Consider the following 72,089-nt stretch of genomic DNA (forward strand, 5'->3'; position numbering starts at 1 on the left):
GGATAAACCAGAATAACTAAGGGGTTCATGGGAAGGGGGGAAGGGGGATGAGCCAGGGTGAGGGGATCAGGTGGGAGGAGGAAGTGAAAGAGGAAGAGTTTGGGGGTGAAAGGGGCTTTGGAAGGGGGATAAGAAAAAGAGAGGATGGGGGTGAGATTCTGCACTTCCTACACTTCACAGTATTTCCCCATCCTTGGATTGGTTTTACTGCTGGTGGAATGAATGATCCATGAAATGCCTGTCTCTCGCCCCTGATCCTCTCTGTACTGCATTTTTCTCTCTTTTCCTGTTTGAGCTCAGCCTCTCCCTGACCTGTAACTCCAGGTCTGCACAGCCCAGGCTCTTTGCTTACAACACAATGCAGTGATGGTGTCAGCCAGAGGAAAGCAGAAATCTGATCTTGTTAGCAGGACCTGAACTTTCTGATTAATCGTGGCACAGTCAGACATTAAACTGAGTGGAATCTTAGTTAACTGATGATTCTGGATGCTGTTGCCAATCAGTCTACAGTACTTCTAGATGTACACAGCTCTCCAGCCCATCTCAGTCCTGTAATTTGTTGTCAGATTAAAGAAAGCAATCTCTGGAATACTGAAGACTCGCTGGCCTGGAGGATTGTTTTACTTCCAAAATATTTTATAATATCCTATAAATAAAGCTTCCAGAACTTCTCCACATCCCCTTCTGCCGTAAGAAAGTTTGTTTTACTGTAGCAGTAGGAATAGCCTCCACCCTCAGGAATTCACTCCTGTCTGCAGAAAAAAAAAACCTGAGTAGGAAAGTTGTTTTATTCTGGTGAGAGTTAAAATGCATCCATTTGGTTATTTTAAGTATTAAGAGCTACAAAAAAATCATTCTGAAGAAAGGAGTAGAGCCTTTATTGTTACCCTATCCAGCAACAATTTGCTTTAATATCATATTACAAAGCACTGATATAAACTATTCCTCAGACATCTTAATAGATTCATACAAGGTCTTGAACTTGTAGATGTGAATCGGTTATTTACATTGTCGAATAATAGAAGGACTAGTGGGCATTCCATGAAGTTAGCAAGTAGCACATTTAAGACTAATTGGAGAAAAATATTTTTCACTCAACACACAATAAAGCTCTGGAATTTGTTGCCAGAGGATGTGGTTAGTACAGTTAGTGTAGCTGGGTTCAAAAAAGGTTTGGATAAGTTCTTGGAGGAGAAGTCCATTAACGGCTATTAATCAAGTTTACTTAGGGAATAGCCACTGCTGTTAATTACATCAGTAGCATGGTATCTTCTTGGTGTTTGGGTACTTGCCAGGTTCTTGTGACCTGGTTTGGCCTCTGTTGGAAACAGGATGCTGGGCTTGATGGACCCTTGGTCTGACCCAGCATGGCAATTTCTTATGTTCTTATGAAGAATTCTGGAATTTTGGAAGAGTTTTTGTTGGCTTGATCAGAGGGTTACTACACTGTAAATTGTTTGAGGTTCATGGTACATTAGTGGATGGAGTGAGTTATGATATGGTAATGTGTAAGAGAAGAAAATAGATTAAGGATATGAGTTATTTAATTAAACAGATGTCCAAGAGAAAAATAAATTATATACATATAATCAATGCTAAAGTATTTGTTGATTAAAAAGTATGTCACATCCTAATGATAACAGATCTATCCCAGTTTTGCCTTTACCCAATGAGATTCCAATTAAAAATTCAGAAATACAGGAATCCATGCTACGGTTTACTAATGGGTCTGTCATGTTTGTAGAAGTAATTTGCAACATAATTTAACCATATATGCAGGCTTAGATTATGTTTTCTCACTTATACATTATCAGTTTAGGAAATGAAACAAGAGGGGTTTTATATCTGCAGATGGAGAGCAGCTCTCACACCACAACTTGTGGTAGTGCCTCCTAGAGGCATAACAATAGAGAGAAGAAAGTAGCTTCATGACCGCTATTTGCTGAAGTAAGGCATATCAGAATGTTTAGTTTCAATGAAACTGTAATTTCACTTTAATTATTACATTAATTTTGTTGCATGCCAGATTTTATATTTCTCCAGGTTGACAACATAAAGCCTTCTCTGCCACATGGGATGTAACGCTTGAAGATAGCAGAGTTGCTTACCTGTAACAGGTGTTCTCACAGGACAGCAGGATGTTAGTCCTCACATATGGGTGACAATTTTCAAACAAAACAAATGTTATTTTCCTGCTACACACCCCTACCAGTTTCATTGACATAATAATCTAGTTGGCCCTGCACACATTCAACCTTCACTTCTCTGAATAGAAATGCACCCCAGTACTCATGGAATGAATGATTACATGCACCAAATAGTGGGCATGGGTGGAAGCCAAAGTAGAACTGTTGCCTCTCTCTTTTCTTACCACTTCTCTTAAATCTGTGGTTTCAAATCCCCAGAATGACTAAGCTTTGACATAGGCAGCACAGGTAGCTCTAGTCCCCTTACGAAATTGTAAGGTGCTGCCCAGAGCTTAATTTGTAGACAAAAAGGTAATAGAACTGTGGAGGGGGCATTGAGATGGGGAAGGCCAAGGCTAAGTGTGACCTATGCAAAGAGGCAGGAGCAGGGCTGGATGTGAATTCTCTCTCTCACATACACACACACACACACACACACACTCTCAAAGGCATGGGGACTGATGATGGAGGACCACTGGGGTAAGGAGGAGAAAGAAGGTAAGGAGAATAGGGTTCTTTGTCTCCAACCTTCTCCTCCTTTCTTCCCTGGTGATCCTGATCCCCAACCCCCCATGGATCCTCCAGTGGTCCTAGAGCTCTCCAAAACTAACCTCCAATCCCTAATATTCCATGAGTCACTCATCTTCCCCAGAAATTACCCTTGCCAGTAACTCTCCGTTCTCAGCCAGTATGATACAAGCCTCCTCTTCAAGCCAGGATTAGCTGGCTCTCCTCTGCCCCAGGGGATGTGAGAACACTGGTGTGCCCTGCTCACTCTCCTCAAATGGGGACAGAGGGGGGGGGCCTGGAATTCAAAAGCATGGATTCCTCTTTGCCTCCTCTTTGCTGGAAGGAATGGTGTAATGTTTCATGATCTCCTTTCTTCCTCCCCAACATATCCTTTCCTTTTCGCTCCCCTCATTCACTCTTTTCATGCCCTCTCTAATCATCTAACTCATACTTCATAATCCCCCTTATCTCTCACTCATACCCTACATCACCTTTGATCCCCTCACTCACGCACTCTCTTTCCCTCTTCCCATGAAAACCACAGCCCTTCTGATCCCTTCATACACTTTCTTCATCCCACATCTCTTCACTCACTTGCCCTCTCCTCCTTTTCCCACCAGATCCCCCTCACTCAATATCTCGCCCCTCCCTCACCCTGACTTTCTTTTCTCCTCTGATCACTTCACTTATTCTACCCATCCTCTCCTCACGCACTCTCTTGTCCCTTTCTTCTCCCCCAATGTGGTTACAGCAGCAGAGGCAGCAAGGCCTGGGATGCCAGTGCGTTTAGTAGGAAGCCAACATGCACAGTAGTGGCACAAACAGTGGGGCTGAAAGGCATTCACCTCAGGTCTCTTCAACCTTGGCTGTTCTCCCTCATGACTTTCACAATTATGCTGGGAAATAGCTAAAAAATTAAGGCCTTGTGGCTACCCCCATTTCAGGGTAAGCAACTCCAAAAGTCTCTGCTCTGTTTCCTCCAAGGCTTGGATGGCCATAAATAATTGATACCATCATTAATTCCTTTCCTTCTCTTCTGTGGAGCCAAAATTGATTTATATCATTGGCTCTGCTCCTTTTCCCTGGTCTTGCAAAAAAGTGGCAAAATGCCATTCTAGGTTCTTCTACCTCAAATTAAGTTCTGGGTTACAGACAAAAACATGGTGTTGAATTAGCACAAGTTTGAAACTTGTGAGCAGTAGTGCCAATCACCAAGGTGTGGGTTGAAGCCTTGACAATTAGCACTACTGCTATGTTTATATTTATTCTGTTCTTTGCTTTGCATTGTCTGTTTCAGGATTACCCCATCCTCTCCTATTTGCTGCAGAATGGAGGATGGGGAAACAAAAGGGATGTGTATTCTTTTGAAACAAATAAGTAAAATGGGACAAATTAATCCATTTCTGGTTTGTTTCAAATTAACTAAATATGAGAAATGTTCATTCTTATTCATTTTTAGCAAATAGTGCAAGATATTTGTAAATAGTGAGGTAGATCTTTAAAAAAATATGCGCGCGCGTCCTTTTGTTTGCGCAACCGGCGCAAACAAAAGTATGCCGGATTTTATAAGATACGCGTGTAGCCGCGCGTATTTTATAAAATCCGGGGTCGGCGCGTGCAAGGCTGTGCAAAATCGGCAGCCTGCGCGTGCTGAGCCACGCAGCCTGCCTCCGTTCCCTCGGAGGGAACTTTCCTTCCACCCCCCTGCACCTTCCCCTCCCTTCCCCTATCTAACCCACTCCCCAGCCCAACTAAATCCCCCCTACCTTTGTTGTACAAGTTACGCCTGCTCGAAGCAGGCGTAACTTGTGCACTGCCTCGCCATCTCCCGGCACTGCGGCCTGTGCCGGGGGACTCGGGAACACCCTCCCGGCTCGCTCCCGAACCATCACCATGCCCCCAGACCTGCCTCGGACTGCCCCCCTGATCCCGGACATGACCCCGGACACACCCCCGGACTTCCGACATGCCCCTGGACATGCCCCCTCCCACCCCTTTTACGAAGCCCCGGGACTTGCGCGCGTCCCGGGGCTTTGCGCGCACCAGCGGCCTATGCAAAATAGGCGCACCGGCACATGAGTGCCCTGCGCGTGTAAATCCAGCAGGATTTACGTGTGCAGGGCTTTTAAAATCTACCTCAGTGTGTGTATTATTTGAAAATAGTGTTCACTATTTGCCAAAAGTTATTAAAACTAAAAACACAAACATTTTTAAAATCACAAAAAAATGAAAAAAAAAAGACAAAAACATAATAAAAATTATTTTTCCCTTTGCACATCCCCAGGAGGAGAAGGACTGTATTATGAAGCTGTTTTCTGCTTAGTCTTTAATTATTTACTTTTAATATTTAGCTTATACCTTTTAATCAATAGCTTAAAATCACTTACATGCAGGTACAGTAAATATTTTCCTGTCCCTGGAGGGCTTACAATCTAAGGGAGTCATTTATCAAGCCACTGTATTTTATCATGGAAGGGGCAAAATATACTGGGAGGAGGGTGGTCCCATATTATCTTATCCCTCACTGACAAAATATCATTGTGATATCGCCACATTATTTTTATATTGCAGAAATATTCAGTGATAAAAAAGAACATAGCTGAGAGTGCACAAAAGCAAGATCAAGGCCCACTTCACATAGGGCCAATATTATTTTACATAGAAAAATAGAAACTTAGAAATGATGACACAAAAGCACCAGTCTGCCCAGCAAGCTCTCATACTTATCAGTTTCCCATACTTATCTGTCTCCCAGACTGCCAAGGTATTGTTGGTTACTGTTTGAGTCCAATTTTCCCTCCACCCCCCATCGTTGAAGCAGAGAGCAATGGAGTTGTATCAGAAGTGTAGTATCAGGCTTATAGGTTAAGGGTAGTAACCACCGCATCAAGAAGTTACCTCCATGCTTATTTGTTATCACAGACTGTACAGTTCAATGACCTTGTTGGTTGTTGTCTGAATCTAATTTCTTTTTTCCTCTTTACCCCGCCATTGAATAAGAGAGCAAAGATGCAGTTGTATCATCAGTATGAAGGTTTATTGGTTAAGAGTAGTAAGCGCCACACCAGCAAACTACTCCCATACCTCTTACTTCATTTTCTTCCTTTAGCCTTTAGGGATTCACAGTGTTTATCCCATGCCCTTTTAAAATCTTTCACCATTTTTGTCTTCCCCACCTCATCCAGAAGGGCATTCTAGGCATCCACCACCCTCTCCATGAAGAAATATTTCCCGACATTGATTCTGAGTTGTCCTCCCTGGAGTTTCATCTTGTGGCCCCTAGTACTACTGATCTCCTTCCTACAGAAAAGGTTTGTTGTTGATCATTCATCATTAAAACCCTTCAAGTATCTGAAGGTTTGTATCATATCTCCCCTGCTCCTCCTCTCCTACAGGGGATACATATTTCATAGGGGTGTGCATTCATTTGCAACATATTGGCAATCCGCAATGTATAGAGCCATATTCGTTGTATTCGTGGGGAAGCGAAACGTATCGCGATTCCCACGAATACAACAAATCTTCATTGAATTATTCGGCCATCTAAAGGAGCAAATTTAAACAAAATCCCCACTCTCCTGACCCCCCCAAGACTTGCCAAAAGTCCCTGGTGGTCCAGCAGGGGTCCAGGAGAGATCTGCACTCGGGCCGTCGGCTGCCAGTAATCAAAATGGTGCCGATAGCCTTTGCCCTTACTATGTCACGGGCCTCCTGCACTCGGGCCGTCGGCTACCAGTATTCAAAATGATGATGATAGCCCCTGTGACATAGTAAGGCCAAAGGCTATTGGCACCATTTTGATTACCAGCAGTCGACGGCCCCAGTGCAGGAGATCGCTCCCGGACCCCCGCTGGACCACCAGGGACTTTTGGCAAGTCTTGTGGGGGTCAGGAGGGTCCCCCAAGACTTTCCAAAAGTCCCTGGTGGTCCAGCAGGAGTCCAGGAGCGATCTCCTGCACTTGGGCCGTCGGCTGCCGGTATTCAAAATGGCGCCGATAGCCTTTGCCTTTACTATGTCACAGGGGCTACCGGTGCCATTGGTCGGCCCCGGTCACATGGCTGCCGGAATGGATGCCCACGATACTCCTTCTTCGCCTGCTGTGGGTTCAAGACCTGAGGATGCAGCCTCACCCGTGACCTAGCTACCGCTGCCTGCTCACTACGCTGGAGATGCTAGGATCTGCCGTAGGTTCTTGAACCAGTGTTTCATATGCTTCTCTCTATTGCCCCGGCAGTTTCCCATGGATTCCGTCAAAGTAGCGTAAATTCTCTCCTTGCTCGATGGAAAGGCCCTGGTGTGGGCCTCCCCCCTTTGGGATCGTAACGACTCCTCCCTGGACGACTTGCAGCAGTTTGTCACCCACTTTCATCAAGCCTTTGACGAACCAGCCCGCCAGGTCTCAGCCACGTCAGATTTGCTACAGCTTCAACAAGGATCCCGATCCCTGGCGGACTATGCGATGGACTTTAGAACTCTCGCTCAGGAAGTGGGTTGGCAGGACGATAGCCTTAAAGCCATTTTCTTGGAAGGGTTGTCAGGGCGCATCAAGGACGAGTTGGCCACCCAGGATCTCCCGGTAGATCTTAATGCCCTCATTGACAAGGCTGCCCGCATCGATCGCCGCCTGCAACAGCGAGCACCAGAGTTACGCACGACAAAGCATAGCCCTGCCCGCAGTTCCTCACGCTTGGTGCCTTCACCCAGGCCTGCCCGTCCTGATGTTCCTGCCTTTGAATCCATGCAGTTGGGACATACCCCGCTCTCCGCGGAGGAGAGACAATGCCGCCGCTCGATGGGCCTGTGCCTTTACTGTGGGTAGAAAGGCCATTTCTTGGCCCGCTGCCCGGAGCGTGCGGAAAACTCCAGAACCAAGGAGGTCAGGAGGAGCTCCTCCTAGGTTGTGCCACAGCTCCTCAGAGTATGATATCCATGACCTTGGAATTTCCCAGAGGGTCTTTGGAAACCCTCGCCTTCCTGGATTCCAGAGCCGGAGGTAATTTTATCCAGCAAGACTTGGTCTCTAAACTGCAGATTCCTACACAGAAATGAGGTTCCACTTCGAATTACCTCCATTCAGGGAACGCTCCTTCCAGGTCGCATATTGACTGCCACGGTTCCCATCACAGTCCGCACCGGGGCGATCCACTCGGAGGAGATAGCCTTCCTGGTTCTCAAAAAGGCTGTCCACCCCATGGTGCTGGGGCTGCCGTGGCTCCAAAAGCACTCGCCTGTGATCCAGTGGGATACTCTGCAAATCATCAAGTGGAGTCCCTATTGCCTCTCTCATTGTATGTAGGTTCCCAAGCCTCCCTCACTCCTGCTTTTGCACTCCGCCCTTGGACCTCCAGCTCCATACAAGGACTTTACCGATGTCTTCTCAAAGACTAAAGCAGAAATCCTTCCGCAGCACCGTCCATATGACTGTGCTATTGACTTATTGCCTGGAACTATGCCACCTCGGGGAAGGGTGTACCCCTTGTCCCTGCCCGAGACATGGGCCATGTCCAAGTACATCACTGAGAATTTGGTGAAAGGATTCATTCGCCCGTCAAAGTCGCCCGCCGGGGCACGATTCTTTTTCGTCAGCAAAAAAGATGGCTCCCTGAGGCCCTGAATCGACTACCGAGGGCTCAACGCGATTACGAAACGGGACCGCTACCCTCTCCCATTGATCCCAGAGCTACTTGATCGGCTCCAAGGCGCAAGAGTCTTTACTAAGTTGGATCTACGCGGGGCCTACAACTTAGTTAGAATCCATCCCGGAGACAAATGGAAGACCTAGTTTAATACCCGGGATGGGCATTACGAATACCTTGTAATGCCCTTTGGCCTTTGTAACGCCCCAGTGGTCTTCCAGCACCTGATGAACAAGGTGGTATGGGATTTACTCAACATCTGTGTGATCGTCTACCTCGACAACGTCCTGATCTACTCCCGTGACCTGCCTACGCACCGCCAGCATGTCCGCCAGATGCTCCAAATACTCAGAGAGCACAGCTTATATGCTAAGCTTGAGAAATGCAGCTTTGAAAAGACTTCCTTGCCATTCCTGGGGTATGTTGTTTCGGCTGACGGCTTCCAGATGGATCCGGAGAAAGTCGCTGCAATTAGGAACTGGCCGCAGCTGAGGGGCCTCAAGGCGTTACAACGTTTCCTCGGCTTTGCTAACTTTTATCAGCATTTCATCCCTGGCTATTCTCGCATAGTGGCTCCTCTGACTGCGCTCATCCAGAAGGGAGCCAATGCGGTGGATTGGCCTGCCCAAGTCTGCCAAGCCTTTGAAGATCTGAAAAGATCCTTCCTACAAGACACATGCCTCTGCCATCCTGATCCCACTCGGCCATTCGTGGTTGAGGTTGATGCCTCGAATGTAGCTGTTGGAGCAGTGCTGAGCCAGCACTCCGACACTGGACAGCTTCTCCCGTGTTCCTATTACTCAAGGAGGTTTTCCCCGGCTGAGAGTAATTACGGGGTCAACGACAAAGAACTGCTCGCCGTGAAACTCGCCCTGGAAGAATGGAGACAGTGGTTGGAGGGAGCCAACCACCCCTTCACCATTTACACAGATCATAAGAATCTCTCATTCCTACGCCAAGCCCAGCATCTGAACCTGAGACAAGCCCGGTGGTATTTGTTCTTTGACCAGTTTGATTTCACTCTGCAATATTGCCCTGGCTCAAAAAATGTGCGAACAGATGCCCTGTCACAGTCCACCAAGGTTGAAGAGACCCCTGAGACGCCCCAGTACATCTTGGATCCCAGGAAGGTGTGTCTCGCCGCCACCTCTGTGTCTTCCGAAGAAAAGACCGTAGTCCCACGCCGCTCTTAAAGGGCCCTGCTGGCATGGGCCCACGAGTCCCTCACTGGAGGGCATGCGGGCCGTATCGGGATGCTAGACCTCCTCAACCGGTACTATTGGTGGCCAACGGTAAGACAAGATGTTCATCTCTTCATAGACTCCTGCCCCACCTGCGCATTGCAGAAACTGCTTGGCGGGAAACCTAGAGGATTGTTACACCCTTTGCCTATCCCGGTGGAGCCCTGGATGCACATCTTCACTGACTTTGTGGTGGATCTCCCAGGATCTGACGGGAACACGGTCACCTGGGTTGTTGTGGACCGGTTCTCCAAATGGTACATTTTGTTCCCCTGTCGAAATTGCCTTCAACGCCCGACCTGGCCAATTTGTTTGTTCAACATGTGTTCCGACTTCATGATCTTCCCCAGGACATCGTATCAGACCGAGGACCACAATTCACCGCCCACTATTGGAAGGTGTTATGTAAACATTTCAAGGTCCAGTTGAGTCTCTCATCAGCCTTCTACCCTCAGAGTAACGGGCAGACTGAACGTACGAACCGGACTCTGAAGACCTTCCTGCGTTCCTTTATAAACGAAAGACAAGACGATTGGGCCAAACTACTCCCATGGGAGGAATTTTCATACAACAATCATACACACTCCGCTACAGGAAGTTCTCCCTTCCTAGCTGTCTATGGGAAGCAACTTCAGCCGCCCTTGCCCTCACCTGAACCCAGCACACTGCCAGCAGTGCAACTCTCTGCTCGCCAGCTACTTGCCCTCTGGATGTCTATCCAAAAGAAAATGCAAAGAGCTGCCTGCGCTGCCAAAAAATGGGCAGACAGCCACCGTCAGCCAGCACCAGTCTATCTTCCAGGGGACCGTGTTTGGCTGAGTACAAAGAATCTACAGCTTCGGATTCCTTCCCGCAGACTCGGCCCCAGATTCTATGGACCATTCCGCATTGCTGAGCGCGTAGGAGCCTTTTCCTATCACTTGCGCTTACCCTCCTCTATGCATGTGCACAATGCCTTCCATGTATCGCTTTTGAAGCCTCTTATCCTCTCCAGGTACCATCCCCGAGCTCCCGAATCTGCAGATCCTTCCGTGCCAGGAGACACCACCTACCAAGTTCGGGAGGTGCTAGATGTCAGATTTCATCAACGCCGCTGGGAGTACCTCATCGCCTGGGAAGGTTGTGGATCTGAGGACAACACATGGGAGCCAGCCCGCAACATCCTTGATAAGGACTTATTGAAAGCCTTCCATCAAGACCATCCAGGTAAACCCGGGCCTGCTAAGAGGGGGCGTAAGAGGGGAGGTACTGTTGCGGTCCCAGTTGCGGCAGCCGCGACTAGGCCCTTACTTCCTTGGTCCTGGCCCATCTCCGAGGGTCCTGTTTCGCGGCATCCCTGTGGGGGGGACGCCGCTGAGAAGCCCTGCCTAGACGCCTTCTCCCTAGGCACACGCACGTGCGCAAGCCGCACTTATGAAGGCCATTTTCCGTCACTGAAGGCTCCGTCCTATCCGTGACATCAGACGCCATGGCCTATGTAGGGCCACCGTGGAGCCCAGGACTTTGCCTTACAATGGGGTTCCTTGCGGTCCTCTGTTGCTCCGTGCCCCGGAGTGTGCTATTGCGTTAGCAACTCCGTTCCTACCTGAGAATTGTTTCACTCCATGCCCAATTCTTGCTTCTGTCTGGCTTGCTTGCAGTAACCTGTTCTGCTTCAGTTCCAGTCTGGTTCCAGGAGCCAGTCCTGCTTCAGCTCCTGTCTGGTTCCAGTATCCAGTCCTGCTTCAGCTCCTGCTTGGTTCCAGTTACCAGTCCTGCTTCAGTTTCTGCTTGCTTCAGTCCCAGCCTGCTTCAGTTCCTGCTGGACTCCTGATCCCTGCCTGCCTGCCCACTCCAGCTCCAGCTTCCATGATCTCCTAAGTCCCAGCGGCCGGGCTCCTACGGGATCCTCCCCGGGGAGTACCGGCTTCCAGGGTGAAGCTCACGTCCAGCTCCCGGGGGAGTACTGGCTTCCTGGGTGAATCACCTAAGTCCCAGCGGCTGGGCTCCTATGGGATCCTCCCGGGGGAGTACATGCTTCCAGGGTGAAGCTCATATCCAGCTCCTGCCTGGTATCTGCCTCACGACCTGTCAATCACTAGAGACTATAGTCCACCTCTCCCCAGTCTCTCACAGGTCGGCCCAAGGGTCCACTAAACAGCTTACTCACAACAGATGGTCTTTCTTTTGAGTATTATCAACTTTTTTCTTTTAAGGAAAGGAACCCTCAATATAACAGCAATTTAAATAATTGTAAACGATGATAGGTCAATATAATTTCCTGAACAAAGAATAGCTGGTAGCAAGAAAATCAAAGCACAAAACCTTAATTGAAAGTAAAGTAATATTGAGAAAAAGAAAATTTACAAAAATGATTCATTAGTGAACTGAGAAAATGAATGTAATTCAGTTTGCAAAATAGGTATCCTACAATAAAGTGAAAACAGAAAAAAATGGAAACAAAATAAAAAATATTAATTAATAGTAGAATACCATGGACTGCATATAAATTTCTAAAAATAAGAGTGATAGCCAAAAGTCTGGACTGAAATGTTATAATATTACTATATATCCTTGCATATAAACCTAGAATTTTGTGCACCAAAATACACCTTAAAATCTGATTTAGGCTAATCCATGAATCACAGTCAAATTTTAGATCAAAGTACGATTGTTACACATTGAGGTCAATGTGGGCCATCTACACATAGCTATCTATTAGTATATTAGCAAAAAATATAAATTAGAAATTATACTAATAATTAAAAATGGTTGATTTTTAATGAAGTATTTAGGCACTATGTTCTGTTTTAAAAGTTTTAAATCATTTTGTGAAATGTGAATTATCATGATTTGTTTGCCTATATTAGAGAAATGCGTTCAACATCCAATTTGTGCATGTTAGGAAAAGAACATAATAAAACATCACTTTAGTCAGTAAGATCAATTGATAGAACACACCAGCTTTGATTTTAAATTAAATTTACCTTACTATAATAGGGCATTAAGATGTTTGCAAAGTGAGTAAGCTACATCTGAAAGTTCTTAAAAGTAAAGCTAATGTATTTTTACATCATTAGGATAATGTTAAGAGGCAAAGACATATACCTGGACTATTTCTGACAGTTTGCTGCAAGCATCTCTATAGGCTTCAAATTTTGATCCTCGGCCTATATGCAGGTTTCACATTTTCCCAATATAGGATGTTTAAAAACAATGGTCAGCTTATACATTGATAGGCTTACAAGTGAATATATATGGCTTATGAATATTTTAGGTTTAGGTTACTTTGTTCATGTTTTAGTATCCATATGTAATTTTATATTATCCTGATCATGGTTTTTAAACTGTGTTTCAGTAGAGATCGTCTGTCTATAAACCAAATTATCCTTTTGTGCCCTTTTACTCACTCTGTTGTCATACTGTATACCAGATATAATGAAATAGATATCATAATTGTTTCACAAATCGAAGGACATTGGAAACATTTCTTAAGAGTCCTTTCCTATTGTCATGGTTACTGAAGTGTTGGTTTCACACTATAATGTAGGATAATGGCTGAAGTACTGTGCACAGTGACATAATTTTTCAGATAATATAATCAGAAGAATTCGTATTCAAAACCTTAATGTTTGCTACTTTATTTTTTAATCACTCAGTATGATACAGTGAAACCCTGCAGTGGGATTAAAAATAAACAATTTAATTTAATTTAATACACATGTTTTATTTTCTGTCTCCTGTGGTCTACTTATCTTATCAAGCTGGATCATAATAAATTATAATACAATAATAAAACATAAGAACATAAGATTTGCCATATTGGCTCACATCAAAGGGCTATCATGCCCAGTATCTTGTTTCTAGCAGTGGCCAGTTCAGTATCTGGCAGGATCCCAAAAGGTAAATAGATTTGCTGCTTATCTCATGGATTTCCCCATAATAATGGTTTATGGACTTTTTCTCCAGGAACTTGTTCTCTGGCAACAAATTCCAGTATTTAATTATGTGTTGAGTAAAAAGATAGTTTCTCCTATTTGTTTTAAAAGTACTACTTCCAATTTCATTGCATGATCCCTAGCCTTTGTCATATTAAAAAAGTTTATGTAATAAATATGCAGCTTCTGTAATTTCACAATACATTTCTTTGTTTAAATTTGTTTATTGTAGCACAGTTGAGAGTGTGAATGGTGTTGGATGGCATATGTTATTCCATATTTTTTTCTAATTTTATTTTCCTCCTTTAACTTTATATAATTCTCACAGCAGATTACAACCAGCTAACAGTCAAATACCAATGTGCTCATAAGTTTTTTTTATCCTTCTAATTTGATGATGTAATCATATAGTAAGCAAGCTATCTGCATTACTATATAAAACAAAATAGAATATTCTATTGCTATATTTCTCATGTTGAAGAAATTTAAAATTTTGCTATGAGTAATAAACTATGTGTCATATGATAATAAATATAGCACATTGATTATTAACCTGCCCTCACTCTTCTGTTGCCCTATATTCTACATTACATCTTGGGTTGTTTGTTTTTTTTTATCAATTAGTGATCTAAGAATAGTGATTCAGCCAATCACATTCACTAGTTTGTATCCAATTAGATTCTAATGTGCTTTCTATAGATAGATATCAAACTCATGATCAGAAAAGATTTTTTTAGAAGACATAAGCCTAAGAAGAACTTATTTTGCTTGCAGACTAGCCATCTGCTTATTTCATTTTACTGCATTACAGGTGTACCCAAAAGATAACTCATCAGTCAACAATGACATCTACCATAGAAATATATAAGAATAATTTTGACTTTAATTTTTCTTGACTAACTACAGACATCTATCATAGCTAATGCATTTATAAAACTGTGGCACTTTTTCCCCTTGCAATAATTTCATCTGTTTTGTTATATATCTTAAACCAAATTAGAAAGCAAGAGTCCAAGCTGTTAAAAGATGAAAGACAATGTTTCTTTCAGGCAGTGCAGATGAAATCTACAGTACAATATATAGCAAAGTTTATGAAAGAATACACAGATCATATCTTTGCTCATAGGCTGTGAAGTCCTCCTAGTTTAGGTGCCTAATTACTGGTGTCATGCTTGTAAGAGCAGCATCTGTGCACACTCAACACTCTAATGGGCAGCTCCTCCAGGACTAATGAATTTTAATTGATGTTGTTTAGCGTGGCTTTTGGTTTCTCACTCTTGTAAAAGAGGCTGTGCCCTTCTGCTCCCAGGTCCCTCAGTGATCTGGTTTTCTGCTGAGGAGTACACATAAACAGATGGTCAACAAAAGGTGAAGGATCCCAGAACTCTCTGGCCATCAGTCTCCGTTCAGAGAAGATAAAGCATGGATTGCTAATCAGCTTCCTTTATTTTTTCTGTCCCAAGCTGTTTACTCCTAAAGCATAATGTTAATCTAAGTTTCAAACCTGCCATATTCCTTTTCAGATCAAAATGTGCATTCAGAGCTAACAAACTGTAGTGTTTCTATATTCTGATAGGCAGCTTTCACATTTAAAAACAAATTTCTCTTCATTCTTATGTTTGTTTGTTTTTTTTTTAAGAAGAGGGAGAGTAGTAGTTGCATTTTCATTTAGTCCACTACAGAAATTAATTTTTTAAACCATTTAAAATACTGAAAGCAATCCAGTTAGATGATTGATAGCACTCCCATGCATAAAATGCTGGAGGTATACATGAAACTGTTACAGCTGTAAAATTATGAGGAACCTTTATTTAGGATATCCAAAAGTGAGGCTTCACACTGTTTCATACAAATATGCTTCCAGTTCTCCTTAGATAATAGGCACATGCTGGGAAATAATAAACAAAAATAAATGTGAGATTTCATTGCTGGTAATACTGGTACCTGAATTTGTCTTGCATGCTACTAAAGGGGCCTATTTGATAATGACATAAAATAATCACAACTGTGGGAAAAGCTGCATGTGGTGTTACAGTCTGAAGGTCCCTAATTCAGAATCAGACTGTAGTTATCCAAGCTCTCAATGCACAATGCAACAGAAATCTTCTATATAAGAAATGACGCATTCAGTCTTTACATTGCAAGGAGATAGGGAATAATAAAACACCTCCTGCTGGTCAATTAATAAAGCAACACTGGCATTAGTTCTATAGGCAGTCATTAGCCTACCCACACAAAGAGAGCAATCACACAGTTAGACTGGGCATGGATTAACTGAAAGCTGCATTTCAGATTTATCACATACTCTATGCTTGACTCGCACAGAAAAAAAATGGCATACCACATTGAAGCAATAGTTTTTGTAAACTAAACAAGGAACAAAATAAAGAATATGTTGAATTTAATTGTGAAGCGGCTTGGAAAGCAATTTCAAGCTTTTGATTGTTACTAAACAACTCCAACAGACACATTAGAAAGCTCTTGTCACAATATTTTTACCCATAAATAAATACATAAAAAGGCCAATACTAATAGTAAAAGTGTGCTTTTTTATTGGAGAGGCATTGGTTATCACAGTAAGGTGAGGAAATAAATAAGAGGAGGGAAGAATAAAAGGCATTCTGGAATTCTTGTATTAAAAAAAAAGCCTACAGATATCCAAGTTGACCTGGCAATTGTTTTATTGTTTAAGTTTTCTATTTAAAAAGGAATGATAACATTTAAGGGATGTTTTGTATTTATGCATGAATAGAAACAGTGACATATATAGTACATAAAGAACACCAGACCCTTCTAGTCTAGCCTTTTTCCATATCTACAATATCTACAATATCACAGAATCTATTACTTCTGTATGTTGCGCGCCCCATCTACGTCCGTCCCGCGCACGGGCCTGCTCACCTCTCTGGTTCCGCTACAGGACCCGGGTCAGCCTCCCCAGTGACAGCCGTGAGCTCCTTCAGGCCTTTGTGTCCCATGGCGGCGGTCGCTGGGCCTTCCACTGCGTAACAGGCCTCATGCCGGAGTTCCACATCTCCCTTGGCATTGGCCACACTGCTACGCGTGCGTGTGCAGGTGGACTGCCCAGCCTCTTGTAGGGCCAGGGGTGGGTCCTAGCTCCGAAGCGCACCCTGATTGAAGGAACTACTTAAGGCAGTTCCTGCCTGCACTTCCCTGCCTTGGCAATCGGGTCGGCATTGTATTGTGTGCTAGATTATCACTGCACTCTAAGCCTTGTTTCAGTCTCGTTCCAGCCTTGTTCCAGTCTTGGTCCAGCCATATTCCAGGATCCTACTGTTCCTGCCTTGTTCCTGCATCCTACTGTTCCAAAGTCCCTCTGTTCCTGCATCTGTCTGTTCATCTCCCAGGTAGTACCCTCGGACAGTCTCTCTGGTACTGACCTCGGCCTGTTCCTTGACCTTCCTGTCTGCTGCCTGCACCTGACCTCTGCCTGCCTTGTGTCCTCATCTGACCTCCGGAACCTGACCTCTGCCTTGTTGACCACTTCTCGGAATGACCCTTGGATTCTGACCTCTGCCTTGTTGACCACTTCTCGGACTGACCCTCAGATTCTGATCTCTGCCTGATTGACCACTTCTCCTGATTCTGGCTCTGTCCCTTGCCTTGTCATCGCCTTCGTTGTTCTGATCCTCCTTGCTCCATCTGACCTACAGTCTCTAGTCTCACCACTGCCTTGCTGTCCATGGGCACGCCTGTCTACTACCTCTCCAGTAGACCCTGCGAGGCCCACCTAAGTGTGTGGTGCACCTGGTGGAGTTCCTCCATGGCCTGTTGGATTATCCCCTGGAGTGTCCTGTTGAAGGCCTTTGATGAGTCCTTTGGTCTGATGCTGGGCCTGGATTGCATGGGTTTGAGGTTCTTTATCCTCCTCCTTCTGTTCTTTCTCTACCTCCTCCTCCTCTTGCTCTCCATGCTTCCCTTTATGAGCTTGCTGTCCACTCTGCTGCTTACCTGGCCCAGATCTGGCATCCCCTGAGGAGGTACTTTCTGAAAGAAGGAACCATGTAACAAATGACAATGCACATCCTGACAAGTATCTATTCCAAATTTAAACATCACTTCCATTTAAGCTCTGCCCTTTCAATGAACTCACACTGAAGATTCACCACAAGTAATGGGATCCCTCCATATACAACTAATCAAAGAGCAGTCTGAGATTGTCATTTCAATGTTTATCAGTACATGTTTACACACAAGAAAGCTCTGAAGGCTGTAGTATTCACTTTATCCTTCACTGGTAAGGCTTCATTTGTGAGTATTACTTTCTCTGAAGATATTTTAGGTATGCATAATCGGGCGGATTTTACAAGCCTTGCGCGCCGGCGCGCCTATTTTCCATAGGCCGCCGGGGCGCGCAGAGCCCCGGGACGCGCGTAGGTCCCGGGGTTTTTGGAAGGGGGCGTGTTGGGGGTGTGTCGGGGCGGGACCCGATGATGCTGTGTTTCGGGGGCGGGGCGTGGCATTTCGGGGGCGGGACCGGGGGCGTGGCGTCAGCCCGGGGGCGTGGTCCAGGCCTCCGGACCAGCCCCCGGGTCGGAGGACGGCGCGCATAGATTTACGTCTGCTTCTCGCAGGCGTAAATCTACGGACAAAGGTAAGGGGGGGTTTAGGTAGAGGAAGGGAGGGGAAGGTGAGGGGAGGGCGAAAGAGAGTTCCCTCCGAGGCTGCTCCGATTTTGGAGCGGCCTCGGAGGGAACGGAGGCAGGCTGCGCGGCTCGGTGCGCGTCGGCTGCCCAAAATCGGCAGCCTTGCGAGCGCCGATCCAGGATTTTAGAGGATACGCGCGGCTATGCACGTATCTTATAAAATCCAGCATATTTTGTTTGCGCCTGCTGCGCAAACAAAAGTACGCGATCGCGCTGTTTTTAAAAATCTACCCCAATGGTTATGTATAACAATATCTGTTGCATGTTTCTATTCAGCTACCACCTTCCTATTCATTGCTACTGTCATAGAGAGGAGAGGATTGAGAGGACTAAACTTGAGAATGAAGAATGAAGCTCTGGAGCTAGCCTTGCTACAATGTGGGAATAACCTGGCTGACCCCTAAATGAGTGAAAGCTGCTGCATTACAATTCTTACAAGTATGTTAGAAAAACGTAATGCTTTACCTTACTATCTGGGTGCTGCAAGAGGACATAGTTTTCCATGTGACTGTAACATTTCTGCATCACTAGTATGTTCAATTCTTAGTACTGAGCAAATGTTAAAGACATACATATGTTATTTATTAGTAAAAGGTAATGAATGGTATATGTTTGCTACCTGTATAGCAACAGGTTCTATACAGCCACACCATAACTACATCTCATTGAAACAATATGCCTTCTATGATGCTACAAATAAGTACATACAAGCCCATTGAAATGTGTGAACAGTTACCCTCAGCAGCCTGAAATTCCTCCTGAACTTTGCAGATAAGCTCCTCCTCCAGATTTGCCAGTGGTTGACCTTTAGTTTTTTGTATTCCCTTTTGATATATGCTCGCCTGGAAGAAACAATATGGTATATAAATAATATAGCACTGAAGGATCACAGATCCTTGCGGTGAGTTAATCAAAAAATGAAAATGAAGACTTAAAGCAAACATTTCCACCTTTTATTCAAGGGGGACCGAAACTTCACTCTAAGTATCCTTGAATAAAAGGTGGAAACGTTTGCCTTAAGTCTTCATTTTCATTTTTTGATTAACTCACCACAAGGATCCGTGGTCCTTCAACGCTGTACCATTTCTCCTTATGGTTAATCATCACTAATGTATACTGCTCATCATCTCCACTTACTATTGGATATAAATAATATATACATGCACACACATATACCTAGACTTTTCAGAAATCATGCTACAGTCTCTGATGAATGTGTAATTTGTGATTTTTGCTGCTTGCAGCAAACAGTAATCCCATGATATTCCTCAGTTTGTCATTTAAAAGATGAATACTTCACTTGGCGAGCATAATCGGTGACGTGGTTGGCTGGGCTGAAGTTAAATTTGTTTTCCTCACTACTCACCATGAGAAAAATAGTCACATTCTGGTGTCAGTTCACTTACAGTGAAACAATACCTCTCCATTTCCAGCACTTTGTGAAGTAACACACAACGCTGCTAAAGGTCACTCAGAACCAATATACAATACCTGCCATACCAAAACTGCATGAATTCCCAGAACTCTAACAGCATTAACCTTGTATGAAAAGGCTCCACTGCAATATTCTAGCTGGCCCTAAAATACTAAAACACCTTCAAGTTTGTAAACTAAAAAAACTACAGAGCTAAAACTCCTACATATAACCCATTGTTGTGACCTTACCGCTGGTCAGGGTGGGTTATGCCAGGGCTCGGGTGGGTGGTTATTGTTCCGGCTCATCACTGCATCGTCCGGGAGGTTTGCCGGCGTTGCGTGCTGTGATGACCCGGGGTTTTCGCGGGAAGTGTGCGTACATGCACGAGCATGCGCATGCGTGGAGTGAGTACACATATCAACTCAGGGACACTGGTTGCTGCTCTGTTTAATTGTTATCCCAGCGCATGCCTCTTTAATTTAAAAAAGCTTAGAATGGGGGACTCGCGCTGCTGAACCGTCAGGTAGGTTTACTGTTATGTGTTGCTTAGAATTCTCAGAGCTTGTGCTGTTTAGAATCTTTCCGTTCTAAGTGTAGAAATTCTGTTTTCTCAATATTAATCACAAGTTCCTGTTGTGTTCCGTGCTCGTGGAAGGCCATGAGTGCGGCCCCCTACCTCACCCGCAACGCGACCTGCCGCAGGAACTCTGGGGGAAACCCCTGACTCCATGCCTGCCGCTTCGGCGCAGGCTGCCGCCCTGGCCGCCGGGTGGGGAGCCGTCCCTGCTCCTCCCTCCCGGCGACCGGCTGCATTTCCTCCACAGAGGAAATCCAAGATGGCTGCGCCATCTTTAGGCGTGAGGCCGCGCCTCCTCATTAGCTTTAAAGGGACATGATCCCTTTAACCAGGTTCAGCTGTTCCTGATGAGCTAGAGCAGAGGAAGTATAAAAGGAGACTTCCTCTGCTCATTCCTCGACTTGGCAACGTCCTTCGTTCGTCAGGTCTGCTCGCTTCGGTGAGTCTTCCTGTGCTTGGATACTCATTCCTGTCTTGTCTTGGAGTTCCTGGTTCCTGACTTCGGATCGGCTAGCAGTGATTCCTGGTATTGACTTCGGATTGGCAAGCGGTGATTCTCTGGTGTGTGACTTTGGACTGGCAAGTGGTGATCCCTCAGTGTGTGACTTCTGACTGGTAAGCGACGACCCTCTGGCACTTGACTTCGGACTCCTTCTTGACCATCGTCTCCAAGGGCCCACCTAAGTCCCAGTGGCCCAGGTCCCTACGGGCTCCTCCTGGGGAGACCGCGGGCTTCCAGGGGTGGAACTCCAGTCAGCCCTTGCACCAAACTTCTTGACTTCTCAAAGTTCCACCTAAGTCCAAGTGGACTGGGTCCCTTCGGGCTCCTCCTGGGGGGACCGTGGGCTTCCAGTGGTGAAGACACACTTCCTTTCTTCACCTCACGACTATTCATCTGCCTTCACAGTCGCCTCTGTCTCCTGTGCCAAGGGTCAGCCGGTCACATCTTCTGTTCCTGCCTCTCCACCCGAAGGGAGAACCTATGGACCACCATCCAGGTATTCCATCCTCCCGTCGGCCCAAGGGTTCACAAGCCTGAGCATAGCAGATTGCCAAGTCCATGGACCCGGCAGAGGTATCTGCCCACCAGGCCATTCCCAGAATGGCCCAGCGTCTGAAGGATCAGCAACAGACCCTCAATGCCCTGGTCTCTGCGGTGCAGGGTCTGACCCAAACGACTCGAGGCATTAGGGCCCATGAACCCTACACTGCCGTCCCCGCCTGGGGCTCAAGGACGCCGCCCTACTCAGCTGGGCGCCGTTCCGGCTTCCATGGGCAATCTGGGGCAAGTAACTTCCACACAACTCCCGGCACCCTCTCGATACGCCGGAGATTCAAAGTTGTGTCGAGGATTCCTTAGCCAGTGCCAGGTCTGCTTTCCCTTGCTGCCTGCACAATTTCTTAGTGACCTGGTCAAAACCAGCTACATCATGTCCCTGCTTGATAGAAAGCCCCTGATCTGGGCCTCTCATAACTGGGAGAGAAGGGACCCTGTCTTCGAAGACTTGAGTCAGTTTCTGTCCGCTTTCCGGCAGGTTTTTGATGAGCCCGTCCACAAACCAACTGTGATCTCAGAATTGCTCCGATTGCGACAGGGTACTCGGTCAGTGGCCGAATACACAACGGAATTCCGCACCCTGGCCACAGAGCTGAATTGGAGAGAAGATTGCCTCCATGGGATCTTCTTGGAAGGGCTAGCCTTGTGCCTTCAGAATGAGCTAGCGGTGAAGGAACTCCCAGACGACCTCAATGGCATGATAGAATTGGCCAATCGAATGGATCGTCGGATGAGATTTCGCCTTCCAGTAGTAAAGGCAGCGAGAAGGCCCTCACCTTCTTCCAAGAATGCATCAGAAGCCCTTCGAGCACCCGCCGAAGAGCCCATGGAGATGGGCCGTGGGAGAGTCTCTCCTCAAGAGTGACGGCGGCGCACGAAGGATGGGCTTTGCTTTTAATGCGGCACAGCAGGCCATCGAATAGTCGCCTGCCCAGCATGACTGGAAAACTCTCGGTTCTAGGACCTGAAGGAGGTCTCTTCCTGTGCCGTACTTCACCCGCACCTCCACTAACGCTGCCAGTGGCGTTGACCTCGGCGGATGGGAAGTTTCACACGCTAGCTCTAGTGGACTCTGGCGCCGGCGGCAATTTTATAATGAAAAGCCTGGTGGAACACTTAAAGATTCCAAAAGTTTGTCTCCCTGTTCCCATGATCATCTCCTCGATCCAAGGGAAGCCCCTTCCAGAACAGGTGACACACACCACGATTCCCGTCCAGCTGAGGGCTGGGGTCCTCCATCAAGAGCAGAAGCCATTCTACGTTTTGGAGTATTCCATTCATCCAGTTGTCCTAGGCCTTCCCTGACTCCAGGAGCATGAGCCTCAGTTTGATTGGAAGACCTTACAGCTGTCTCACTGGGGGCCGAATTGCCACAGCAATTGCCTCCAATCTGTGACTTCAGCTTCCTGCTCCATCGCCTCCACCAGCCTTCCAGGCCTGCCGGCCCCCTACGCCGCGTACACAGATGTTTTCTCGAAACAACGGGCCGAGATACTTCCACCTCATCGATCCTTCGATTGTGCTATCAATCTCCTTCCAGGTACGGAACCTCCTCGAGGGCGCACTTATGCCCTCTCGCCGGCCGAGACGCAGGCCATGAAAGAATACATCGAGGAAAACCTGGAGAGAGGTTTCATTCGGAAATCTAAGTCTCCTGCAGGGACAGGATTCTTCTTTGTCGCAAAGAAGGACGGAAGCCTTCGCCCTTGTATTGAATATTGGGGCCTGAATGCTATCACAGTCAAGGACCCTTATCCCTTGCCTCTCATCTCCGAGCTCTTCGACCAGCTGCAAGGTGCAAAGATCTTCTCTAAGTTGGATCTCCGAGGGGCCTACAATTTGATCCGTATCAAGCAGGGTGATGAATTTAAGACGGCCTTCAATACCCGAGACAGCCACTATGAGTATCTAGTGATGCCGTTCAGGCTCTGTAATGCTCCCGCGGTGTTCCAGAACACCAAGAATGAGATATTCTGAGATCTCTTGTACAATTGTGTGGTCGTGTACCTGGATGACATTTTAGTATTCTCGGACTCCCTCACTGCTCACCGGCAGCATGTCATCCAGGTCCTGCAATGCCTCCGAGAACATCAGTTATACACGAAACTCGAAAAGTGTCTCATTGAGAAGGAGTCCCTTCCCTTCCTGGGATACATCATATCCAGTGAAGGGTTTCGTATGGACCCCCAGAAGCTGAAAGCCATTCAGGAATGGCCACAGCCGTCCGGATTAAAGGCGCTCCAATGATTATTGGGTTTTGCAAATTATTATCGGTCATTTATCCCACACTATGCGTCCATTGTTGCCCTGATGACAGCCCTGACCCGGAAAGGCGCGGATCCCAAAAAGTCGCCTCCGGGAGCAGAGACCGCCTTTCATCGCCTCAAGGAGGCGTTCCTGCTACAACCGTGCCTTTGGCATCCAGACCCGCAGCGGCCGTTCATCATCGAAGTAGACGCATCATCAGAAGGCGTAGGTGCCGTTCTGAGCCAGACTTCTGAAAACCATAAACTACGTCTGTGTGCCTTCCTTTCCCGGCAGTTCTCTCCGGCAGAGCGGAACTATGCAATTGGCGACAAGGAGCTCCTAGCGATAAAAGTAGCCCTTGAAGAGTGGCGCCCTTGGCTAGAGGGGGCACAGCACCAATTCACAGTCTACACAGATCACAAAAACTTAGAGTACCTACATCGGGCACAACGACTCAACCCACGACAAGCCCGTTGGGCCCTATTCTTCACCCGCTTCAATTTTATCCTCCGGTACAGACTGGCCAGAAAAAATGTCAAGGCTGACGCCTATCGCAGGTGTTTGAGTCCACGGAAGATTCCAATGAACCGCAGTTCATCATTGAGCTGTCACGCATCTTGCTATCCGCCACTATGACCATCCCGCCCGGGAAAACTCTAGTTCCTCCGCGTTTGCGGAAGCAAGCCCTGGCATGGGCTCATGATTCACGCTGCTCCGGGCACCCAGGACAATCCTGGATGTTGCAAACCCTGCGCCGGAACTACTGGTGGCCAAAAATTAACAAAGAGGTTTGGACGTACGTGGAGTCCTGCCAGGCATGTGCCTGCCACAAAAGGCTCTCTGGTTCAACTCCAGGCTTACTTCAGACCTTACCTGTGCCTTCAGAACCATGGACCCATGTGGCAACCAATTTCGTGGTTGATCTGCCACTATCCGGTGGCAACACGGTGATATGGGTGGTCATGGACCGCTTCAGTAAAATGGCGCACTTTGTGCCATTACCAGGATTGCCGTCTGCTCCACAGCTGGCCCAGTTGTTCGTCCAGCACATCTTCAGGCTACATGGCCTACCTAAAAGCATCCTGTCGGATCGAGGGCCTCAATTTACGGCTAAATTTTGGAGGGCCCTCTGCCAGAAGTTCGACGTCACCCTAGACTACACATCGGCTTACCACCCACAGACCAATGGTCTCACGGAGAGAACCAACCAGACACTAAAACAGTTCCTCCGCATTTATGTCAATGAGAAACAAGATGACTGGACTAGCCTGCTACCCTGGGCTGAATTTGCTTTTAATTCTCATTGATCCACAGCTACTGGATCCTCTCCATTCCAGATAGTATATGGGAAACAGCCACGTCCGCCGCTGCCTGTCCCCATCTCAGTGACATCCCCGGTAGCCCAACTCTCTGCGGACGAGCTAAACCACCTGTGGACATCCACACAGCGTGCCCTGATCAAGGCCAGTCAGGCGGCTAAGAGGTATGCTGACCAACGAAGAAGACCATACCCGCCTCTCAGGCCGGGCCAAAAGGTTTGGTTGAGCATGCAGTTCATCCGCCTGAAGCTACCATCAGCGCGACTAGCCCCATGTTTCATCGGGCCATTTCCCATCATCCGGCAGGTGGGTGATGTCTCGTATCAACTTCGTCTTCCGGCTTCCCTTAAGATACACAACACATTCCATGTGTCCATCCTGAAGCCTCTAGTTTTATCATGGCCTTCCAGCGCGCCTCCAACTCCCCAACCTGTCGCCTCCGAACATGACCTCACCTATCAGGTCTGAGAGGTCTTAGATGTGAGGGAACACCGGAAGAAGTGGGAGTACCTGCTAGCATGGGAGGGCTTCGGTCCTGAAGAAAACTCCTGGAAGCCATTAGCTAACATCCTGGATCGGGCTCTACTGGAGCAGTTCCACAGGGACCATCTGGCTAAACCCAGGCCTCCGGGGAGGCACCCTAAAGAGGGGGGTACTGTTGTGTTCCGTGGTTGTGGAAGGCCACGAGCATGGCCACCTACGTCACCTGCGATGGCGACCCGCCGCAGGAACTCCGGGGGAAACCCCTGACCCCATGCCTGCCGCTTCCCTGCTCCTCCCTCGCGGCATCCGGCTGCATTTCCTCCACGAAGGAAATCCAAGATGGCCACCACCATCTTTAGGCATGAGGCCACGCCTCCTCATTAGCTTTAAAGGGACATGATCCCTTTAACCAGGTTCAGCTGTTCCTGATGAGCTAGAGCAGAGGAAGTATAAAAGGAGACTTCCTCTGCTCATTCCTCGACTTGGCAACATCCTTCGTTCGTCAGGTCTGCTTGCTTCGCTGAGTCTTCCTGTGCTTGGATCCTCTTTCCTGTCTTGTCTTGGAGTTCCTGGTTCCTGATTTCACATTGGCTAGCGGTGATTCCTGGTATTGACTTCGGATCAGCTAGCGGTGATTCCTGGTATTGAGTTCGGATTGGCAAGCGGTGATTCTCTGGTGTGTGACTTCGGACTGGCAAGTGGTGATCCCTTGGTGTGTGACCTCAGTAAGCGATGACCCTCTGGCACTTGACTTCGGACTCCTTCTTGACCATCATCTCCAAGGGCCCACCTAAGTCCCAGCGGTCCGGGTCCCTATGGGCTCCTCCCGGGGGGACCGCGGGCTTCCAGGGATGAAGCTCCAGTCATCCCTTGCACCGAACTTCTTGACCTCTCAAAGGTCCACCTAAGTCCCAGCGGTCTGGGTCCCTATGGGCTCCTCCTGGGGGGACCACGAGCTTCCAGTGGCGAAGACACACTTTCTTTCTTCACCTCACGACTCTTCATCTGCCTTCACAGTCGCCTCTGTCTCCTGTGCCGAGGGTCAGCCGGTGACATCTTCTGTTCCTGCCTCACCACCCGATGGGAGAACCTATGGACCACCATCCAGGTATTCCATCCTCCTTTTGGCCCAAGGGTTCACAAGCCTGAGCATAACAGTTCCATTTGGTTTAGTAGTTGTCTTATAATGTCTAGGTACATGTTAGCCAGGTTTAACATTTTCTCTAATGTGTCTTCTATAGGTAGAAGTAGTTGAATATCGTCTGCATAAATGTAATGTGTAATTCCTAGTCCTGCAAGCAGATGGCATAAGGGCAGCATGATTATGTTAAAGAGGGTTGCACACAGGGCTGATCCCTGTGTACTCCTGTTTTGAGATTGATTTTTTCTGATAATGTGTTGTTCATCTGAACTTGGAAAAACCTGTTATTTAGGTATGAACTGAACCAGTTTATTGTTTTGCCATGTAATCCAATTTCTTCTAGTCTATTTAGTAGTATTTTATGGTTTACTGTGTCGAAGGCTGCTGATAAGTATAGCATTATTAGAATGTAGTGTTTAATGCTATCAAAACCTCTTAGAATGTCATCTGTTAGTGAGAGAAGTAATGTCTCAGTGCTGTAGTACTTTCGAAATCTGTGTTGAGATGGATACAGTATGTTATTGTTGTTCAGGTGTTCAGCCAGCTGTTTCTGTACTGTTTTTTCTATTAGTTTAGCTATTAAGGGAAGATTTGATACTGGGCGGTAGTTGTTCAGGATCAGAGGGTCACTGTTTTTTTTCTTTATGATTGGTTTTATAATTGTTCCTTTCAGTATATCTGGCATAGATCCTTCTTCTAGGGATAAGTTTATGATCTTAGCTAATGTATGGGAGACTGTGTTAGCTGATTTCTTAAGTTCGAATGTTGGTATTGGGTCGATTTTGTGTAGGGCTGGGTTTATGTTTTTTATCATGTGTTCCACCTCCATCTCGGATATCCCAGTAAATGATGACCATTGGTTGATGTCTCTTTTTTGCATTTTAATTTCTTGGTTGTCAGTGTTTGGAAGTTTGTTTCGTAAGTTAGTAATTTTGTCACTGAAAAATTTGGCGATTTTGTTACATTTGATTCTGGTAGATTTTGTGGTGATTCTTGTTTGTCATTGGTTAGGTTTGATACTATTAAGAATAGGGTTCTTGGATTGTTAGCAAACTTTTCTATTTTATTGCTGTAGTATTCTTTCTTAACATTGAGAATTAGTTGTTTGTAAAAAGCTAGATGTTTTCTGTATTTGGTTAGGGTATTGGTTGTTTTGTGTTTTCTCCATCTTTTTTCCATTGATCTGAGAGTCCTTTTTGCATCTTTTACTTTTTTATTATGCCAGGGATTATTTTGTATTGTTTCTCTTTTCCGTATTGATTTGATAAGGTTTATTTGGTTGTATCTAACCATGTTTCCATGGCAGAACTGCAGTTGTTGTAGTCAATATTAGTTAGTTTTTCCTCTAGTTTGTCGTTTAGTTTTTCAATATTAAAAGGTGGTCGATATTTAAATTCTATGGATTTATGATTTTGTTTGATTTGAAGTTTAAGGAATTTTACATTGGAGTGAATAAGGAAGTGGTCTGACCAGGGAATTTGTGTGTAGTCAGTTTTACAGTGTTCTAAACAGTTGTGGTTGATGATGGTGAGATCCAGTGAGTGTCTGGCTTTTTGTGTTGATTTGTTTGTTATTAGTGAGAATCCTAATGCTGTCATAGCGTCTATTAGTGTTTGGCATGTGTTTGATAATGGGTGGATGTCCATGTGAAGATTAAAATCTCCTAGCATTATGGTTGGTTTAGAGATTTTTAAATGTGTAGTAAGGAACTCATGATTATTGTCTCCTCTTCATTTCAAATCTGATAAAATGGGGTCTGGTATTGGAGGGACAGTCCCCTAGGGGACCTCAGTTTATATTTTTAGTGCATTGGCTGGAAAAGATGAGGAGAACATGGATCATGGTTTATTTTACATGAATGGTTTGGTCTATATATTTTTGTTTTAAAAATTGACATGATATTTTCTTGAAAAGTGTCACTTGATGGGGTCAACAGGACAGTAAGAAAAATAGTTCAGAATTAAAATTAGAAACCAAGAGAAATTACAGCAGCTTGAAAGAAGGGATTAGAAATATAGAAACATAAGAGCAGAAAAAATCAGTATGGACAATCTAGTCTGTCTATCTGCCCAATTAATTGAGCCTTATAATTCCTATCACTTCCTTAGAGATCCCATGCTTTCTTGAATTCAGATACTGTTTTTATCTCCATCACCTCCATTGGGAGGTTGTTCCATGCATTCACCACCCTCTCTTTAAATAAATATTTCTTAAGATTACTCCTGAGGCTATCCCATTTCAACCTCATTGAATGACCCCCCTCATTCTAAAGCCCATTGAAAAAGGCTTATATCCTCCTGTGCATAAAAACCTTTGAGTTATTTGAATATCTCTATCATAATTCCCCTATCTTGCCTTTCCTCCAGGGTGTACATGTTTAGATTTTTAAGTCTATCCCCAAATGATTTAAAAAAAATACCACTGACCATTTTAGTAGCCACCTTCTGGAATGACTCATCCTGTTTATATCTTTTTTTTTTCCAATCTGTCTTTATTGAGGAATCCACCAATAACTGTCACGAATGTGCTGAACTATGGGTGCTATCACTATTTGTGGGATTTCTATCTTTTTCATTTAAATTGATATATATATATATTTTTTACATAAGTGTTTACTGCTCCATTATGCCCTAGGGAGTTCTAATATATATGTATCTTAGTGAGATTTCACTGTTTGTATCTTTTTGAAGTTGCAGACTCCAGAACCGTATACAGTATTCTAAATGAGGTCTCATCTGGGACCTGTACAGGGGCAATATCAACTCCTTTCTGTTGACCATTTTTCTCCCTACACAGCCAGTCATCATTCTGGCTTTTTTCATTGTTTTATCCACTTGTTTGGCCACCTTAAAATCATCAGATGCAATCACACCCAGATCCTATTCTTCCTTTGTGCTTAGAATTTCACCTCCAATACTGTAGCTTTTCCTCAGATTTTTGCATCCTAAGTGAATTTTTAGCATTAAATCTTAGTTGTCAAACTTTAGACCATTCCTTGAGCTTTGCTAGATCCCTCCTCATGTTTTCCTACCTTCCTGGCTATCTACCCTATTACAAATTTTGATATAATCAGCAAAAACACAAACCTTTCCCAACAATCCTTCCATTATGCTTTATTCAGCAGACTTAAATTCATTTTCAGATGTGGATGATAGGATTAGTTAGTATATAGACTTCACAGCTTCCTAGGATACTAAAAAAAATAACAAAAAACAGCTGCAATTTTGTTATTTGCTGAACATTATGAAATCATGGTCCCAATGCTTCAGTGAGCTGACAGATAAAATAGAGGAACAGAACAGATTGTCTGTAGCTCAGTTTGAAGAGCAAAGACAGAGATATGTTGGACAAATAGAAAACCAGAGACAAGAAATTAAGCAAGTCTGAGACCAGTTGTTTTCATTTAAAATGTAAGCTTCTATGATCAACTTACAGAGAGACATCTATAAATTTGATAATGAAAGATTAATTCAGTTACTGATGCTACATTGTACCTTGCAGAAATGGAGGTTTCCAAAATTCCAGGCTTCTGGAAGCACTATTGATTGTAGATAGTAGACCTTTCTGACCTTTTCCTGAACTCCAATATCCAGCTGTAGTCTACCAGTACCAGCATCCTTTCATAATGAAGTGAAAAATTATAGGAAAGGAAACCCACTGCAGTTATAGAAACAGCAGGGAAGAAGGGAGAGAAAAATCTAGTTGAAAGAGAAAAAGAGGAGATAAGACAATAAACCCATAGCATATATCCATGATGGCACATTATCAAGTATTCCTATATTTGATCAGCACCCAGAACCCCTAAAAGTTCAGTTAGGGAAGAATCTGCTCTGTGGTATTTGTTTTTTTATGTAAAAATATAGGGCAAATAGCCAGGATATGTTGCATGGCAGAGCAATGTAAAGCTCCCCCCCCCCCCACCCCCTGATTTTAGATTTAGTAACTAACTCTCCTTTCCAATAGGTCTAGCAAATAAGATCACATTCTTGGGGAGGTTAACCTCTACACCATTTACCTCTCTGTGTTTATACATCAAATCTTCTTGCTTTAACCCCCTCATTTGATCTCCAACTATGTTCTACCACTCCTACTCACCAGACTGGCCACTGTCTTATCCTAATCCTTTCTTCCGACTTCTCTCTTTCAAACTTCTGCACACATGGGGCTGGATTCACTAATGCCGCAAGGCATAGTGAATCTCGCGGTAACGGGGGGCGGGGGGGGCGGTCCTGCGCCAGCTGGCAGTGTTCGCACTGCGGCGGTGTGATCGCTGCTGGCGTTGCGCCAAATAACTACACCATAAAAGGTGTAGTTATTCAGCGTGGAAATGACAGCGAAAAGCATGCGTGCTGTCTGGGAAATCTGTCTGGGAAATTTCGCTGTCTGGGAAATCTTCACGGAGTCGGCCCAGGTGCCGCCCCCGACTCCTCCTCTTCCGGGGCGAACTCTGCCCCGAGCTAGCTATCACACGCATGCGATAGCTTTAGGAAATGACCCCCTTAAACACCCCCACAATACCATTTATTCACTACCAATACATTTAGGAATCTATAGGCTAGCAACCCTTGCATCTTCTCTACTCATCTCAGAAGAAAACAACTTTCATAGTGTGGTTTCAAGAAGTTTGGACAAGTTCCTGGAGAAAAAGTCCTTAATATATTTTTAACCATGCAGACTAGGGAAAACCACTGCTATCCCTGGGATAAACAAGAAACAGCTCTATCTTTTGGGATCCAGCAGATATTATGGCCACAGACTAACCACTATAAGAGACTAGATGCTGGGCTTAATGGGCCTCAGTCTGTCTCAGCATGGTATATCACATGTTCTTATCTCTTTTCCCCTTCACTACATTGTCAAAGACCATTAATGATGTAGTTTCTTCTATGACATTTTACTATCCTATGCTTTGGACATTCTTGATCCTCCTTTCTGTAAGGTGTACCAAATCCCAGCCTTATTTCACCTACAGAATTCATTCCCTACACTCTTGTGTCTGTTCTGCAGAGTATCTCTAGCAAGAATCCCATGCCCATTCTGAATTCATACATTTTATATTCACACTCACTTTCTTCCAGTCTGCTAGTACACTTCCAAGCAAGATTACTATGTTCATTTGACAAACTCTCATGCTTCCAACCCTAACCATCTCATAGGCACACTGAGCTCCCTCCTCAAGTTGGCTCCATCTCCAATTCCCCTTTCATTTGTTGCTCAGACAATAGCTGACTACTTCCATAACAAGGTTCCCAAAATTGATCTTGAAGTCTCCACAAGGTCACCTTTACCTCTCCTCATCTACTTCATTCCTATTCCTATTTCTCTTCCTTAGCCCCTGCCACTCTTTCTTTCATTTCTCAATTCACAGAGGAGAAAACTGTGCATCTCTCCTCTTTCAAACTCACTACTTGTTCCTATGACTACATTCCCAGACAGATGTTCTGCTATGTTTCCTCTGCTAATATCCCCTTTCTCTATCACATCCTCAATCTATCACTTTCTATTGCAATTGTTCCTCCTGGCTTTACATATACTTCAATTATACCACTTCTCAAAATCTCTCACTAGACCCTACCTAGACCTGTTATCATACCATCTCTCACTTCTCTTTCACATCCAAACTACTTGAACATGCTACTCACCTGTCCTTTCTTGGCTTTCTTTCATATAAAACCATCCTTGATCCACTCCATCTGGCTTTCATGCTCTACATGCAACAGAAACAGCATTTGTGAAAGTCTCCAGTAATTTGTTCTTAGCCAGATCTAAGGGTGTTTACTCAATCCTCTTCATCATTGTACTGGACACTGCTTTTGACATTCATTATCACTACCTGCTTCTTGATACTCTGTCCTCGATTCAATTTCATGACTCTGTTCTCTCTTGTTTAATTCTTAGCTCTCCCATTGTTCTTTTGGTGTGTGCTCTGGTAGGTCCTCTTAGTATCTCACTATTAATCAATCAATCAGTGTGTCTTAGGGATCAGGACTTCCTCTCTTCTCTTTCTATACCTGTTCCCTTGGTGAACTGATCTTCTCTCATGGTTTTTAGCAGCATTTTTATGGTGATGACTCCCATATCTATCTCTCTATACCAAAAATTTCATCAGGAATCAATTCCTAAATTGCAGCCTGTTTGTCATTGCCACCTAAAACTTGACATGACCAAGACAGAACGTATTATATTTCTCCCAGACCCACCTCCCTCCCCTGCCTTTCTCTGTTTCTATGAATAACATTACCATCTTCTCAGTTCCCTCAGCCAATAACCATGGAGTCATATTCCACTCATGTGTTTCATTCTCTAAACACATCCAAAACACTTTTAAAGCATGTTGTTTCCTTCTCTATAATATCACCAAAATTCCTTCCTTCCTTATTGAACAGACTAATAAAACTGTTAACCATACCCTTTCATGTCCAGCTTAGACTACTAAAACCTGCTCTTAACAGGACTCCCATTGAACCACCTCTCTACAATACAAATATTTTTAAAATTGAGCAGCACAATTTTTCTTCTGTTCCATGTAACCTTCCTTCTTAAGTCTCTAAGGTGGTTCCCTAATCAGGATTCCATACAGTTCAAGCTTCTCTTACAAATGAATTCAAATGCATTCACTCTGCAGCTCCTCAATACCTCTGCTTTTTTATCTCTTTCTGCATCCCTCCTCATGAACTCAGCTCATTGGGTAAGTCATTGGGTAAGTCACTTATCTATGCTCATCTCCTTTATTACCATCTCCAGACTCCATGCTTTTCCTCTTGATCCATGATGCAGGCGGAATAGACTTCCTGAGTTGATGTATCATGCTTATAACCGTGCTCTTTATAAACATTTTTCAGACATGAAACTCCCTAGTTCTCCTATTTGTCCTTATTGTCTGTCTTAAATAGAATGTAAGCTCTACAGAGAAGGGACTATCTCTTATGGGTATGTGTTCAGCATTGCATACTTATTTATTTAATAGTTATCTTTTTCTACTTTATCCAGTACATAGTCCAGAGCAGATTACATTAAAGTATAAATAATCATAAATGACAAACACATTTAGACATAAATAAAACAATAAATAAAAACAAAAATACATTCTACTTAAAACAACCAACAGAATAATCCTACAAATAAAGAAAAAAGGCCTGCACAAAAAAAATCCCTTTGACTTTTTCTGTACAACTTAAATAATTTGAATCTTTGCAAAGTACATGTCACAGAGAATTCCATAAAACAACCCTGTTAATAAAAAAAAAGCTTTTGGATGAGTGGAACTGCAGGAAGAAGAAAAAGAAACCACAATTTAAAAAGCAGCTAGACTTTAGATCTCCTGTGTTTGTACAGTTAGATTATGTGTTTATGTGTTTATAGAATTAAAATTTAAAAAGCCCTAGACTTTGGTTTGCTGTATTTCTATACATTTAAAATATCAAGTCCTAGATTTTAGTTTGCTTGTGTATTTATATCCTCCTTCCCTCCCCAATTCCCATTCACCCCTTGCATATTTTTTGATTTATAAAGAATATTAGAAGGGCAAATTTTCACAAGGGATCTGTATAAAGAAGAGAATTATCCTGACCTAATAAATAGATTAAATATAGGTCCCTTGAAAATTATTGACTAACAAATATAAAATACATAAAATAAGGAAGATGGAATGATTCTTTTATGATGAAAGCCTAAAGAGGTTAAAGCTCTTCAACGTGGAGAAGAGACAGCTGAGGGGAAATAACATAATATGTGGAATGGAATGAGTTGTTTACACTTTCAAAAAGTATAAAAACTAGGGGATACACAATGAAGTTAGTAGGTAATACATTTAAAACTAATAAGAGAACATATTTTTTTACTCAACACATAATAAAATTCTGGAATTCATTGCCAGAAGATGTGGTGAAAGGTATTAGTGTAGATGTGTTTAAAAATGGTTTGGATAAGTTACTAGAGGAAAAGTCCATAAACCATTATTAAGGTGAAATTGCAGCTATCAACTGCTTATTCTTAGGATAAGCAGTTTGAACTCTGTCTACCCCTTGGGATCCTGCCAGGTACTTCTGACTTGGATTGGCCATTGTTGAAACATAACAATGATCTGAGCCTGTATGACAAGTCTTATTTGTTTGTTTCTTTTATATACCGTCAATCTGTAGGTCTTATGTTCTAATTTGAGGGACTTTGCAATAGATGAGACATTCCTTCTTCCTTAACAACTATAAATATCTAACTCAACAACAATATCAGAATGCAGATAGTAGACCAGTAATGATATGGGGACTTTCCAGACTTTTGTATCAAGTGTCACATAAATGATATTCTACCAATTGGCAAGAAGTCACTTCACCTTTCATTGCTTCAGGTACAAACTCATAGGGAGATTTACTAAGCTGTAATATGCCATTAACATAGAAAACAGCAATGATCATGCATTATTGCATATTGCATGTTATTTTGGACCAAAATACACCCTTATTGCAAAGAGCTGCTTCGCATGCAATTTGCATACATGCATTTTGCAAGTGCATGCAAAATAGCTAATAATTATATGTTAATAAAAGAAAACAGCTTACTAAAATCTAGCAAGCTGCATTGTTTTATCTACAACTCAGACATTGAAGACATTTTCCAATGAGAGCATCGGGATGCTAATACATGTCCTGATGCTCTTCGACTGATATTTAAAGGACCATGAGAATCAAGAAAGCCTCTATCCATGTGTAAAATTCCATCTGTGGATCTATGCATACCCCCACTTTCTTCACAAACCATCCTATTTAAATAAATAGTCTCTCTGGGTTCCAAACCCTCTCAAGTTATCCTGTTCCTCGTCCCACCTAACATTAGATGTAGTCCCTGGTGTATTGGACCCCACTCCCACTCCATGATCTCCCTCTTTCTTGAAATATGTCCCTGATATCTAGTGGTTTCCCCACCTTAGCCCAATCTGGACCCCTCCCCCTACCTTGAGAAGACATTCCTGGTATCTAGTGCAGTCTGGAACACACCTTAGGCTCTGGGCCAGTGGATGCCATTTTCTAAAATGGTACTAACCAACCTTTCCAAGAAGGGCTTATTTTTTGGCCAGTAGGAAATGTTTAGGATAGTCATTGCAGTTGGTGATTAAATCATTTGTAATGTAGACAGCTAGGTGGCTGATGGACATGAAGATTATTTGGTAACTTACATGCTGTTATTCTAGAGAGCAGTGAGCCCTTGTGCCGTCATTAAGTTTGTGCTACCAATCTTGTGCAAGCACAAAATAGTCTTTAACTAATGCACCACAGCAGTAGATCTTCTGGCTAGCCAACCACCTCCCCCTTGTGTTGAGTCCTCAGGTTCTGACAGCTGGCAGGAATTTCCTGTCATGATCCAAAGATGGTGAAACAGGATAGAGAACTGTGTTAGCTGAGCAAAGTTGGACTCCAGTACGAAGTTGAGATGAGAAACTCAGGAACAAGTACCAGGGCAGAGAAGGACAAAGGAGAGTAGTACAATGAACCACAGGCAGCCATCTACTCTTTGGGATCTTGCCAGGTACTTGTAACTTGGATTAGCCACTGTTGGAAATAGGATACTGGGCTTGATGGTTCTTTGGTCTAACCTAATATTACAGTTCTTATATTCTTATGTAAATGTTTTTCCAGATAAACACAACAGAATGTTGGTAAGAAATGAAACAAAAAATGTTCAAAAATTGTAGACTAACCCATAATATTGCTTTATGGACTAATGTCAAGATCTTAAAAGAATCTAGTAGTGTTAGCAATATAATAAATAGTTGTAGTAGAACAAATAAACTGAACTTATCTGATCTGTTTGCCTATCAAAAAATATGATACAGAAATAAACAGTAGTTCTTAGTGTAACCCCTGGGCTAGTATCCCATCATAGGACCCCCAAAAACCATATCTCCATTTATGGGTTTACATATGTAACTTTCCTCTCTTGATGTTAAGCCTCTCTGAAAGTCCAAGGTTCCCTGTCAAATAGGAGATGAGGGCGGAGGGGGGACGGGGGAGAATATCTCCTACACACTGAGCATTGTTCATATTTTCTAGTACTATACTACAGTACAAATCATACTGATTTGGTTTCCAACTAAACTTTTACTGATTAATGATGGAAAATTGATGTAATTATCCCGTTATATACTCTTGTTTTGTACAGTCCATTTACAGCTTTAATTCTTCTAATAAATCTGTGACTTTATACTTCCAATTAATTTATGATGTTTCTGATGTCAGTTAATTATCTTGTTCCCGATCTTTCCCAATTAATGGAGTACTTTTAAAGCTTCCTCCCAGAATTTGTTGAATAGGATGATTATGTCCAATTTAGATATTATAAAGTGAAGACCCATATCTCATAACTTTAGTGCAGTTATTCCAGATGTTCTTACTCTTTCTCCTTTCATAATCATGGGAGGCAAGACCATTTTTTTTTACATGGAATGTAACAGGGATGGGAACTCCCATTAAAGAGAGAAAAAGTATTTTCACACTTGAACAAGCTGAAATTCCAAGTTGCATTCCTACAGGAAATGCATATGACAGATCTTGAACATTCCAAAAGGAGATGGGATTCCTAGGTCTTTGTGGCCCAGGGCAATTCCAAGAAGTGTGGGGTTTCCATTTTGCTTCATATGAATATTGTTTTTCAATTGTCACAGATTTGTACAGACTGTCAGGGTAGGTATGTTGCTGTTAGTGCTCTTCTTTTTGGGAAGCCCATTCGATTGGCTTCAATGTATGCTTTTAATAGATATAAGCATGCTTTTTTTTACTAAAGTTATAAGTGTCCTAGAGTCCTTAGGAAATGCCCTTTTGATCACGGGAGGTGACTTTAATTGTGTAGCTGATGCATCAATACATAGGCAGTCAAATTCATCTTCAGCATCCATGCTTAGTGATAAGGGTATTCCCTTTCTATGTGAGCATCTCCAGCTTTTAGATTATTGGAGAATATTGGTTACCTCACGTCATCCTATTTCATTATTGAATTTAAATATTAAACGTTACGCTAAAGTTAATACTAACCACTTGAAGCTGATCTTTCCTAGCCTTATTTCACGGGGTCAAGTGGGCTTTGTTAATGGAAGAAGGGTAGTGTTGAATGTGCACAGAGTTCTTGTGCTGTTAGAAAATTGGCAGTCTTCATCGGGTTTGACACAGAAAATGCATTTGATAAGTTCTCATGGTTCTATCTGAAACAGCTTCTTCCCAATTTTAGATTTCAGGGATTTATTTATGATGCTATCCAAGTCCTTTATTCTACCCCTGAAACTCAAGTGTAGGTCAATAATTCTTTTTCATTTTCACCTTCCTTTACTTCACAGCTGGGAACTAGGCAGGGTTGCCCTTCGTCTCCTCTGCTGTTTATTTTAATTCTCGTGCCCTTGGTGATAATGTTGATTGAGATCATTGCTGCAGCAGAAGGTTTTCCTAAATCTCCTTTCCTTAAAGTGCTTTTGTTTGCAGATGACATCTTACTTTTTTTACCTAAAGCATGTGAGTATATGAATAAAATATTTGATGTATTTTTTATTTTTGATAGTTTTTCAGGCCTGAAGTTAAATTTGGATAAGTCTGAGGCTCTGGTCGCTTACTGATGCAGTTATGGACAAATTTCCCTCTGAAACAGGTGAGTGCTAAACTTAAGTTCTTGGGTCTGTATATCAATAGGGTCCCAAAGATGTGGTACTCTGAATATAATGCCATTCTTATCCAAATTTCAGAGAAATTGTGAAAAATGGATGCACTTCCAACTTTCATTCATGAGGCGGATAGCATTCATCAAAATTATGTTGCTTCTGACACTTTTATATGTGTTATAAATTATTCTATTTCTCCTAACCCAAAAGGACATTTTGCGATTCATAAGAATTTGGTTGAGATTTATCAGGAGGAATAAGAGGGCCAGAATGTCAATGAAGGTGCTAATTATGATGCCTAGGGAAGGTGGTGGGGGAGAGTTTCCAAACCTTCAATATTATAATGTTGCTTGTAATTTGAGCTCTATAGGTGATTGGAGAGGAACGTCAGTCTTTATTTAGATTTTGAAGAGGAGATGTCACTGGTGGCTCCATATTCCCTTTTGTATGTTCTCCGTGCCCCAAGGAATACTTTGCCCTTACATTTATCCAACTCGTTATGGATTACTGCTGTGTGACATGCGTGGAAAATGCTAAGATCCTAGATGAATCTCCCTTGGAAGAGATCATTTTTAATACTAGTCCAAGGTAATCATGACTTCCCATCAGGGGAGGATATGATTATTTATACAGAAATGGAAAAGCAACAGAAAGCCATAATACTGCCTTTTATCAACTTGCAAACTAAAAAAGTACATCCCTTTGATCATTGCGTGACACACATGGGTTTGCAAGTGCGAGATTTCTTAGCGTGTTTGCAAATTAGTTTTATGTTATCCTACTTTCACTTACAAACAAAGCAATATTCTTTGGGGGCTTTTCAAATATTTTATTTTTTATATAGACAGAAGAATCATACTTTATGTGGGTTGTATCACTTACATTCTATCTCTTCCTATGGGATTTTACAGTCCTTAGCAGAGGCTTAGAGTATAGATATTAGAGTTGAAATCCTTGATGATGATATTTTTGTGTGTGCATGTTCTTTATATTATAGATCTGATTGGGTAGTTCTCAAGGAATTACAATTTAGGATTCTACATAAAATATTTTTCACCTATTGGGCATTTAAGGCTGGGATAGCAGAACATGTAATTGTTTAATATGTGGACATAAAGATGCCACCCTGATTTATGGGTTATGGGAATGCACACTGATAGGCCAGTTTTGGGAAAATACTTTTCATTCCATAAGTAGCCGGTGGGGGATTACCTTAAAATGTTCAGCTGTGCTGTGTATCTGAGGTATAGACTCTGATACTACTGGACTTGGTAAGGAAGGGAGTTGGTAGTGGGGAACAATATATTTTATTGAAATGGGTGTAGGTGGACTCTCCCACGGATGGTCTTTGACATAAGAAGTTAGTTGAATTATGATGCTTAGAGTCACAATCAATCAGGATGAAAACTGCAACCTATCTATGGAACTTTCTCAAGATCTGGCAAGTGGCAACCCTTCATCAAGTCAATATCAGAGGAGACTTCATTTCTTATTGAGAGAAGATGTTCATTTTCTGGTCCCCTCATCATTAGATGACTCTCACTCTTGAATGCCTTGTTTGTTACATTGCTATATTGCTACATTGCTAGTCCTTGATATTTCTCTACTCCCATTGTTGATTGAATGTGCTATGTTTAGTTGCATTGTCTGGTATAGAGTTGCTGCATTATGTATCTTATATCTCTTATATATTTTAATTTTAATTTTGGACAGGTGAGGATGGGGAGTAGGAAGGAGAAGAGAATCTCTACAGGATTCACCACAGGAATCACTATAGAATTTGTTATAGTGGTTTTACTGTTTTTTTCTCTTGTTTATTGCTTCTTATGTTCATTGTCTCTAGGGATGTGAATCGTTTTTCAACGATTAAAATTATCGTCCGATAATGTTAATATCGTCTTAAATCGTTATAGAACACAATACAATAGAAATTCTAACGATTTATCGTTAAAAATCGTTAAATCGTGTTAGTGCGCACTAAAAGAAAATGATACAAATTGACACTTTCCAGGTCAGTAAAGGTCAGTTAGGAATGAATATGTGTTCCTATTGGCTGGCTGCCCTCTTATCTATTGATGTTACCAAGGTTCCCACTGAGGTGATGGTTGGGGGGATGGGAAATGGAACTGGAAACTCACGAACACCAACAGAAAATGAAACAAAGTGTTGACACTTCCCAGGTCAGTAAAGGTCACTTAGGAATGAATATGTATTCCTATTGGCTGGCTGTGCTCTTATCTATTGATGTTACCAAGGTTCCCACTGAGGTAATGGTTGGGGGGGATGTGAAATGGAAACAGTTGGAAGCTTGACAAAAAAAGTAACGTGATGATCATCACTCATGTGACTAGAACTTGTTTGTTTATTATTTTTGTTATTTTTGTCAGGAAGCTCCCCCCTGTCTGTGAAGCCAGCCTCTCACTAGTAATGCAGGGAAGGAGCTGTCTCACCCTTCACCATCCTCCCCCCCCCCCTCACCCACATACCATTCACTGGCTGGGACATGGGGAGGGGAGGAGGGAGGGTCAGGAAGCTCCCCCCTGTCTGTGAAGCCAGCCTCTCACTAGTAATGCAGGGAAGGAGCTGTCTCACCCTTCACCATCCTCCCCCCCCCTCTCACCCACACACCATTCACTGGCTGGGACATGGGGAGGGGAGGAGTGAGGGTCAGGCAGCTCCCTCCTGTCTGTGAAGCCAGCCTCTCACTAGTAATGCAGGGAAGGAGCTGTCTCAACCTTCACCATCCTCCCCCCCACCTCACCCACACACCATTCACTGGCTGGGACACGGGGAGGGGAGGAGTGAGGGTCAGGAAGCTCCCCCCTGTCTGTGAAGCCAGCCTCTCACTAGTAATGCAGGGAAGGAGGTGTCTCACCCTTCACCATCCTCCCCCCCCCCCTCACCCACACACCATTCACTGGCTGGGACATGGGGAGGGGAGGAGTGAGGGTCAGGAAGCTCCCCCCTGTCTGTGAAGCCAGCCTCTCACTAGTAATGCAGGGAAGGAGCTGTCTCACCCTTCACCATCCTCCCCCCCCCCTCACCCACACACTATTCACTGGCTGGGACATGGGGAGGGGAGGAGTGAGGGTCAGGAAGCTCCCCCCTGTCTGTGAAGCCAGCCTCTCACTAGTAATGCAGGAAAGGAGCTGTTTCAGCCTCACCATCCTCCCCCCCCCCCCTCACCCACACACCATTCACTGGCTGGGACATGGGGAGGGGAGGAGTGAGGGTCAGAAAGCTCCCCCCTGTCTGTGAAGCCAGCCTCTCACTAGTAATGCAGGGAAGGAGCTGTTTCAGCCTCACCATCCTCCCCCCCCCCCCCTCACCCACACACCATTCACTGGCTGGGACATGGGGAGGGGAGGAGTGAGGGTCAGGAAGCTCCCCCCCTGTCTGTGAAGCCAGCCTCTCACTAGTAATGCAGGGAAGGAGCTGTTTCAGCCTCACCATCCTCCCCCCCCCCCCCTCACCCACACACCATTCACTGGCTGGGACATGGGGAGGGGAGGAGTGAGGGTCAGGAAGCTCCCCCCTGTCTGTGAAGCCAGCCTCTCACTAGTAATGCAGGGAAGGAGCTGTTTCAGCCTCACCATCCTCCCCCCCCCTCATCCACACACCATTCACTGGCTGGGACATGGGGAGGGGAGGAGTGAGGGTCAGGAAGCTCCCCCCTGTCTGTGAAGCCAGCCTCTCACTAGTAATGCAGGGAAGGAGCTGTCTCACCCTTCACCATCCTCCCCCCCCCCTTCACCCACACACCATTCACTGGCTGGGACATGGGGAGGGGAGGAGTGAGGGTCAGGAAGCTCCCCCCTGTCTGTGAAGCCAGCCTCTCACTAGTAATGCAGGCGGGATAGGGCACTGCATGCAGGAAGATCACAACACTCCTGGTATAGGATAGGGCACTGTGTGCAGGAAGATCACAGCACCCCTGGTGTCAGGGTTAGGGCACTGTGTGCAGGAAGATCACAACACTCCTGGTATTAATAGGGATAGGGCACTGTGTGCAGGAAGATCACAACACCCCTGGACTCAGGGTTAGGGCACTGTGTGCAGGAAGATCACAACACTCCTGGTATTAATAGGGATAGGGCACTGTGTGCAGGAAGATCACAACACCCCTGGTGTCAGGGTTAGGGCTAAGGGCACTGTGTGCAGGAAGATCACAACACCCCTGGTGTCAGGGTTAGGGCACTGTGTGCAGGAAGATCACAACACTCCTGGTATTAATAGGGATAGGGCACTGTGTGCAGGAAGATCACAACACCCCTGGTGTCAGGGTTAGGGCACTTTGTGCAGGAAGATCACAACACTCCTGGTATTAATAGGGATAGGGCACTGTGTGCAGGAAGATCACAACACCCCTGGTGTCAGGGTTAGGGCACTGTGTGCAGGAAGATCACAACACTCCTGGTATAGGATAGGGCACTGTGTGCAGGAAGATCACAACACCCCTGGTGTCAGGGTTAGGGCACTGTGTGCAGGAAGATCACAACACTCCTGGTATAGGATAGGGCACTGTGTGCAGGAAGATCACAGCACCCCTGGTGTCAGGGTTAGGGCACTGTGTGCAGGAAGATCACAACACTCCTGGTATTAATAGGGATAGGGCACTGTGTGCAGGAAGATCACAACACCCCTGGACTCAGGGTTAGGGCACTGTGTGCAGGAAGATCACAACACTCCTGGTATTAATAGGGATAGGGCACTGTGTGCAGGAAGATCACAACACCCCTGGTGTCAGGGTTAGGGCTAAGGGCACTGTGTGCAGGAAGATCACAACACCCCTGGTGTCAGGGTTAGGGCACTGTGTGCAGGAAGATCACAACACTCCTGGTATTAATAGGGATAGGGCACTGTGTGCAGGAAGATCACAACACCCCTGGTGTCAGGGTTAGGGCACTTTGTGCAGGAAGATCACAACACTCCTGGTATTAATAGGGATAGGGCACTGTGTGCAGGAAGATCACAACACCCCTGGTGTCAGGGTTAGGGCACTGTGTGCAGGAAGATCACAACACTCCTGGTATAGGATAGGGCACTGTGTGCAGGAAGATCACAACACTCCTTGTATAGGATAGGGCACTGTGTGCAGGAAGATCACAACACCCCTGGTGTCAGGGTTAGGGCACTGTGTGCAGGAAGATCACAACACTCCTGGTATAGGATAGGGCACTGTGTGCAGGAAGATCACAACACCCCTGGTGTCAGGGTTAGGGCACTGTGTGCAGGAAGATCACAACACTCCTGGTATTAATAGGGATAGGGCACTGTGTGCAGGAAGATCACAACACCCCTGGTGTCAGGGTTAGGGCTAAGGGCACTGTGTGCAGGAAGATCACAACACCCCTGGTGTCAGGGTTAGGGCACTGTGTGCAGGAAGATCACAACACTCCTGGTATTAATAGGGATAGGGCACTGTGTGCAGGAAGATCACAACACCCCTGTTGTCAGGGTTAGGGCCCTTTGTGCAGGAAGATCACAACACTCCTGGTATTAATAGGGATAGGGCACTGTGTGCAGGAAGATCACAACACCCCTGGTGTCAGGGTTAGGGCACTGTGTGCAGGAAGATCACAACACTCCTGGTATAGGATAGGGCACTGTGTGCAGGAAGATCACAACACTCCTTGTATAGGATAGGGCACTGTGTGCAGGAAGATCACAACACCCCTGGTGTCAGGGTTAGGGCACTGTGTGCAGGAAGATCACAACACTCCTGGTATAGGATAGGGCACTGTGTGCAGGAAGATCACAACACCCCTGGTGTCAGGGTTAGGGCACTGTGTGCAGGAAGATCACAACACTCCTGGTATTAATAGGGATAGGGCACTGTGTGCAGGAAGATCACAACACCCCTGGTGCCAGGGATAGGGCACTGTGTGCAGGAAGATCACAACACCCCTGGTGCCAGGGTTAGGGCACTGTGTGCAGGAAGATCACAACACTCCTGGTATCAGGGTTAGGGCACAAGTTCTAGTCACATTGATTGATCACATTACTTTTTTTGTCAAGCTACCAACTGTTTCCATTTCCCATCCCCCATATACTGTCAGTGGGAACCTTGGTAACATCAATAAATAAGAGGGCGTTAGTGCGTACTAATCGGAAAAAACGATTTTTAACGATTTTTTAACTAAAAAATCGTGCCATACACGATTTTCTTCTCCTGACAAACGATTTTGATCGTTAAGACGATAGGGCACACGATTCACATCCCTAATTGTCTCACAGTTTAAAATATTAAATAAACAATTTATGCAAACAAAAAAAAAACATTTTCCCTGTAAGAAACTAGACTAAAATATAAAGCAACAGAGATATCATCCTTTAAATATAAGCCCCTGATTCAAATCTAAACCCCCTCCTATTTCCTCACTATGATTAGTTGTGGTTCAATTTCACATAGGGCTGAATCTTCACTTTTAGGCTCTTGAGATGCAGTACTGGGGTGTGGCACAGAAATGAGTGGACAAGGCTTTTTTCTCTTTGTGCAATTTATTTACAGTGCAAATAAACCAACAGCATTCCACATTCACAATTCTAAATCTGTAATACAAACTGAAACAGATCAGCCATCTTGAAGGGGCTGCCTTTCCCTTTTTACTCATGGTCAGTCCACAAGCTGATCTCACCTGGGGTCTCCCTTTGTTCTCATGTTAGCCCCCATTATATCACTGGCCCAAAGGAGACAGCCTGTACCCACCATTCTCTGTCTTAAGGTGGAACGGAGCCAGATAGCTACACCCTATTCTTAAGGTTTTCTGTGGACCCTGGATATATATTCTGTCACTTGAGGATTTAGAAAAAACAGTATCCCTACTTCATTGTTATACTGACTGGACACATTAATATATGTCTCCTTTCCTCTGTAGAATCATAACACAGTGCTCTGTGTGTTCCATATCCCTTCTGGACAATCAATTGGAATTCTACTCCAAGAATAGGATTCTATATTTCCCTAGTAATAATTAGAACAAATGCTGTCTTCCACTACTTGGGATTCCACTTCTTTTCCTCAACCATTGTCACACTAAAAAGCAAAATGTGAATGGAAAGTTTTTGCTTTGCTCTCTCCTCCCTCACTCCTTGGCAGAAAGAGCTCTCAGATACCTTTGGATCTACAGATACTCTCTGCACACAAAGTGCAGAAAAACAGAATATAACTCAAATAAATAAAAATACAGTTCTCTTTTGTGGTGCCAGCAACTACTCTCATACTCTGAACCTTCTGGAAACTCTAGGAGTCTGTATATACCTTTACTAGCAAATTAAATTCCTTCCCATCCCTGAAGAGGCAGAGAAGAGTGAGTGGCATATGTAAATTCCAACTCTGAAGTTGGCAGAGGAAAACCATAATGTCCTCTCACCCCTCCAAGATTAAATTAGGGCCCACACTGAAAGGGCTGCTCTTTCAAATTGAACATACCACCTTTCCCTACTCCAAAAGTATGACCTTGTAAAAGTCAATAATGGGGAATTTAAGGGATCTCTACACAATCATCAAGCAATCACTGCTCCAGAATTACTCTTTTTACAGTCTTAGCCTTAGAGCAATGGATCAGAGAAAGCTGCCACCACTAACTTTGATAAAGGTTCTGTTGAGAATCAAAATTTAGGATAGAATAATAAATAATACTTGTAAATTTGTTGCATACCTTGCCTTAACCTCATTCATTCCTGATTAAATATAATTCTTTCATTAATAGTATCTCTATAAGCATGTGGTTTATCTTATCTACACTGAAATTACTATTGATCTAACTTTCTGTATACTTGCGCACACAGACATCTTTTAACAAGGTAAAGATCAATTTAAACGCCATCAATTGACCAAAAGATGAGCCTTTCTATCAGAAATAAATGCTTTGCTTCCTCATCCATACTTGATCTCCATATTTCAAAAACCCACTGACATAAACCTTGGCCTACAATTCTGTTGCTGGGTAAAGCCTGAATTGCATTTTGAACAAGTGTAATTTAATGTTCATGCTGGCTCTCTGATACAAAAGGACCAGAACAAAATCTGCACTGCAAGTCTCCTCTTAACAAACGAAGCCTTTTGTAAGAAAACAATGGTCTTTAATTGAGTCCTTCGTTGTCATGCTTACTGAAAAGACATCAAACTTGTTGCACTCTACCTGATATTCAAGCCACATCTTCCTTTCAAAATTCTGTATTATGATGCTTATATTTCCTTGACACAAGGTTGTTAGGAAAAAGCTCCCTGCTGTAGAGATATAATCAAGCTCAAAGTGCTTGGAACCATGGAAAGTGTTATAATGAGAGTCAAGCACTGTATTATGGTACAATGCAGTAATATTGCAACATTTTCAGCATTTTGTGTTCATGAATGGTTGGTCATTCTATCATTCTCCTATTGGGTATGCCAGGTGTCAGAACAAGTAATTTAAAAAAGGATAAACTATATATGTTATTTATATTAGCTTCTAAATTGAAATACTGTAGGAAACATTTGATGTACTAGATCCTCTCATTGCAACTATAAGCATATGCATTTTAAGCCTTATATGTAAAATATTTACTGATTACCTTTTTGAATGGAAAATTCTGTATTGATTTCTCAACACACAAAATAGTTCTTGGTGAATTATCAGTCATAATAAAATCATCAATAAAAGTATCTGATTATTCATGTTCATCATATGATATCTTGTCATTAACAATAGCATGTAAGATTACTAGTTGTATCTCACATGTTATGGGAGTCTCTGTTTCGTGGACCCTTGGGCCGACCTGCTGGAGACTGGGAAAGGTGGTCAATGTCTCTAATGGATAGCAGGCCAGGAGGCAGATGTTCAGGCAGGACGTAGATGCTCTTCACCCTGGAAGCTGGTGCTCCCCTGGGAGGAGCCCGTAGGAGCCCAACCGCTGGGTCTTAGGTGGCTTCACCCTTGGAAGACGAAGCCCCCCCCGGAGGAGCCCATAGGGGGCCGGCCGCTGGGACTTAGGTGGGTTGTGGATCAGGACAGGTAACTGGAACCAGACTAGGACAGTAGCAATACTGTAACTGGGCTCGGGTTCTGGAACCAGGCAGGAACTGTAGCAAGACTCGGGTACTGGAACCAGGCAGGAACTGTAGCAGGATTCGGGTACTGGAACCAGGCAAGAACTGTAGCAGGCAGGCGGGAACCAAGCAGGTACTGTAGCAAGCAAGCAGGAACCAAGCAGGTACTGTATCAGGCAGGCAAGAGCCAGGTAGGTACTGTAGCAGGAATGGAGCGACAAAGCAAAGCGAGTCACTCCGGGGCACAGCGCAACAGGAAACCGGGAGGCTAACCCATTGCAAGCAAAGACTGGATGGCCAAGGCCGGCTTATTAAGGCCGCAGCGTCTGACATCAGGAGTTGGGCGGAGTCACCACTGGCGGGAAACGGCCTAGAAAAGCGCCCAAGTGGTGCGCGCCTAGGAACCGGGCGTCCATGGGAAACCTCACATTGGCGCAGCCCCAGCAGGGACGCCGCCAAACAGGCCACAAACCAGGCCTCTGGAAGCGGGAGCAGGTCCGGGAGCCCAGAGGTAAGGGCCTGGCCATGGTGCTCGCGGCCAGAACCGCAACATCACATGTTTGATAAGGGAGCATTACAAATAAGCATGTATGTGTTTCCTTTCAAGCAAAGTCTGGAATCCTTAAAGTACACCTCAGAGTCTAAAACTCAAATGATAGATAAAAAAAATAACAAAAACTATACAGCCAACAGCCTGAATGTTAAGGTGAATGTAAAGCTTCCTAGTTTATCAGTAATTTTTAAATAAACTGACAATTTCTAAAGGGGTTTATATTGAAATGCAGATTAGATAGAACTATGTTCATTTTTTCATGTACAGATTAATTTCAAATACGATATGTCATAAACTTGTACAAATGCATTTAGGGTTTGTCGCTAAAGTCATTTAACCCTTCAAATCACTTCATTGGATACCTATCATTCCTGCATACTGTTCAAGAATCTCTTAGTCACCTTCAAGTACATTCATTCTGCCACTCCTCTTTACCTCTCAATCCTTATCTCTTTCTATACCCTTCATCATGAACTTGCTTGTCAGATGTCAAGAATCTGCCCTCCTCAGAGTGTTACCCCTGCTGGACCACCAGGGACTTTTGGCAAGTCTTGGGGGACCCTCCTGACTCCAACAAGACTTGCCAAAATTCCAGCAGGGGTCCGGAAACAACCTCCTGCACTCGGGCCGTCGGTTGCTAGTGTTCAAAATGGCGCCTATAGCCTTTGCCCTCACTATGTCACAGGGGCCAACCGTCGGCCCCTGTGACATAGTGAGGGCAAAGGCTATCAGCTGCCAGTATTCAAAATGGCACAATGGTGCCAGCCATCCATTGCTCCTACCATGTGACAGGGGCTGACCAATGGCACCGGTAGCCCCTGTGACATAGTAGGTCAAAGGCTATCGGCGCCATTTTGAAACTGGCAGCCAAGGGTGTGAGTGCAGGAGATGGCTCCCGGACACCCGCTGGACCACCAGGGAGTTTTGGTAAGTCTTGTGGGGGGGGGGGGGGTCAGGGGGGTGGGGGGTTTGTTTAAATTGGCTCCTTTAGATGGCCAAATAATTCGGCAAAGATTCATTTTATTCGTGGGGAATCGCGATACGTTTCGCTTCCCCATGAATACAACGAATATGGCCCTATACGTTGCAGATTACCAATTTGTAGGGAATGAATGCTCACCCCTAATACAAATACTCTGTCCTTTATTAGACATGAATAGGCAAATATTCTATGATTCCTGGGTGGGATGGGTCCAGACTTCTGAGTGTGGGGATGAACTATAGTTCTTACATCCTGATTCTTTGCAATTAAGCCTTGTCTCCATCCTTTACTGCCCAGCACTGCCAATTGACACTATCTCTGCATCCAATAAATACACAGGAGAAGAATGGTGGTTTCCAACTTCTTTACTAATAGTTTGATCAAATGATTGAATAATGTTTACTCTTCTCTTATTCGATTGATTATCAGCAATAAATAAGAAAGCAGCTAGAGAGAATAGACATGAGACACCAAGTCTTCTAGCAAAGTCTCTTTAACACTTTGGAAACACTCCTTATTTCACAGAAATTTCTTCTTCTCCCACTTACTCGAAGCCCTCAAATTATGTAGATTGAAATTGTTCAATCCTCCTTCACCTCTTAATTTGATTTTTAAATCTTACCACAGAAAGTGGATAAAAATTATATAGTCCCAATATTTAATCAGAACTAATATTTTCCAAGAAATCCTTTAGATATTCTTGAACTCCTCAGACAGCACCAGAAGGACACTTTACTCTCTTTCTTGATTCTGCTATCTCTTAGGCAGTGTCTAATGGGCACTTTTCACCCGTTATGTAAAACTTTCCTTAATGGCAACAAAGTTCTTGTTATCTTTCAGGCCGATACAGTAGCTTGTCTGTTTTCTGCGCCCACTCTTTCAATGTGTGCACAGCATGGACACGTGATACAGCATGAAAAATAGGGATCATGCTAAAAGGAGGTGCTAGGGACAATTGCGCACCCCTAGCACCTCCTTGGCCCAGGAGAGGTGGCTGTCAGCAGGTTAGGAAAATGGACGCTCAATTTTATGAGCATCTGTTTTCCTAATCTGTGCACAGCCTCAAGTTAGGAAAACGGATACTTGTAAAATTGAGGGTCCATTTTCCTAACCTGACCCGCTGGCATACTTTTTTGAATTATTTTTTAACCTTTGGTTCCTCTGACAATATTGCCAAAATATTAAGTCAGAGAATGTACAGAAAAGCAGAATATTCTGCTTTTCTGTGCACTTTTTTGGGTTGCTCAGAAATTGTTAATTTCTGAGCATAAAATGTGTGGATCAGGCGCACTTTTTATTTTACAGTATACGGGGCAAATAACTAATAGCCTCATCAACATACATTTGCATGTGATGAGTGCTATTAGTTCCGGGGGGGGGGGGGGGGGGGAGGTTTGGATGCTCATCATGGACACGCTAAATCCCTTATTGTAAAAGGGGTTGTAGATGCATATCCAAAATGTGTGACTAACCCGGGTTAAACAGGGCACTCAGCTGGGCACACTTTACAGTATTGGCCTGTTTATGTTGTCTCTTTGTTTTTATTGGTAGTGCACTTTACTGGGATCCCTTGCTTTAGATGGAATTTGTAACACCTCTGTACCTTTCTGCTTGAAAGACTTCCCTCTTCCAAAGGTTTGATATATTGACTCCCAGTATATTAGAATGAACCCAAAAAGGGGAAAAATTAAGCAAGAAGTAGGAAGGATGGAATAAAACTTTCTTGCCTGCAAACATAGGAGATAGTGCAAAAAGAGAGTTAATGCAAAAATAACATTCCTCTGCATCGGGTCACCAAATAGCTTAAATCCTCTGGAGAAGAGATAAAAGAGTGCAAGAATCTTCCCTTACACATGATCTAACCTTACACAGCAGAGGCCCCAATCCACTGTGAAGAGATACCAAGGCTCTCACAGAGAATTCTCAAAAATTGGCTTAAGAAAGTCCAAAACAAGCTTTAACAACAGGCAGATGTGTCAACTGCAGGCTGACCCCTAAAGAGAATTTCCTTATGCCTTTCCCTTAAATTAGTAAGAAAAAATTAGAAAACACAGAGCAGACCACTCCTACCTTCTTGAAAGTCTAACAGAAAATCCATGAGGATAACAGGATAACAGGTGTGTTGGGATGATATACCACTAGGACACACCATCCGCATGTTCCCACATAGGAAAGCAAAACCCAAACCTCTCTTAATTATTTCCTATTTAATATCCCCAGATTAATAGTAACTCCTTTAGTAAGGGGAAACCAAAGGTTCCTTACAATTCAAAAACTCTGAAAATGTTCTTACAGAGATTCATGAAGTCCTACTTTGCCCTTTATCAAAAATCAATGAGTCTGACTGCCTTTCTTTGAAATGGTCTTCTGCAAATCTACCTTTACATAGCCCTAGTGAAATAGTGTACACTATAAAGATCGAAAAAAATATGAAATCTTGTGGTTTTCTCTATCCTTCTATTTTGAAAACAAAAATCGACATGTTATTGACAATGTCTATGTCATTTTAAATGTATGCACATCCCTATCACCAACTAGTAAGAAACCTAGTGGTTAGAGCAGTGGGCTATGAATGAGGGAGAGCAGTGCTCAAATCCCACGGTTGCTCCTCATGACTTTGGGCAAGTCACTTTACCCTCCATTGCCCCATGTACAAAATTAGATTATAAACCCTCTGGGGATAGGGACAATCCTACAGTACCTGAATGTAATCTGCGTTCAAGTGCCAAAAAGCAGAATATAAAAAAATCTAACTTTCCATCTAGTTTGGCTTTTAAATGTATCCTATTAAAGGAATTGTTCTCACAGGCAGGGCTGGAGGAAGGGTATCCAGCCACCCTAGCTGGTGATGGCATCACCCTGTCCCTCTCACTATCACCATGCAAACTCCTCCATGTCGCCTCTCTCCAGCCTTGTTCAATTTAAAAACTGGCACGCTAGGTGACTGCCTGTCCCCCCAGCCTTGCTCATAGGTAGTTTCACTACCACTGCTCTTCATTAGAGAAAGATTCTTCAATGTAGTGTCTAACTGTTAGGGATTTTAAAGGACTTACTACTTTTACACTAAATTCAGGTATTTCTAATATGTTTCACATGTTACTTAACAGAAAGTCTGTTTTTCACAAAGGGTCACTCTAAACTGCATTAGGTAGCTTGTTCTAACTGTACAAATTTTAAAATGTTTTGTTTGCTCCTCTTTCTCAAACCAGGAATTTAAAAATTGAAGAATCTTATTAATAGATGAATAGGGTTATTGTGAGCTTCTGTTCAAATCAATAATTCTTGCTCACAATATGAAAGAAGGTATCACCTTGAATGACTTTACAAATTTCTGTCAGTCATCTCAATATTCAAACACTCTTGCTGGAAAACAGGTGATATTTTTCATGTTCCTGCTTCATTTAATTACTGTTAACTTTTCTACTCCTTACCTGTTCCTTAAGGTCAGGAAATTTTCCTCTAAAATCCAATTCATTCACACATCACAATTGCAACTCTAAGTGTAAGTGTTTAATTACTGTTACCAATTTTCTTATACACTTTAGACAGTGTTTTCAACAATTTTTCAGAGGATTGCTACTAAACAGCTACTCAAGACTCTTGCTCTTCCATTTCTTAACCGTCATCTGTAACTGCCACTACTGGAATAACTGTTACTGTACCAAAGAATCCCTGCATCTACCAACATCACAATAAAATAGTTCCTAATATAACCTTTTGAAATGTTTTTTAAAGTATGTCTTAATATTTCCTCAGTATCCTGCTGGATTTGAGATTACATATTTGCTTTTATATTTTTTTACATACTTTGCATGTTATAAAATCAGTTGGTCATGTGCATGTGCAGGCGGTGAGCACAGGGGGGACCTAATTTTTAAACAGTACATGTGACGACAAGATCGGGCCAATTAAGAAGCAGGTTGGGAGGGAACTTTCCAACCCACCTACTTAACCTCCCTTCCCACCCCCTATCCCTATCCTGTATAACCTCCGATTTATTATTTTACCTTTTGCTCCTCTTCTGGAGCAGTAGGCTGCTGGTGCGCACTCTCCTGGACAGCGGCAAAAGGCCGCTGTGCCAGCCACCTCCAGCCCCGCCCCTCCCTGCCCCTCAGAGCACCTCTTTTTCTGGACCCAGCACTTTGGCGAGTTAATTTTAAATGGGCCACGCACGTAAAAAATGGTTATGCGGGTAGCCGGGCTCCTTTGAAAATGCACACACGCTCAAGGCCCGGCCACCCACGTAACCCCATTTTTTATGTGCATGGCCCATTTTAAATTCACTCATTATTGTCTTTCCACTTTTTTCTTATTTAACCATGAAGAACTATTAGCTGTCCTGAGCCTGTGTGCTTAGCGATTGGTTACTCAAATCAAATAAGCAGAACACCTCCACTAATAGACAAAGAAGAAGAAAATAAGTTCAGTAAACAAAGCACACCTATGATTTAATTCTTTTAGCAAGAAACTGGTGATAGACACTGTTGCATGATTATCCTTTATGCTCGTGTATAAGTTGAGGTTACTTTTGGAGCCAAAAATATAAGAAATTTCTGTGTCCTATAGATATGTCAAGGATAAATCCTGCAGGGCTTTTGAAATGAGGGTGAAATCATACTAAGAAACATAACTTTAAAAAAGCATTTTTATTTATTTATTACAAGAAGAATAAAGTGTCTCATAAGAAACATTATGATTTAACAACTTAAGAAAATCTCTTTTATTTACTGTAGGTATTAAATGAAGACTACATTGCCTCATTCAAATCCTTCTAAGTCTGATTCTTCATTTTTTGGAATATCCAAATAAATCAAGGAACCGTTCTTTCATGATGTCATTTGCTATCTCCATCTGTTGGAATCATCATCTGATGTTGATTCGTCTTTGTCTTCATAGATGGTGTCATCTTCTGATCCAGCCATAGTATTGCTAATGTCACATTTCAGAAATGACTTCTTGACCATTTCTGGTAGAATTGACTCTCAGGCATCCTTTACCCATTTTGCTACCAAATCAATGTCTTGCTTCACCAGGTTCCCTCCTTTCATTAACTTTGCTTGATCAGAACCCATCCATTGTTCCCACATATGGTGCAATTGGTCCTTGAAAGGTTTGTTGAGACAGACATCTAACAGCTGGAGCATCGATGTCAGACCTCCTGGAATTACTGCTAACATGGTCACCATTTTCTTTGCATCATTCTTCACATCTTCTGTTATATGCATGTGGAACATATTCCACATCAATAGTGATGGTCGTTTTCTTAAGACCACACCTGGTTGCCTACCCCACACATTGCATAGCCACAATCCTTTCCCTTCTCATCCATCAAGCCTTTAGGATGAACCCGAACAGTTAAGCCTTCCCAAATTCTTAGGCTCCTGAGCATAATTTTCCTCTTAAATATTACCACCGGGCACAGTTTTGTGTCATCTATCAGGCAAGACAGTTCCACCGTGAAATGGGTCTTTTCATGAAAATTTGTTTTTACAAGTACGTTCTTCTTACCGATGCTAGCTACAGTTCAATTGCCAGGCATATCAAATGTAATCGGCGTTTCATCTCCTCCTCTTCCGGGGCCGACTCTGTAATCGGCGTTTCATCTCCTCCTCTTCCGGGGCCGACTCTGCCCTGACTCCGCCTGAGCTAGCTATCACCCCACTAACAGCACCAGCCCTGCACTTCATTTTCACAGATCCGCCCCCACCTTCTCCCACATTCATGCCTGCAGTTTTATAGACCTAAAGATTAAGCTATTGTCAAAGCTTGCTACATTCATTCCTTAAGTTAAACCTTGTTTTGTTATACTTTGTTATGTTAATCGTATGCTTTTGCTCTCAACCCTCCCACTCTGTAAATCCCTGTTCATTGTACCTTTATCTTCCTAGTTAATTGGTTACCCCTTGTTTCACTGTAAACCGGTACGATAAGACACTAGTCTTGAGTATTGGTATATCAAAAGAATTTAAATAATAATAAAATATTACCAATGTTATTCATATCAAAATGATTCTTTATTCTCGGCACTTGCAGTTTCTCAGGAACATCATCGCCCACAACTAAGGATTACTTAACTCAACTGCTTATTGCTGCTATGAGTATGATGATGAACTTGTGGTTGCTCAGGCATGTCCTCATTCCTCCCCCACAGGGTCCCAGTGGTGCGCTTTGAGCCACATGGTTCTAAGTGCACCAATCAGGCCCTGGCTTTGGAGGAGGGAGGATGCACACGAGCAACCTCAAGTCCTGTCGTGGTTCTGATAGCAGGTAGACAATATTCAGAGAGTAATAAAAGTGGTCACATATCAATATGATATTTAGAACCCAGAAGGAATAGGAAGAACATTTTAACAGTGCATTCATCATGTGCTTTGTTCATTTATAAAGACAGGAATGTTGTCCAACACTTTAAAAAAAAAGTACTATTGCTATTTGTATTGATCAGAAAGTTAGCCAGATAACTTTATCCAAGTAACTAACAGAGTATATTCTAGTGTGGTGCCACCACTAAATGTACCTGGCTATCTTTAGGACATGTCTGTAGCCTGACCAGAGTTAGCTGGAGAAGTTATCTGGCTAACACTGAATATTGATGTTAGCCATATAACTTATCCAGCTAATGCCTCTCCTCCCCAAAATGCCCAAACACCACTTGTCTGGATAAATTCTAGAATTCAGCTGGATAAAATGCTGAATATGCTAGTTTTGCCATTTAGATGGTTAACTTTTAAAATCTGTCTAAATGGCTTTTGAATATCGACCTCTATATCTAATATTGAGCATATTAATGCATTCTGTAATACATTGGACTAATTCTGGAGGAAAAAAGCAGATCGTGTTGAACAATTATAGAGAAGGACAATCAGAAAGCTAGTAAATCTCTAACTCCTCATAAGTCATCAGGAATGGGTGGTCTTAAGTGGAATTTTAAGAAGCCTGTTGCAAGCGATGAAAGCATGAGCTCCTTTTGCCATGGCACAATTGATGCTACCTCTTGAGCAGAGCCTCAAGGTCTGCCCTAACAGCAAGCAAACAAGCCTTGGCATGGGCAAAGCTATGACAAGGTCCAGGCGGCTGGGACTATGAATCCAAGGAGCAAGTGAAGTCTTGAAACCAGACAAGGTTGTAGCTGAAGGCAGACATGGAGCAGGGCTTAAGCTGAAGATGGACATGGACATGGAGCAGGGCTGAAGCTGAAAAGAGATATGGAGAAAAGTTGAATACTGGAGCAAGGCTGAAAACTAGCAGGCTTTTCAGGAGGCAACGCAAGGGACGTGTTTGCTGAGGCAAGGATAGAACGTCAGAAGACCAATTTTATAGAGAAAAATGTTGTGAAATCATCCAGGCATGCTACAAGCTTATCCCACTATGGGCTCTTCGAAGCCACTGAGTTAGGGCACATGCATGCCTAGAGAAAGGTCTAGGGGTGGTGTTCTTGGTGATGTTGCTCCACATGTGCCACTCACCCGTGGCCCACCAGCCTGGAGGAGAGTGTAGCTGCTCATTGGACCATCCCACAAGTGGCAAGGCATAACAGTACCCCCTCTTCTAAGTCTCCTCCAAGCCTCTTCTCTTCAGCTTCTGGGGAGGCATTGAAGATATATCTTTACCATCTGGGAATATGAGGGATTTGGCTTTGGTCTCTGATCTGAACTGAAAATCAATATGCTGATTGATCCTGTTCTACAAACAAGGATCCTTCAGAGGGACAAAAACATGACTTGTAGGTTCCAAGATCATTGTGTTGAATGAGGCAGTCTCTGCTATCTTGGCAGTAGCCTCTATTTCTCATTGATGGTCCTCATAGGCTTGGAGCAGTCAGTAAAATTGTAAAACAGTAGAGTTACCGAACATGTCTCATAACATAACCTGGAACAGGATGTATACTGGAGCAGCAGATCTGGCACTTCAGGAAAGGTGGTCCAGGATGGAGCACCCACAGATAAGGATGATCTGTGAGTTGCCCCAGTCGATGGATGGTTGATGAAGTATGAGCCAGGGTAATCCAAGTATAAGGGGACTGGATGGCTTAGATAGCACATAGAATTGAAGGTTTTCTTGGTGAGACCCTATCTGCATAGTGATAAGTAAGGTGGCTTCAGTCACGTGACCGGGTAAGAGTTCTCCATAGATGAAAGAAATAACACAAGGATAGTCAACCTGATAGTTGGACTGCTACATTGGCATAATAGCAAGTCCTGGTGTATATTCTAAAGGAAAACACAGCTGTAATAGTTAACTTTGAGACTTTATTAGGGAAAGACAGAGACAAAGGAAATAGAGACAGATACTGGAACAAAGTACAGATAAGTTTGTTCCAGGGAGCGACAGGTCCATACAAATGTATAATTACCAAGTCACTCAAAGTTCCAGTAATGTGTAGAACCTTTTATACCTTCCATACTGACCAATCAGAACATACTGAGAGTGTTATTTCTAGATAAGTGCAGGGCTTAATATAACATACACTGGATAAAGTTGCCCCCAGCTCTGGAATCTATTAATGCTTCAGTTTGAACAGAGTGTTTTCCAAAGGTGAAGGATACAGATACTATCAACTGTGGAGGAAAGCAGGCTGGTGAAAACTGCCATCCCAACTAGACTTCTTTTTTTGGGCACTTGCCAGGTACTTGTAGCCTGGATTGCCCACTGTTGAAAACAGGATGCTGGGCTTGATGGACCCTTGGTCTGACCAAGTATTGCAATTTCTTATGTTCTTATGAGTTTTCCTGTTTCTCAGGACATCAACTGACAAAATGTCCCTGTGCTGCTCAGTAATGGCAGAGATTATGCAGTCTTCACCTTTGTTTTTAATCTAACAAAAATTGGGTGTTACCCAATTGCACGGACTCTTTGAAGGCAATGAAGCTCAGAGGTGGGTTATGAAATTTTCAGAGACTTGGGAACCATGGTAGTGGTCCAATGGGAAGTCTTCCTCTCTGGAGCTTGTTCCTGGAATCTCAAATCCTTTTGAATAGCCAAGGTGATAATTGCTTACAGGGATGGGGGAAGGTACTGAGCTGCTAGTTCATCTTTTATTCTTCCGGATAAGCCTTGCAAAAAAAAAAAAAAATGGTGGTTTGACTATCTTTGCTCCACCCAAGTTAAGAAGCCAAGGTCCAAAATTCCATGGTGGACTCGCCAACTGAGTGAGTGCCCTGATGAATACGAAGAAGTTCTGAGGCAGTGGGTGAGATGTGCCTGGGTTGGTCAAAGATCAGGTGAAATTGTTGTGTGAAGTTATCCAAATTCCTGAAAAGTAAGTCATATTGTTCCCTCATTGAAGAAGCCCAGGCAAGAGCAGTATTGTCTAACAAGGAGAAGATATATGTAATCTTGTCATGATCAGACAAGCTGGCTGTAACTCAAAATATATCTTGCAAACATGAAGAACCCTCTGCACCATTTAGGGTCACCACTATACCTCAGGGTGGTGGGAGTTATATCATGGATTCCCTGGACTAGAAGGGTGCCAGTGTAGGGTTCACCAGAGCTGCTACTGGAGCTGAGGCCAGATGTTGGGCTTGTATCACATCTAAGTGTTGAGACAAGGTCTGTAATAACCCACTTATTTAAACAAGCTGCTGTTGGGCCTGTTTCATGAACCTGCTCAGGAGACAATTCAATTTGTTTTATTGCTCCTGCATCTGGGTGGCCAATGCTGCAATGGCCCATCATGGGGATGCATTCATGAAGCTCATGGCCTCTGCAACCTGTTGTGAGCAATGAAAGCATGAACACCTCTTGCTGTGGTGCAACTGACACAACCTCAGGGGCAGAAACACTAAAGTATGTGCAGACGGCAGGCAAACGAGTCTTGATACGAGCCAGGTTATGACAAGTTCCAGGGGGCTGGGAATTGATTGAGATATCCAGCTTACCCAGCTGAACATCGGGTATATCCGGTTAGGTTAGCTAGATAAATTTAGACCTGTTTCTGAGTTGGTCTAAAGTTACACTGCCTTGTGTGGCCAGGTAAAGTGCTACTTAGCTGGATATCTTTAAAAGATATCTGGCTAAGAAGACCTGTTATCAGGAAACAAAATAAAGTATTAGTGGCCCAATCCCCTTCTTCCCCCAGCAAAGCTAATATTAAGGTCCTGTCAGGTTGTACTCTTCTAATCAACTCCCCTCCCCCCAAAAAAATCTTTTTAAACATTTAAGATGTGCCGGCATTGAACCCCGGTCCCTAGCCCTGTTTTTAACTTAAATATGGAATATCGCTGCCTCCCCTCCTTTCCTCCCCCACAAGGATGATTTAGGGTGCCTTTCCCCCCATTCCTCAGACCCTCCCCATCTTCCCTGGTACGTGTTTTAGCTCATCCAGGAGCGAGGGGACATCTGCTCTACTCCCAGTGCCTCCAGCACTGATCTGACAGAGGCCTGACAGGGCTTTAGTATTAGCTTTGGTAGGAAAGGAAGGGGATTACGCCACTGAAACTTCATTTTGTTTCCTGATGACAGTGCTACTTAGCCAGATATCTTTTAAAGATATCTGGTTAAGTAGCACTTTATCTTGTCATACAAGGCCAGATAAAATATCTGTCCAGCTAGCTGATTCGGTTTTTGTTATCCGGCTAAATGTAACCACATAACTTTAGGCTGATATATTCAGTGGGACTCTTATCCCACTGAATATATGAGACAAGTTATCTGGCTATCTTTAGCCAGATAACTTGTCTACCACAAGATGTTAGTCATACTTAAATGTTCTAATCTATATCCTGGCTATTTCTCTTGGCACTTCACCAGGAAATGAGAACATGACCCCATCTAACTGGCATTTTCCTACTCATGGATGATGTAAGGAATGCATATATGTATAGGCCAGTCAGATATCCTTTTCCTGGCACACTTCCTAACCATCCGTATCCTTCTCCGCTTGTGATGAGAAATATAAGTGTATGTCTTCCCAAAATCCCGTGCTCTCATCTACAAAAAAAGTTCTGAATGAACCATCCTATTTTTATCAATTGTAGTAAAATATGTATAGAAGAAAGAGGTAAGTTTCATATTACTGGTGCATGCCTCCACGGCCTTGCGCCCTTCTTGTGATATAATCATCAACTTGCCTCCTTCCTCCTTTTGTTCTTTTTATTTGTTTTATAAATAATTTTAATGTGATATTAATCAAAAAATTTATTTAAAAAAACGATTGTAATCTCCACTATGCATGAAACAGGATAATATAACTTATATTTTTTCGTATTGCTTTCAATTTCATTTAAATTTTTATTGAGTAGCTAAATTACGTTATCCCTATGCTTGTGGAAGATTGTGTCTCAATCTCCGTTTTATCTATACGCCTTTCCTTTAAATGCCCCAAAAGGGTTTTGTAAACGCCAAGATCTTATATATTAGACTGCCAATGTCCAAATAAAAACTGTTAGAGACTTATCTCCCGACACAGCTGCGTTTCGTTCTTTCTTCGTCAGGGGAGTATGTCCGTTCCTGTTGTCTATTCCATGGTTGATCCAAAATTCATAGCTTATTTGTTCCGGCTATCCGTTCTCTCTCTCTGGCTCATAAGCTCCGAGTGGCTACTCAATAAAAATTTAAACGAAATTGAAAGCAATACGAAAAAATATAAGTTATATTACCCTGTTCCATGCATAGTGGAGATTACAATCGTTTTTTTAAATAAATTTTTTGATTAATATCACATTAAAATTATTTATAAAACAAATAAAAAGAACAAAAGGAGGAAGGAGGCAAGTTGATGATTATATCACAAGAATGGCGCAAGGCCGTGGAGGCATGCACCAGTAATATGAAACTTACCTCTTTCTTCTATACATATTTTACTACAATTGATAAAAATAGGATGGTTCATTCAGAACTTTTTTTGTAGATGAGAGCACGGGATTTTGGGAAGACATACACTTCCTAACCAAGCATCATGGGCAGGCGTTAATTTCTGAGCAACCCAAAAAAGTGCACAGAAAAGCAGAATGAGCTTTTGGGTACCGGTGCCGGCCACTGAAACCTTTGGTTTTTTTAACCTTTGGTTCCTCTGACTTATGATATTAAGTCAGAGGAACCAAAGGTTAAAAAAAAATAAATTAAAAAGTATGCCAGTGGGTCAGGATAGGAAAATGGATGCTCAATTTTACGAGCATCTGTTTTCCTAACCTGTGGCTGTGCACAGATTAAGGAAACAGATGCTCATAAAATTGAGCGTCCATTTTCCTAACCTGCTGACAGCCACCTCTCCTGGGCCAAGGAGGCGCTAGGGGTGCGCAATTGTCCCTAGCACCTCCTTTTAGTATGACCCCTAATTTTAACCAGTTATCATTAGGAAATTATCATCTGAGCCTAACTGGCTGGATGTTTGACTGAAAATTCCCTAACTTGAGCTGATAGAGCTATGAATGACTAGGTTTAGGATAACTACTTGTACAGCTGGGGTTACATGCTAAAATTTTGTCAATAAAATCAGTGCTAACCAGCAAAGTCATAAGTTTAGCCAGGAACATCCCTGAAGTTGTCTCTTTATTGCCATGATAAATTTTCAGTGAATGGGGGACATTTTTGAAACCAAGTTTAATGGGCTAACTATTTGAAAATTGACCCCAATTGACTATCTCGTATTACATTTAGAAGCCAATGTCATAAAACCCACACTGAAATCGGTGCTAATATTCAGGGCATATTATTTTTAGTGCACATGGTGTTACATGTGACGGCCGCAGCAGACCCATGGCCCGGTCCCCTTATCTCTCTCTAGCTAATCTAGTGCCTTGTTCCTCATCCCTGGTGGCAGTGGGCCGCCGGCTCCATCCTCAAGCAGCCCCCAGTGCTCAACTTCAGCTACAGATTCCTGTGCTCCGCATCGGGCCTCTACTTGTGGCCCGAGGAGAGGCGCCGCTGTCCAATTCCATGCCCCTCCCTAGGCACGCGCATCATTGACTTTTATAAAGGGCCCACGGCAGGAATTTGGCCGCAGCCCCGGATGATAATGTTGCTGGAGCTCCGGTACTTAAGGCCGGGCTCGGCTTCCAATGATTGCCTTTGCAACAGGTCTCCACGCTGGTTGTATACCTCCTTCGTTCCTGCGTTCCTAATTCCTAACCTTTCCTCGGATTCCTTTCATGGACGCGACCTCTGTTTTGCCTGACTACGTTACTGACTCTCTCCAAGCCAGACCTCTGCATTGCCTGACCATGCCATTGATTCTCTCCAAGCCTGGACCGCTGCATTGCCTGACTACACTACTGTCTCTCTCCAAGCCTGGACCTCTGCATTGTCTGACTACGCTATTGACTCTCTCCAAGATTGACCTCTGCATTGCCTGACTATGCTATTGACTCTCTCCAACTTCTGCATTACCTGAATACGCTACTGACTCTCTCCTCGTCCAGACCTCAGCCTTGTTTTGCCACCACTTCTTCATTGCCACCAGCCCTGACTCCAGCTTGCTCTATAACGCCTCTTCAGTCTACATCCTGGACTTGACCTATTCAGGCTTCAGCCTGTTCTTGCTTGGGCGCCCCCTATCTGACTTTGGTTCTACTGGTGCCCGGGTCTCCGGGACTCCGCCTCGTTCAGTACAGACATCTCCATTCCACTGTTGCTGCCTCTGGGCTGACCTCTCTGTTCTTCCATTGATGGCGATGTACGGAGGCCCACCTAAGTCCAGCCAGTCCTGGTACCCAAAAGCTCAACCCACGGGGAACAAGGGCTGGTACTGGTGAAGCACCAGCTGGTCTCTGCCCTTCAGCCCACTCCACCTGCCGATGGTGGGGACCCGTAGGATCCCTCCTACGGGTTGCATCAACCCCACCACGGCCCAAGTGTCCACCTCCGGCGCAACAAGTTGCCAAAGCCATGGATTCGGTGGAGCCGCGTGCCATCCAGTCTATTCCTGGCCTGGCTTCAAAGATACAAGAACAGCAACAGTTTCTTGAGGCACTGGCTTCCTCCCTTGAGCGTTTGCATGCCCTGCTTGATGTCCTGTCTGGTAATTCAGTTCAAGTACCAGCTTCCTCTCACCAACAGCCATCTTCCTCCACTTCTAGAGCCTTGCTGGCTCTCTCAGCTCTGCCTCATTTCAAAGCTGACTCCAAGCTCTGCAGAGGGTTCATCAACCAATGCTACATGCAGTTCACTCTGCAGCCCTCCATCTTTCAAGATGAACTCACGAAAGTCATCTTTATCTTGTCTCGTCTGGAAGGGAGGGCATTGGCTTGGGTTTTGCCCTTATGGGATCGATTGGATTCACTCCTACATGAACTGTCTCGATTTATGGCCGTATTTCAGTGGCCTTTGATGATCCTGGGTGGCATGCCATGCTCCTCTTACTACATTGGCCCTTATGGGTCAATGTAGTAAGAGGAGCCGCCAGCATTGAGTAATGAGGGATGAAATGGCGGTAATAATTCTTGAATCCTAGAAATCATTGTAGAGTTTTAAGACCCATGGCCTGAATCCAATCTTGGATTCCTTTGAGTTTTTCGGGGTCCATAGAGAATCACTGTTGTGAAATTATATACCCAAGAAAGGGCAAACTGGATTTTTCAAACTGACATTTATCCAATTTCGCTAAAAGATGGTTTTCATGGAGACATTGAAGAACAGTGCGGACATCGGTGTGGTGTATAACCAGATCTTTGGAGAAGACAGTGATGTCTTCAAAGTATGCCACAACCTTAACATATAATAGATCTCTGAAGATTTCATTAATCATTTGTTGAAATACTGCGGGAGTGTTACAGAGGACAAAGGGCATCACAGATATTCATAATGCCCATCTTTGGTGTTGAACGCTGTTTTCCAGATGTTATTGGGGTGGATACGCACCAAGATGTAAGCTCTGCGTTGATCCAATTTGGTGAAAATGGGTGTGCCGTGTAATCGATCGAATAACTCAGAGATCAAGGGCAACGGATATTTGTCTTTGCGGGTGATGGCATTTAAGCCGTGGTAATCGATACACGGCCTGAGGGAGCTGTCTTTCTTCATAACGAAGAAAAATCCTGCACCACCAGGAGATGTCGAGGGACGAATGAACCCTTTAGCAAGGTTCTCTTGGATGTACTCCAACATAGCTTTGGTCTTAGGAAGGGATAGAAGATAAGTCCATCCTTGGGGAGGTGTGGTTCCAGGCAGAAGTTCGATAGGGCAGTCAAACCTCCAAAGAGGTGGTAAGAGGTCCGCTTTCTTCTTTGAAAAACATCTTCAAAGTCTGCATAAGGAGATGGTATGCCTGAGGAGGTGGTCACCAAATAAATCACAGGGGGTGACACCATCTTTTGTAAACAAGTCTGATGGCATGTGGAACCCCTTTCCTCCAGCTGGACTGACCCCCAATCAAATTGGGGGGAGTGACGTTGGAGCCAGGGTAGTCCTAAGACTACCGGGTGGATAGATTTCTTTAAAACCAATAATTCAATTTCTTCAATATGAAAGGCACCAGTAACAAGTTGAACTGGCTCAGTGGTCAGGGAAATTCGGCCAGGTAATGGTTCCCTGTAAATTGAAGCAATGCACAAGGACGGGTATTTACACCCAAAAGTTGAACTAGATCCTTGAGGGTAAAATTTCCTCCTGCTCCGATTCCACCAGAGCAAGGACTGGAAAGGACCCAAATCAGAGTAATTGGTCCCTCAACTGTCACAGTTGAAGGGCCGGTAATTGAACTTAGGTCAGGTAATTTTCCAGACGGACTGGGCAGGCCTGCAGGTGATGGCCAGGTGCTCCGCAGTACAGACACAGGCCAGTTTGTCTCCGCTGGAGGCGCTCTTCCGGGGACAGCTGCCCGTGGCCCAACTGCTTGGGTTCTACCATCTTTCCCACAATGGAGACCCTACCGGAGGCAGGGCTAGTGGCCAGTGGCGAGCGGGAGCAAACCCAAGAGGGCCTTCTGGGTATCCGATTCTCCCGGTGGCGCTCTTGGAGTTGATGATCAATTAGGCCAGTCAGATCGATGAGATCCTCAAGTGAGAGAGGGAGTTCCCGAGCTACCAATTCATCCATCAGCTGCGGGGAAAGTCCATCCAAGTAAATAGCACACAGGAGGTCTTTCTGACAGGACAGTTCTGTAGCTAAGGTCCGAAGTTCAATCGTATAATCAAATAGGCTTCTTTGGCCTTGTCGAAGGTGTAGCAAATTAGTGCTTGCCATGGCATGCCACCCAGGATCATCAAAGGCCACTGAAATACGGCCATAAATCGAGACAGTTCATGTAGGAGTGAATCCAATCGATCCCATAAGGGCAAAACCCAAGCCAATGCCTTCCCTTCCAGACTCACGCAAATTCTCCTCTGCAGACAAAGCTACAGCATTGGAGATCGCAAATTGCTTGCCATCAAATTAGCTCTAGAAGAATGGCACCTGTGGTCAGAGGGCGCTCAACATAAATTCACCATATTTACAGATCATAAGAATCTGGAACACTTTAACCATGCCCAGCACCTCAATGCCAGTCAAGCTCGATGGGCCCTGTTTTTTCCTAGGTTCAACTTCGAACTTCACTATCACCCAGTTGGGAAAAATCTTTGGGCAGATGCCTTGTCATGTTCCTTCGAACCAGAAGATACTCCTGAAGAACCCGGTCACATTATTGACCCAGCCTGCATTTGTTTGTCTGTGACTCACCCAGTTCCGACTGGGAAGACCATTGTGCCACCTCACCTCCATGAAAGTCCTCTGATGGGCACATGAATCTAAGTTTGCCAGTCACCCAGGGCGAGCGTAACCCTAGCGTTGCTCCAGCGTTTCTTTGGGTGGCCCACTATGGTCTCTGATGCTAAAGCGTATGATTCCTGCAATACTTACGCTGAACAGAAAACCCCGGTCGGTCGACCATGGGGTTTGCTCCAACCACTTCCAGCTCCTGAAGAACCATGGACACATCTCTCCACGGATTTCATTGTGGACTTACGGCCATGCAGGGGTCACATGGTCATATGGGTTACCATAGATAGATTTTCTAAAATGGCCCATTTTGTTCCACTACTGGGCCTACCATTTGCTTCTGAATTGGAACGCCTGTTCTTTCTCCATATATTTAGGCTACATTGCTTGCCCAAGGACATTGTCTCCGACAGGAGCCCACAATTTGTTACCCGATACTGGCACACCCTTTGCAATAAATTTGGCATCAACATCTGTTTAACAACAGCATTTAGTATGCAGACCAATGGACAAGCTGAGTGAATGAATCACTCTTTAAAATCCTTCATCCGCACCTATATAAATGACCGCCAAGATAACTAGTCTGAACTACTTCCTTGCACGGAGTTCTCCCACAACTCCCATATTGCGGCTGCCACAGGTACATCACCCTTTTCTATCGTTTATGGGAAGCAACCATGACCACCACTACCCATACCATTATCGGTACCCTCTCCTGCTGCACAAGCCACTGCAGATGCCCTCAAGGCACTTTGGAATCAGACGAACCTTCGCTTACGCCAAGCCACATCCCGGGAAAAGAAGTCTGCGGAAATTCATTGACGCTCGGCTCCTGAGTTCCTTCCTAGCCAGAAAGTCTGGTTAAGCACTTGGTATATTCAGCTTAAGATACCTTCCCAAAGGTTTGCAGCAAGGTACATTGGACCTGTTTCAGTCATTCGTCATGTCGGACCAGTTACATACCAGCTTTGGTTACCACCAACATTAGGAATCCATAATACGGTCCACTTATCTGAAGCCAGTGATTCTATCGTGGCTTTCAAGAAAAGCTCCTGAACCATCTCCACTGGTTGCGGAGACTGATAATCCCTACAAGTTTCACAAAGTCCTTGATGTTCACCGTGGGAGGGTTGCGGCCCTCAAGAGAATTTGTGGGAACCAGCTTGTAACATCCTGGATAAAAACCACCCGGGCAAACCCAGACCTCCAAGGGTGTGTGTGTAAGGGGGGGTAATGTTATGTATGCCGGCTGCGGCAGACCCATGGCCCGGTTCCCTCACCTCTCTCTGGCTAATCCAGTGCCTGATTCCTCATCCCTGGCAGCGGTGGGCCGCCGGCTCCATCCTCGGGCCGCCCCCGGTGCCTCAACTTCAGCCACAGATTCCTGGGCTCTGCATCAGGCCTCTCTGCATGGTCCACAGAGAGATGCCGCCGTCCATCACCACACCCCTTCCTAGGCATGTGCGCGTGCATCACTGACTCTTAGGAAAGGCCCGTGATGGGAACTTAGCCGCAGCCCCGGATTATGACATCGCCGGAGCTCCGGTACTTATGGCTGGGCTTGGCTTACAATGATTGCCTTTGGTCATGTATTCGTTGCCTCCTGGTGATCCTCCTGCGTTCCTGGTTACTGATCCTCGCAAGTTCCTGTTCCTGTTCTTAATTCCTGCATTCCTGATTCCTAACCTTTCCTCGGATTGCTTTCTCAGACATGACCTCTGCATTGCCTGACTATGCTACTGACCCTCTCCAAGCCGGACCTCTGCATTGCCTGACTACGCTACTGACTCTCTCCAAGCCTGGACCCCTGCATTGCCTGACTATTCTATTGACCCGCTCCAAGTCTGGAGCTCTGCATTGCCTGACCATGCCATTGACTCTCTCCAAGCCCGGACCTCTACATTGCCTGACTACGCTACTGACTCTCTCCAAGCCCGGACCTCTGCATTACCTGACTACGCTACCGACTCTCTCCTCATCCAGACCTCAGCCTTGTCTTGCCACCGTTTCTTGATTGCCACCGTCTCTGATTCCAGCTTGCTCTACGACGCCTCTTCAGTCTACGTCCTGGACTTGGCCTATTCAGGCTTCGGCCTGTTCTTGCTTGGGTGCCCTCTGTCTGACTTTGGTTCTACTGGTGCCCGGGTCTCTGGGACTCTGCCTCATCCAGTACAGACTTCTCTATTCCACTGTTGCTGCCTCTGGGCTGACCTCTCTGTTTTTCCATCCAACGACATCATATGGAGGCCCAACTAAGTCCAACTGGCCCGGTACCCAAAGGCTCAACCCGCGGAGAATGAGGGCTGGTATTGGTGAAGCACCAGCCGGCCTCCGCCCTTCAGCCCACTCTACCTGCTGATGGTGGGGACCCATAGGATCCCTCCTACGGGTTGCGTCAATCCCCCCTCAGCCCAAGGGACCACCTCCAGCTCAACACATGGTAAAAATAGATGGCTGCACAGGATGTAATAACGGAGGAGTATGCTAATGAGATACATACAGAAAATCCATGCAGAAACAATTTCCAATACCCCACGCAGAGAGCACATTATTCCGGTCCTACGATCCCTCCATTAGCTTCCTGTACACTATCGCATCCATTTCAAGGTACTATCTTTTATTCATAACTTAATCTACAACCCCCCAACCACCTGGTTATGTCCCAGTTTAAGACTGTATCGGCTACCTCGTCAAATAAGATCCATGGACAAATGCATGATAGAGGTCCCAACAATAAAAAAAAGTGAGACTAGACCTAACTCGCACGCACGCCTTTTCCATTGTGGTCCGATATTATGAAACTCCCTCCCAGACCATATTTGTCTCATCCAAAATTACAAAGATTTCAAAAAGGCTCTTAAGGCACATCTCTGCTCTATGGCTTATGGCAAACTTGAAGTTTCTTAAATAAATTTTTCCTCTATTTATTTTGTTATCTTTTATCTTAATTATTCTGACACTGAATCTTTGTTCATTTATGCTGTATTGTTACTTTTTGTGTTTATCTTTATGTATGTACTTTCTGTAAACCACTTAGAACCACCACAATTGTATAGGCAGTATACAAGGATTTTTTAAATAAATTGCATGCATCTTTATGCATTTAGAACCAAATGCTCAAAGCCATATTTAGAAACCTGTGCATAAACCCATGCAGAAAACCTGCCGGTATATGGAGAACTGTGATTGATGATTATCTTGGTGAAAGTTTTTCCTTTCAAGACAGTTAGTGGTCCAGGAGTGGGACTGAAGGTAGGACTCTTCTTGGGCCCTTCTCAAAACTGCCTTCTTTTAACCCTTTCTCTCGCTGATCTTCTGCCACGCTGCCATGCTGTAAGTTTTCTGTCACTGTTCGGCTGACCCGCAAAATGTACTGTAGCATCAGAAAAATGTGAATGTAATCCATGATTACATTAGATCTGCACGGTCACACATGCACACCAATGACAGCAATCAGAAAAATGGTCTGTCTGACAGGTGCTTTAACTTAACTCCTGCCCTGACTCAGGCATTAAAAAAACCCCACTTAAACCTACAGTAACTGTTCTTCTTGCTAGCGCATCTCCCTGTGTAGCCTGTGAATGGATAATTGCTAGGGGTGTGCATTCATTTTGAACTTATATGTAAAACGCTACTTTTTTTTTTTTTAACTTAAAAAAGTGATGAGGCGAAAACGATCGGATTTCCAATGTATTCAACATAGCTATGTTGAATACGTTGGAAATCGCGATCGTTGATCCTAAATAAAAATTTAAACCCCTCACCCTCCTTAATCCCCCCCAAGACTTACCAAAACTCCCTGGTGGTCCAGCGGGGAGTCAGGAAGCCATTCCTCTATTCCTTTGCGAGGAGCACGTGACGTCCGCGTCACGTCGGAGTGACGCGGCCGTCACGTGGTCCACCGCGGTTCCGCTCCCGGACCCCTCGTTGGACACAAACGGAACTTTTGGCCAGCTTGGGGAGGTCAGGAGGCCCACGGTCCATAAGTCCATAAGTCGAAAAGGGGAGTCAATTTCGGTCAATATGGACATATGGAGAATTCCATAAGTTGAGTCTATGTCCATACGTGCACCGGTTCCCTAAATAAAAATTTAAACCCCTCACCCTCCTTTATCCCCCCACAAGACTTACCAAAATTCCCTGATGGTCCAGCGGGAAGTCAGGAAGCCATTCCTCTATTCCTTTGCGAGGAGCACGTGACGTCCGCGTCACGTCGGAGTGACGCGGCCGTCACGTGGTCCACCACGGTCAGGAGGCCCCCCCAAGCTGGCCAAAAGTTCCGTTTGTGTCCAACGAGGGGTCCGGGAGCGGAACCCGCGGTGGACCACGTGACGGCCGCGTCACTCCGATGTGACGCGGACGTCACGTGCTCCTCGCAAAGGAATAGAGGAATGGCTTCCTGACTCCCCGCTGGACCACCAAGGAATTTTGGTAAGTCTTGGGGGGGATTAAGGAGGGTGAGGGGTTTAAATTTTTATTTAGGGAACCGGTGCACGTATGGACATAGACTCAACTTATGGAATTCTCCATATGTCCATATTGACCGAAATTGACCCCCCTTTTCGACTTATGGACTTATGAACATAAACTTTTTGTCTGCACATCCCTAATAATTGCCTCCTTTACATGCCATTTGCATGCACTCACACAAAATATGCCATGGATTTTTAGTGTGGGTCTGTGCATGCTTCTTTCATGCACTGAACATGTTATTACATATGTTCATAAGGTAAGCGTGGGAAAACACGCACAGTTACCCTCGCAAAAACCTGCAGCAGTTTTATCGCGGCTTATTATATCAGCCCCATTGTTTGTTGTACTGTTTATTATAAACACATTTTCTGTTCTATTGTGCTTTGTGAGGGCTCAAGTGGTTTGGGCAACTAGTGGTATGTGGTAAAGTCTTGGTTAAATGGGGCATACTCCAGAAAGATTAGAATGTCAAAAAAATAATTGTTGGAAGAGAGTAGCAGGCAGCAGCTTACTTGCAGACACTCCAAGTTCAAGGAGGCTGATATTCAAATGCTACTTAGCCGAAAAGGCAGAACCTATCTGGGTAAGTGGCAGTCACTGATTACCTGGTTACGTTTGGCAGTCGCTATTCAGGCGGATAACTCGGGGGGGGGGGGGGGGGAGGAGGAGCGGATTAGGGCAGCATTATTTATTTGACTAACTGAGCCGAATAAGAGTCAATATTTGGACTTTTCCAATTAACTGGATAAGTTGGACCTATACAATAGCAGATCTAAACATAGCTAGGTATAACTTAGTGACAAAATTAGGGATATTCAGCTGCATAGCTGTGCTGCTGAATATCCCATGTAAGTTAGCCATAAATACTAAATAGTTATCTTTAAAAAATAACCTCTAAGTGGCTCAAGTAAAAAAGTAGGAGCAGAAGCCAGCATGGAGTAGGTGAGAAAGCTTTGCTCTCTTGCTAAACTAAGCTTCAATGCAAGCAAAAAACATATGGATATGTTTTGCCCACATTTTGAATGCCATCAAAACTTTCAAATGGAAACTCCACAAGGAGTTTTCCCTTAGCAATGAGCTAACAGTCCTATGAGATTGTCAGGCAGGTCCATAGAGAGGCTTATTATTACCATCTTTATTTTCTTTTGGGACAAATATAACTGTAATTAGTAACTAAAGTATGCCATTAGTAAATGAATTGAAGCACATAACCTTCTTTCTTTAACCTTACACATATATTATTAATTCTAGAATTATCTCGCTCCTTAGCTTCATTAGGCATTCTAATTATACCTTCAATGAAGTAATGAAACTCACATTCTAACACTTCCCTAGCTAGTTTTTATTATTTCAAAAAATCATTTATTCTTCACCTGTCTATTCTTCTCTGCATTTCTTCTCAAAAGTCCTAAATCAAAATTCATACGTCACCCACTTTAATTTGTGTACTTACAGCTGTTTTGAGAAACAATAAATATAGTGATTGGTTAATTAGCTTTAATTTCCCTTCCAGGTTATTTCTTTTTGCTTTTTATATTCTTGATATTCAGGTGTTACATAATAACATAGTGACACAGTAGATAGAAGAAAAGGAACAAAATGGTCCATCTGGTCTGCCTAACAAAAACCCGTCTACCTCAGGAAGATGCACATACAAAATTCTCACATGGAAACTCACATCCTCTCGCCTTTCCCCCATGTCTCTCAGTCAGCCTCTCAAGGGATCCAGAAACCACTTGGCTTAGTCTCCCTGGGGTTAAGGAGGAAGGCAGGATGAAACTTGTTTTGTCATTGTTTTGTCATTTCTTTTATGGCTAATTGTTCACAATGTTTTAAAATGAAAATAAATAAAGATATTATTAAAAAAAAAAAAAAAAAAAAAGAAGGAAGGCAGGGTTAAAATGAATTAGATAGAATCATTTATAATTGTTGAAACTCTTTTTTATGGATTATGATTGTTTCCCCAGGGCACCCAAAATAATTTATTCTGGGGCTGCCTTCGATAGTACTCATTCCCTTCTTGCTTGCCCCCAAGGCATGAGTCCTTTCTGTGAAGCATACCATTTTGGCCCAGGCGGTAAAGTGATATTTGTTCTCTGAGTCTGTGTGGCACTCTCTCTCTTTCTTGTTTAGTGATGATATGCTGCTTGGACAGACAGGCTAGACATAGTTTGGGTGTTCAAAATAAAATGTACTTATTTCTTCAATAGTAAAATCAATGTCCAACCATAAGTTAAATATTCTTGTTACAGCTGAGTTCCTGACACTGGCTTCTTCCTGAACTTCAATGCCACCTCTTTCTGTGCATGTGTTATTAATCTCTCATGTTCCATGGGGTTTGGCTTACCACTCCTGTACTGAGTAAACTATCCCAGTGG

The sequence above is a fragment of the Rhinatrema bivittatum genome, chromosome 5 (assembly GCF_901001135.1).
Source record: "Rhinatrema bivittatum chromosome 5, aRhiBiv1.1, whole genome shotgun sequence".
In the NCBI taxonomy this organism is placed as follows: Eukaryota; Metazoa; Chordata; class Amphibia; order Gymnophiona; family Rhinatrematidae; genus Rhinatrema; species Rhinatrema bivittatum.